This window comes from Acanthopagrus latus, chromosome 10, assembly GCF_904848185.1.
Source record: "Acanthopagrus latus isolate v.2019 chromosome 10, fAcaLat1.1, whole genome shotgun sequence".
In the NCBI taxonomy this organism is placed as follows: Eukaryota; Metazoa; Chordata; class Actinopteri; order Spariformes; family Sparidae; genus Acanthopagrus; species Acanthopagrus latus.
In genome coordinates this window covers 11525302-11597390 of record NC_051048.1, presented here as the reverse complement: position 1 = coordinate 11597390, position 72089 = coordinate 11525302, and the positions used below count along the sequence as shown (strand labels likewise).

The 72089-nt window shown below is 39.4% G+C and overlaps 5 long non-coding RNA genes across 6 annotated transcripts; all 5 read left to right on the top strand.

The window, feature by feature from the left end:
- Positions 1-11983: 11983 nt before the first annotated feature.
- LOC119027627 lies at positions 11984-13344 on the top strand. The gene is made up of 2 exons (XR_005077438.1): positions 11984-12140; positions 12319-13344. It is a non-coding gene; the product is annotated as an uncharacterized LOC119027627 (long non-coding RNA).
- A 10669-nt stretch (positions 13345-24013) lies between these two features.
- Positions 24014-40582, top strand: LOC119027632. Its single transcript, XR_005077443.1, has 4 exons — positions 24014-24044; positions 24255-24614; positions 27048-27460; positions 40469-40582. It is a non-coding gene; the product is annotated as an uncharacterized LOC119027632 (long non-coding RNA).
- A 10275-nt stretch (positions 40583-50857) lies between these two features.
- Positions 50858-52494, top strand: LOC119027624. Of its 2 annotated transcripts, none has more exons than XR_005077433.1 (2): positions 50858-51519; positions 51718-52494. It is a non-coding gene; the product is annotated as an uncharacterized LOC119027624 (long non-coding RNA). The 2 variants fall into 2 exon arrangements; XR_005077434.1 differs by having other exon boundaries at positions 50858-51628.
- A 3243-nt stretch (positions 52495-55737) lies between these two features.
- LOC119027637 lies at positions 55738-56870 on the top strand. The gene is made up of 2 exons (XR_005077449.1): positions 55738-55796; positions 55971-56870. It is a non-coding gene; the product is annotated as an uncharacterized LOC119027637 (long non-coding RNA).
- A 2072-nt stretch (positions 56871-58942) lies between these two features.
- LOC119027642 lies at positions 58943-60006 on the top strand. The gene is made up of 2 exons (XR_005077453.1): positions 58943-59167; positions 59382-60006. It is a non-coding gene; the product is annotated as an uncharacterized LOC119027642 (long non-coding RNA).
- Positions 60007-72089: the final 12083 nt, after the last annotated feature.

The following is a 72089-nucleotide window of genomic DNA, read 5'->3' as shown; positions in this document are numbered from 1 at the left end:
TTTGTGGACTGCCCTGCCAAATAAACACAGAGATGGACAGAAAGCGGTCAAAGCCATCAGGTGCCCAGTTCAGAAAAAAAAGAAAAGAAGAAGAGGAGAAACGAGCAAAGGATAAAGGTATGCAATATCCTGTCTATGATGACAGTATCAAGGGTGTCGAACCGCCACTGCAGAATGACAATCAGTAACAGACAGTGAGTAACAAACACAAATTAAACAGCAGCATTTCATTTCAGTTCAAACTGCAGATTACAACAAGAAAAGGTTAAAGCGTTGTGTTGAAAAATTCTGGACTGATGATCAAAACTGAATGTTTTCTGTTCTAAAGTTCACCTGATTCTTCTTTACATCCTGCAGGAGGCCAGCACAGGATATACAGGATATACTGTCAATGTTAATGTCATATCTTATTAAGGGATAATATAGAGCTATAAATGAAAAAGGCAACAATATAAAGTGCACAGAGTTGCTACACGTGGTGTACGAGGTTGACACACAGCAGATTTCAGATCTGTCTAATAAGTGACAGAGTTTGATGAGACGTCCTGTGGAAATAATGGACAACAAAGGTGAAGAACAAGGTTTCCTCCATCAACCCCATTATTGTTGTTAAAAACGGTCTCATTAAGTTGTGGATCAAACGGTTTCCTCTGCTCCTGCCGAGCTGGAACTTTTCTAAATCCTCTACTGGACTCATCAGACAGACGGTGAATAAATGAAAGGTAACAAACAAACAACACAATCCTCCAACACACTCTGTTCACCTGTCCAGTGCATGTCTGTTGGCACCCAATAGTCCCCGATTTAACGTTGTTTAATCAGCCTGAGCCCCTATTGTTTATTTCGCTTCCCTGCGACAGGACATTAGCCAGGACCTTAAAACAGAGTTTGATTAGCACAGATCCATCCTCGCCTCCAGGTGCCCTGATTGTCTCAAAGTCTGCTGCTCTGTTCAGATCTGTCCATCGTATAAAATTGTTTCATTAAGTTTTGTTGATCAGACCATTTCCTCAGATCCTCCACCGGAGCCTGAGGAGAAATGTTGTTAAATAAAATGTAACGAACAACCAACACAACTACCACTGCTGCTGTCAGTCCCAGTCCACAGTAGAGGCCGATCCTTCCTCCACCTGCTGTGTTGGATCTCTCAGGTTTGGGCCAATCCCTCACTGCTGTAAAGAGACCAAACAACAGAAAAGCTGAAAAGCTGCTGAATTGATCCTATTAATACATTTCAACTGATTTCAACTCAACCAACTTAACAGAGACGTTGAGCCGACATTCACTGGATTTCAAAACGTTATTCCTCCACACTTTACAACGATACCGGCCTGAGTCCTCAGTCCTGAGTCTGGACACATGAAGGCTGAGTCGCCCATCACTGAGGACGTCTTTATCCCACTGGACTCGTCCTAAAAACTGCTGATCCTGAGACTCTGGGACCACAACACCTGCACATAGTTCAAACAGGACTGAGACTTTGTAATCAGTTCTCAGATCACAGAAGATAAAAAGGGAGTCTGTTGAAGTGTCAGCTGTGGTTGTGAACGTCCATTCCAGTGTGATGTTGTGGTTCTCCTCTGCCTGATAGGAGGTCTGTGTCACATTCACTACAAATGTTCCTGTTGAGGAGACAGAGAGGGAAAGTGAGGAGCAGACACACTGACAGCTTTAACATGGCAGCCTTTAAACTCCATCTACATGTTTCTGTGGACAGTTTAGTGACGTCTCAGAGCTGCAGAGGCTCATCAACATCAACTGTTTGCTCACATGTGGGCGACTTTAACTGATTGACTGAATCACAGTGTAATAAAGTGAAGCTGTAAACTAACCACAGACACAGTTGAGGCTGATGAGCAGCAGGATCCTGCAGATCATCTTCTCCCTGTGAGAGGAGACAGAGGTGAAGAGTCATGTGATCACAGTTCAGTCCTCACATGTACCACAACCAACATCTACAGTCTGTCTTTAGTCTTTACAATACTCCTTTGTCTTTATTATCCTGCTTATTACACACAAGGACTTCCTGGCTGGACACGGTGTTGATGCTAACATTAAGCTGCTGTATTGTATTACTGACACAAGATGGCGCATGTGTTTAAACTGTGAAGACGAAGAGTTCAGTCCAACAGCTTTGATGGTGACTCAGTAAAAGACTAAATTCAAAGAACAGAAAATCATTTTCCCTCAATCAAAACAATTAAGTTTCCAAAAGTATGCGGACATCTCAGTAAGCAACAGTGGGAACAACACACAACAAGTGGTGCATTACACCCTTCGGTGCAGAGTTTGGTGTTATAATGCCAGTGTTTTCAACAGTGTCTACATATAATGACGCGAGACAACAACTGCAAATAAACACAAACAACCTTGAATTTGGCATCATGTATCTCATAGAACATGTGTGTCTATGAACAAAAATTTGGAGTCAAGAATACAAAGACATTTGGCCAAAGAAAGTAACTTTCTGGTAAAAATGTAACACCTCTGCTGACAAATTCAACTTAAATCAACTCTTACACTTGTTAGGTCGAGTGTCTTCTCCAGATGAAATCATGATGAAATGCAGTCATCCGCTTCTGGCTTCTTTCAAAATGAAAGTAATGCGCACTGAACAGTGCGATTTTGCGGTTTCTGTCTCAGCGCTGAAGCAGACCCCCACGTCTTCGTACCATTCTTCTCATCCTGTTACTTGTTATAAAGGAAGTGGTTTGCTATTAATATCTCCGTCTGGGCGTGCCTTTAGGTAACTGAGATAAATGCAGACGTAACCTAAAATAATGTTAAAACCTGTGAACTGTTCAGGCCTTTTTTCAGTAACGCGTGACTACTGACTGCTCTATGGTCTACGTTTTCTGCACATGGTCAGAATGAACGCAAAGTTGGTTTATTTCCTTTCCAATTTGCTCTCGATCTTAACGATACGTGTTTGAAGCATCACAATTAAATCATAAAGACAGCTTTAAAATTGTCTCTTCTCTCCACAGAGCACAGTGCATGCTGGGAAACACTCTACTTTTCCCCCGATGGGAAGAAGTTTGATCCGTACAACTTTTTATGTTTAATTGTAAATTTAACTACATGACTTATTTGACCAATTGATTTTTACCGATAGCCGAATTAAAGAAGAAGGTAGACAAAGTAAGAATGTGTATAGACAGCGTTTCTCAAAGTGTATGGAGTTTCTCTTACCACTACAAAGCTCAAAATTGGGCGTTTTTCTAATGATAGCTGGTGACCTTTTCCATGGACCGCCAGAAGCAGTTTATTGTAGCAAGTTTACTGTATTTGTAAAATGTGACATTTTACTGTTAATCTGTCTTATTCTTTCATACATTTGCTGTAAATGTTGAGCTACAACCGCTGGGAAGTAAGAAACTCTTCAGACAGGCAGCAAGCATGCTTTGACAGCGATTAAGCAACAAAAAATGACACTTTTTACAAAGAAAGAGACATCTTAGAATTTTGTCTTTAACGCCGAATTTACAAAGAAGCAACAACGATGGAGAATCTGTCGTGGCTGTTTGACAACTTATAATCATTTACTTTCTCTCATGTACCGTCTCTTAACATCACGGAAACTTTCAAGGGAGTCCGGAGCAGATCATATTCTGCTCCACATTACATAAGTTCAGTGGATGAGAAATAATCTATCACCAACAAGCATTATCTTAATCACAAATAATGAATTTTGCAATGTAATGTGTCATTTTAACAGTATTGATGTTAATCGGCAAAATTCTGGATTCCCATAGGAAATCATGGGATTTTGAAAGTTTTTGCATCACGAGGAGAAACTTAACAAACTTTGGGAATCAGCTACAAAACATTTTAACTCAGTGGTCCCTTCTTGTAAATTCGGCATTAAATTCACTACATTAAGATTGTTCCTTTACTTGTAAAAAGATGTCAGTTTGTCGTGACATCGCTGTAAAAGCTGGTCTGGTTTTCTTGTTTTAAGTGCCTCTGTGGCTGAGGTGCATCGTGCCTCCTATCAGCTGTTTGAATACACTGTCATATGATATGTCATCAACAGGAAACGTATGAAACTGTACAAATCCAGAACACATTAACTAGGAGGCTACTTCTTTCAGGAAGAAATAATGCAGAGAAAGTCACCAGACTCCCTTACAAAATTCTCAATTTTAAAACATGGTCAAAAGATGGAACTTTATAAACATTGTGAAATGCAGTTTATAATACATTCTTATATTTTGGGCCTACTTGTTCATTCGGCGAAAGTTTTACATGAATATATTCCTTTATTTGTTTAGATTTTTTGGTATCCATTACACCTGGTGCACCTGCTCCACTAGGATCCTGTGTATCTCCGCCCCCACATTTGTTAGGGTTAGGCTTACTTTTAGAGACCCCCACAAAGTTCAGTTTATAGCTCGACCACTGTAGGAAAAGTTGTTTATTTGACTATTCTTGTTAATTCAGTGTAATAATTCTGCTAAAACTAGACAACTGTCATCTATCATTCTTAGTCTTCATATGGAAAGTTGATTAAAGTGTTTGTAGAAATATGCAGACATATGACCATTAAGACTAAATGAAAATAAACAACTTTTTCCTTTCAGGTCAGAATCAAACTAATGAGATGCATCCAGGAAGTGGCTCAGCAGGAAAACTGTGTCTTCAACTTCTTCTTCATGTGTTTGTTGAGACAAACACACAAACAGGTCAAATACATTCTCATTTTGTATTTCAGTCATTAAACATTATTTGAAGGTTGAAACTAGTTATTGTCTTCAAGCGGATCTATTAAATTAGAGTCATGAAAACTTACAACTGAGATAAAGTGTGTGAGAACTGGAACATAATTAGTTGATTTTATTTATTTACACTTACTGTCATTCGGTCCATCATGAAACAGGATACAACACACACTCTCTGAAGTTCAACAGACCCAAGTGTACCAGTACATTATAAAATGTTTATTATTTAAACCTGTCCTGTTTGATGAAGTCAAATCTTCTTCCTCTAATAAAACTGTCTCCTCTCTGACAGGAAGAAGATGATCTTGATCACTCTGCTTGCTGTTCTGACCTCCTCTGTCTGTGGTCAGTAGTCCTGCAACTCACATTTATTGATACTGCTGCAGGATTTCAAACCAGACCAACATGGCGGCGCTTTTTGAAACTTCCTCTCATATTTTAAAAACAGCCCAGTGAAATGTGTTTCTGAAGACATTTAAACATGCAGGTACCAAATCTGTCATCATTTCAACCCACAAAAGTTAGTCTTTATTGATCTGAATGATTAAGGCAACTCCAGAAACACATATCTCAGCACTGTTTTTAAAATATAACAGGAAGTTCATAAACCAGCTGCCATGTGTAGGAGGTGTAACTTGCCGTCACTGAGCCTGATGACCTGTCTCCATTTTCAGTCTTTTTACTAGAAAAAACCTAAATGAGGAGCCAGCTGGCTGAACAGAAATCACCAGGCAGCGAATCTTTATAATAAATAAAATGTCTCAAATGTATTTAAAGGTGCAATATGGCTGAATTTGGCCACCTGTCAGATTCATACCCAAACTGCTAACTGCTGCTAACTGTAGCTGTTGTTGGCTCATCCACTCAGGTAACTGTGCAGAGTTTGAAGCACCGGGGGAGTGTTGGTGTTAACAACGCCAGAACAGGAGCTATAGAACGGGATGGGTCGTTGGATTTTGAAATTGATGTGACAAAATGTAACTTCCTGGAGAAAGATTGGTTGTTGTTGAGTTTCATCTCCGAGTCGTCTAATAATGACACCTTTGACTGGCAGCTCGGATCAGATGTTAAAACAAAATGTCAGAATCTGATAACCTGTAGATGAGACTTCACAATCAACTATCTTTCTCCAGGAAGTTACAGTTTGTTGCTTCAACATCACCATTTGGAATTTTAAATATATCACATAATCCACTGTACTGTTTGGTTAATATGGACTTAATATTTGAATCTATTTTCAGATCTCTGCACACTAGGAATGTTTGATGAATGAGTTTGACATTTTGGCGACACAAACTGAAAACTGCCCAAAAACTGCTGGAGAAGACAAAATCATAAAGATTCACCCAGTTCACTTCAAAATATCTTCCAGACAAACTGCCAAATAATGAAACATAATGAACTCTAAAGTCAAGAAAAATGACACCGTAAACTTTGAGTTGATCTAATTTAACATTTTTTATGACTAATTAACACTCTGAACTGAATACTGGATTTCCTCATAAACAGACCACAGACAGTTCAGCTGTAGGAGTCCAATAAACCAAAAACTGGGCTGAATATAATGTGATTATATTATATTAATGAAGTTCTTGGTTCATATGTAGCCAATAAATATCACAGCAGAGGAGATGACACCCAATCCACCTGCAGTACCTGATTCCTTCAATTTGTGGGTGACAGTCATGAACATGGACAATGTGATGAAGTCACCAGTGAGGGCAGTATAACAGACTCCCAAAGTTTTTATTTTTTTTGGGGGTATTTTAGTTTTTTTGTTTTGTTTTTTTTTACCCATATATCACATTTTCACGGATAGCATGCAGAGCAGGGATACTCGAATACAAATCTTAAAGGGCCACAAAGATTTTTTTCAGTGACTCAAAGGTCCATGTATTGAGGTCGGTCAGTCCACATGCAATAATACTGTAATGTTCAAAACAAAATGTACTGTTCATTCAAAACAACAAGAAAAATACAAACCAAAATAAGCAGTTGTGGGTTAATTCACATCTTTTGTTCTGTGATTAATGGTGTTGAGTTTTAACAAGGATAATAAAAATGTTGGCACTGTCAGTGAGAGGGTGTTTGCTGGGAGAAACTCCCCGTCTGTTACAGGATACATTAATGTGAAAACACATGATGTATGCCATTCAAATGTGTTAACAATAAGTGCATCGTTGTGTCATCTTACTCTGTCATTGAATTTGTGCCTATAATGAGGCAATTTTTAATGAATTTAGTAAAGTTAAAGTTTGATAAGTTGCAGATATTCGTTGTCCACTTTCTTCTAGCCGTTTGATTGCAACACTCCCACTTTTAATTGTTTACAACAGGCAAAATGAGAATATGGGAACTTGAAAGTGAAGGTTAAAGGTTGCACTCACAGCAGTGAGTGATCCAGCTGTCTGTGTATCGTTTGCATGGAGACAAGTCCCGGTGTACACGAGCTGAACCAACCAAAATACAAAGTGAAAGAATAACAGCTCGGGGGCCGCAAACAGGAGGCTGGTGGGCCAGATGCGGCCCGGGGCCGGGGGCCGCCCACTGAGGACCACTGATGTAGAGTCTAACAAATACACTTAACAGTAACTAATATCGCTGCTGTATTGTACTTCTGTCACAACATGGCTCTGGTAGTTGAACTGTTCAACCAGCTGCTAATAGCATCCAGCTGCCACATGGAAACACTGCAGAACTGGTGCTGCTCCTGCAGACAGATGGAAGCTGTGAATCTGGGACATGGTGACATTAGAAATACATAGAAACACTGTGTCCATATAATGTCATTACAAAAACACAGATGATAAACACAAACAAACTTGAATACATACTTATGAACACTGACTGTATATAGTAGGTTGCATTTTCACCAGGGGACATCATGTTAGTCGTGAGATTTCCTCTATCAGTTTATTTTTTCATACAACCATGCAAGAGTGATTTATAAATTACAGGAATAGAGTCAGCTGACAAGTTACCTATTGAGCTTTTATTTTAAATTTTTCTCTGTACACTACATTATTTTATTTGTTACTTTTGAAGCTTTGCATTTTCAATTCTGTTCCTCTTGTAGGTGCCATCACTCTTTTTGCAGGCTGCTGATCCCCTTTCTTTCACTTACTACTTGATGGCAAACGCCCTGCCAACCAACAGGAAGTGAGAATGCTGTCAGATCAGACACATCAGTGTGTTCTGGTTTAGGTTTCCTGTGCACATTAAGTATTAGTATGTATTTGTCAAATGACATTTTCAGAAGCTTCCTTCCCAGATTTCTCTCGTATATATCAATATGTGATTGGAGCCTCAGAATCAAATCATACAGACATCTTTACACAAAGCACAATGCATGATGGGACTCGACTTTTCCCCTGATGCTGAAAAAGCCCGCCCACCCGAGAGGTTTGTGCCAAACATGAGTCTGAGTGTAGAGAGAGAAGCAGAGTGGAGGGAACCGTAACTAACCCAGGGCAGAGGAGATGATACACATTCAGTAACTGTACTGCTAAAATTAGCGCTGTGATGCTAGCATCCATGTAGCATCATCTTAAGTGATTTTGCTGCATAATAAAAGTCACTTACATTCGCAAACATGATTCTCAGCAGCTGCCGTCGCGAACGTTATTTACGTCCTCAGCAGGTTGTTCGTGAACGAGGGACGCCAGGACGTGAATCACGTTCGCGCTGTGATTCGTTCATGATTCGCGAACCTACTGCAGACAGAGAACTGACGCTGAGGACGTGATTCTCGTTCACGTACTGTACTGAAAGTGGCGCTGTGTCTCTTACTCATGATTCTCATGATTCACATTCAGTAAACGTACTGCGAAAATTAGCGCTGTGATGCTAACATCCATGTAGCATCATGTTAAGTGATTTTACTGTGCACAGAGGACACTTCCACCGTGTATTAATTTTAGTGCATGTATACCACTCAGAGCAGCGCTCCGTCCCTCAGTAAGTGAACGTGAACTGCAGGGCTGAATTATTCACTGAATGACGGATTGTTTGGCTGCTTATCAGTTCGGGCAGTTGGAGAGCAGTGAACGATTCAGTGAACAAATCTTTTGAATGAATCATTTTGCTGAACGGATTCTAGAGATTCAGTACAGTAAAAAGAACTGCCATTCCCATCACTACAATGGAGGACTCTTTCTCACAACAGGCCTTGCAGACCTGACACAATTGCCCTTGCTTGAGTGACACAGCTATCATGTTACAGATGCTCTGAGTTGTTAAGATGTAGTTTCTAAGATTCACAACTTCAACAAAATGAAAAACTTGCAGAAATTACAACAATGCTTTAAGGTTAATTAATTGCAATTTCCTCATTAATTCTGATGGTACATCTTAGTGATTTCTGGTCTAAGTTTCCTGTGCACATTTAGTATTACTATGTATTTGTCAAATCATGACATCTTAAGTTGTTTCTTTCCCAGCTTCCTCTCGTACATATCAACATGTGATTAAAGCATACAGACAGCTGCAGTTTCTCTTCTTTCCACAGAACACAGTGCATGATGGGAAACACTCAGCTTTTCCCCTGATGCAAAGACGATGGTTTGAAGTTTTCTTTATATCTAAATGTAACTACATGATTTTATTTGACCTTGTAGTATCTGTGTGTTTCCTACACATCCTGGGCTCTAAGACAATAGTGAATAGGAGGAAGACAGGATGAGATGGGACCAGATGCTCTCCTTAGACAACTGCGGGAATGTGACAGTGTGAGGGTCCCCATAACCAGGGGCCCTGACCAGCCCTGAGGTGGGCATCAGAGATAAGCTACAGGAAGGAGCCCACACCAGAGGTTAAGAGCTGACTCAAGGTATACATTGTCATTTAAGTGTAGAGAGACCATCCTGTCCACTTTAGCTGACATCAGCAAAGTTAAGTAACGCACACAAGAGTTATTTCATAGAGGATGTGAGGCAGACCCATCCTTCTCTTCTTTCCCATTGGATAGATGTACCTTGAACCCACCAAAGTAACCAATTGGGACAAGTAGGCGGTTATGGAGAACAGACTTTAAAAAAGGCCCCCACACCAGAGAAAGGGGGGTGGCACTTGGGTAGAATTCCTAAGATCGAGAGCGTAGGAGTTCTGATAGGGCAAGAAGGGGCAAAAACGTTTGGCATTACTTTGCCCTAGATTGGAGAATATCAGAGGTGTGGCCACACTCTGTTCGGATGCTAGGCTCAAGTCTGTTTTAATAAAGATTGCTCTATCATTCCACCCAGCCTTGCCTCCGCAGAATTTTTTATCAACATACTACACGCCGACACCTTTGAGGAAAACAGCCCAGAAACTACAACCTATTAAATGATGCCATATTGAAATAAAAAAACAGTCTGTCATATCAATGGATCTATTATCAGTATGTTCACATTATAAACAGAACATCAGGTGAAGGCAGCGCATCGTAACAATGTTCATCAGAAGGCAAATATAAAAAAAATATAGATGAAAACGTCACTTCCTGAGTAGATGTCAGCAGTCTGTGTTTGAGTGTTGGCCAGTGATGAAAGTCGCAAGTTGAGCCAAAGTTACTTCCTCATCCTCACAATACAGACATTAAATACAAAACATTAAGAGGTTTCTTTCCTTGTAAAAAGAGTCAGTTTGTGGCCTCATCACTGTCGAAGCCTGTGTGAAGGTTTTGTTTTCTTTCTTTTAGCCATGAATCACATTTTTTACCGTAAATATTTACAATTTTACAAATACAGTAACTAAGAGTAACTAATAAAAACTGCTCCTCTTTCCATCAGGGGAAAAGTTGAGTGTTTCCCATCATGCACTGTGTTCTGTGCAGAGAAGAGAAAAAAATGGTCAACAATGAAAATAGGAAGTTGACACCTCTCGCGGGAGGCTGGTCTTAATGCGTAGTATTTCGTAGGAAAAAAAAGGATAATAGAAGTAACCGTTGAGTCAATCTTCACCTTGTCTTACTGGAACGATGAGAACCAAAGACATCATCTGTTCTCCTGAATTCAGACGACGTTATATGTAAGTACGAAAACTAATGTATGTGCTGAGAATCCTTATGTTGTAATCACGACACTTTGGCCGGGAGTAAATTTGCACTCGTGTGTTTGATTAGACTATATCGATGAAACTAACCAGAGTGAGTGATAATATTTACCTCTACCTTCTCTACATCGATGAGTTCCCGTAAGGTCATCGTAGCAGTAGATATATTCAAATACAAGTACAATCACAATATAAGGGCCAAAATAGAAGCAATAACAAACAATAAAGTGCTGTATACAATATGCAAAAACACAAAAGATAAAAGTACTGTATACAATAAAATACTTAAGCAGTTATAAAATAGGATAAAATACTGAGGTAAATAAAATAAAACGCTGAGGTAAGTGGAACATGAGGTGCCAGATCTACACAGTTAAATACATATTTTCGGTGCATTTCAAGTGTTTTTATTATGAAAAACAGAAGAAATCAAAAAAGTGTTTTTGTTGCGAAGTTTTCTCCATTTAATTTGTTTAACCAAACAGCTGCAGATGTGTTTTTACTGCGTCACTGTCAAATCTGTTGGACTGAACTCTCCGTCTTCACAGTTTAAACACTGGCGCCATCTTGTGTCAGAAGTGCAAAACAGCAGCTTAGCGTTTGCATCAACACCGTGTCCAGTCAGGAAGTCACTGTGTGTAATAAGCAGTATAATAATGACAAAGGAGTATTGTAAAGACTGAAGACAGACTGTAGATGTTGGTTGTGGTACATGTGAGGACTGAACTGTGATCACATGACTCTTCACCTCTGTCTCCTCTCACAGGGAGAAGATGATCTGCAGGATCCTGCTGCTCATCAGCCTCAACTGTGTCTGTGGTTAGTTTACAGCTTCACTTTATTACACTGTGATTCAATCAATCAGTTAAAGTCGCCCACATGTGAGCAAACAGTTGATGTTGATGAGCCTCTGCAGCTCTGAGACGTCACTAAACTGTCCACAGAAACATGTAGATGGAGTTTAAAGGCTGCCATGTTAAAGCTGTCAGTGTGTCTGCTCCTCACTTTCCCTCTCTGTCTCCTCAACAGGAACATTTGTAGTGAATGTGACACAGACCTCCTATCAGGCAGAGGAGAACCACAACATCACACTGGAATGGACGTTCACAACCACAGCTGACACTTCCCCCGACTCCCTTTTTATCTTCTGTGAGATGAGAACTGATCACAAAGTCTCAGTCCTGTTTGAACTACGTGGAGGTGTTGTGGTCCCAGAGTCTCGGGATCAACAGTTTGTAGGACGAGTCCAGTGGGACAAAGACGTCCTCAGAGACGGGCGACTCAGACTTCATGTCTCCAGACTCAGGACTGAGGACTCAGGCTGGTACCTGTGTGATGTGAGGACAAACTATGGTGTGGAATTTGGTGAATGTCGGCTCAACGTCTCTGGTGAGTTGGTTGAGTAGAAGTCAGCAGAACTTTAACAATTTCAATTCAGCAGCTTTTTTTTGATCAATAAGAACCTGAAGAAAAGTATTGAGGATGACCATTATTCTTCACATCATTCGCACAGTATCTGAGAAATAAGTCACAACTTCAGCTGTTCTGTTGTTTGGTCTCTTTACAGCAGCGAGGAATTGGCCCGAACCTGAGAGACCCAACACAGACACACCTGAGAGACCGAACAGTGAGAGAGCGAACAGGGTCAGTTGGGGAATGATCTTCCTCTACTGTGTACTGGGACTGACAGCAGCAGTGGTCATTGTGTGGTTTCTTCATCACCTTCATTTATTCACTGTCTTGTCTAAGAAACAAAGTCCAGTGGAAGATTTAATAAAAGTTACATCTCAGCAGGATCACTGTTAACAGTTTGATCAGCATAGCAGAAGGTTAACACATCCATAAAACACATCCTGCCTTCATGTTGTTCAGTAAGTGTCCATGATATAAGAGTCAGAGGAGATAAACAATAATGGAGTTGATGAAGGAAACCTTGTTCTTCACCTTTGTTGTCCATTATTTTGACAGGACTTCTCATCAAACTCTGTCACTTATTAGACAGATCTGAAATCTGCTCTGTGTTCACTTTACTGAAATAATGCTGAGAAACATGTCAACCTCATGCACCACGTGTAGCAACTCTGTGCATTTTATATTGTTAACTTTTCCATTTCCAGCTCTATATGATTGATTAGCCCTTAATAAGATATGACATTAACACTGACAGTATATCCTGTATATCCTGTACTGGCCTCCTGCAGGATGTAAAGAAGAATCAGGTGAAATTTAGAGCAGAGAACATTCACTTTGTGTTGTATGTTTGTTATGTTCACATTTCTGTTTGTGTTGTTTTATTATCAAGATTTTATTTACTGTCTAGATTTTAAGAACAGATTTAACTTTCCCTCGTGGAACTTTAACGTCTTCTTGTTGTAATGCTGCAGTTCAAACTGAAATGAAGTGCTGCTGTTTGATTTGTGTTTGTCCATTCAACATCCTTCACTGTCAGATCTCTAAATGTCACAGCTGGTTCAGTAAATCACTGTATGGAGAGTTTTCACTCTGTGCCTTCTGATCGTTACAGTACACTGCCTCTCCTAATGTTCTGTTTATAATGTGTACATACTGTAAATAAATCTATATTTATATGAGAGATGTTGTTTTGACTCCTCTCTAAGTCTGTTAATATCCCAGGAGATGTAAAGTCAAAGAGTTTATCAGCAACAAAGTTTAAATAATAAACTTTATTAACACTCTGAAACAGTTACAAACTGACTTTCAGGCCACATTAATGAATAGAAAATAAAAAGACAGACAAGAGATGAATCAATGTGCTTTTATTGCTTCAGTGTGTCACAAATCACATAATGAAAAGTACAAATGGTAACATATTTTCAAATGGCGTCTTTGAGTTTTTGGAGACATTTATTAACTTAATATAAATCTGATATACAATGTTTTCTACAGGACGCACCAGGAAGAAGAAGAATTACGCTTAAGCTGTTTCAGTGAGACGTTATTAACATGTTGACTGCAGACAGTCTCCAGATGATTCTTAGTGTTGCTGCTTTACATTCGTCTGGGTTAAACTTTACATTTCTCTCTAGTCACAACGCTGTGCTGATGCTCCGGTGAGGTTCAGGTGCCAAACCCACTCAGTCAGGATTCAGAAAACATCTCGGTTTGGTTTAAAATATCTGTTTTAATCGACCATAAAACAGCTGATGTGCCCAGGTGTCCTGACAGAAACACCTTGTTCTCCCACAGACATTTAGGTAACTGTGTTAAAACTGTGTTCGCCATGTTGTTGCTGTCGGATGTCGATGTATCCGGTTTGCAGACACATTAACTTCTAGCAATATCTGCTGTTCTGTGACATTTAACACATCAGCTGTCAGCACATTACTTAACACTGAAATAAGAACAAACTAGTTTAAGAAAACTGAAAATATACAATATGTTTTTCTAATTTCTCACAATATCTGAAAATGATCCAGATGCAGATCTGCAGTTTTTAGGTGTAATAATATTTATAATTAGCAAATATTGACCATATACAATGTTCATTTTCCCATTTACTTACATTGTAATATTATTTTTTTGAAAAAGCTGAATATTTGAAAAGTACAAGGCTGAAAGAGATTAAAACGCTGAACATTTTGATTGTTTCTCTGAATGTATGCTGAATTAGTAGCAGAACGAAATTTGAAAAATTCCCCATAAAAATAAATGGGAAAGATTTTTTCGCTCGTCATCTCTGGAAACACACTTTTCAAACTCAACCGTTCACTGATTGGGTTGAGAAATAAACTGCTGCTCCGTGCAACACAGGACGTATCACACTGCAGACTTCTCTCAGCTAAATCTTTGATACTGTACCTCAGGCGAAGCACAGATCATGGTATTATCACAGATAAGCACGGGAAAGAAAATGAATACGCTGCCAGATGATAAATGAAATAGCAGAAAAAAGGGCCATATTTATCCTAAAATTAACACAATGATCTATTCAGAAACTCAATTTTAACTCAATTAAAGCCTCTCTCCCTGTCGGTCATGCCTTTGTTGCAGTAATTGTCAGTCTCTGCTTCTCAGACCCGAGTTCTTTGAGCATGAATTGAGCTGGAGCTCAAACCTTCAGCAGAGCTGTCTGTGTGCTTTCCTGCGTGATGTCACCTGTGTAAACCTGTTAGCACGTGTACGCGACAAACACAACAACAGATAACAGCAGAGACCAGCTGCCTCGCTCATCATCCCAGTGTACGCTCATTTCCACAACGTTTTAGCAAATTTTATAGACCCTGTTGGTGAAAAATCCCGAAGTCGACCTCAGGTTGAAAACTGCTGGACAGTCTCACAACTGCACTTCATATCCACCGTATTAGTTTCATCTCAGTCTCAGACTTCCGCTCCAAATTGTTGTGCACCCAATTCAACTGAGCATCCATTAAATGTGCTGGAACAAGTCTGATCCATGAGGGTCCCACCTCGCATCCCAGAGGACTCAAAGGACCCAGACACCTCTGGATACCCTCAGAGGTTCTGTGTCCATGACCCGACAGGTCAGAGCCAAGTTCACTCCACAGTGTCGCCTCCGTCACATCGTAACAGATGTTCAGATGGATTGGCATTCTTATTTATTTTTTATTTCTTGTATGTAAAAACCACAGGAGCCGATGAAACAGGTGTCATATTTATCATTGATCAGAGTGTAAGAGATGTGAATAGCTGCGAGCAGGGACAGCAAAAAAAACAAAACAAAAAAAAAAACAATAAAAATATAAAAATGAAGTGGATTCGAGACCGAACAATTCTTTGCTCAGCCATTTTTTATTTGGTTACTGAAACATCTATAAGAGCTTTGTTGGTTCTCCACTGTGTGCTGTTAGACAAGGAATCAGTTGTGTGTGTGTGTGTTTGAGATCAAAGCAACAGAATCAGACCAATAGAATCGAACCAATAGCATCCAGCCAATAGAATCAAAGCAATAGAATCAAAGCCAAACAGAACCTCCGTTCCATCAAAGCAACATTCCATTCTGATTTAACAGTAGGTCAACAGGACAACATCTCTTCAGTCCAGCTCTTAGTCTACCACTGACACAGCTGTGAAAACGTGAGAGCACTAACACAACGAGAAGCGCAAAGAGAAAGACGTCTGATACGGACAATTCTTTTCAGAGACAGAAGCATTTTTCTGAGTCAGATTATACCAGGCGAATAAAATAGACTCTAAGGAGCACCACAGAGAAATGTCTTGGCAAGGTCTTCATCAAGAGGACGAAGACACAAAGTCGAGGCAGAAAAGGCCGATAAATGTATATGAAATCCCTCCCAACAGGGTAAAAGAAATAACCACTGAGATAGAGAAGCGATTAAAAAGCAGCGTTGATGAAACTGTTAGCAATCCAAAGATAGCTACTCAGCTGAGAGCTAACACCAGGCAGAAGTTTCAAACTGACCTCGAGATGGAAAACGAGCTTCTTAGAGCTGAGCTCCAGGTGGAGAAGCAGAAGAACAACCTTCTCCAAGAAAAACTGGACAGAATCAGTGAGCCACACCATGATATCAGCCAATGGTATGAAACTGAAATCATGACGGTGAGACAACACGCTGAAACTCTCCAGCAGGAGCTTGACGAGGAAGCCAAGGCTCACAAAAACTCATTGCTGAAATGCGTGGGGCTGCTTGACAGTGTTAATGCTGAGTGGGCTGACCTCCGTCACAAGATGACCGAAAAGGAGGAATATTATAAGAGACAGCTGGAGGAGCTTGACGAGGAAGCCAAGGCTCACAAAAAAAAATTGCTGAAATGCGTGGGGCTGCTTGACAGCACCGTACCCTGAACTTTCAGACGAGACTCAAGTCCTTGAGGAGGAGCTGTGTGACCAGCAGGCGTCCACCTCCACTGCAGCATTCCTTAATCTGATTGATTTGTCTCTGGACTCTGAGGAGGAGCTGCTGCACCAGTGGGCGTTGACTTATACAGCACCGGCCCTTGAAGAGTTTGACGTGCCTCTAGACTCTGAGGCGAAGCTGTGGGACCAGCAGGCGTCCACCTCCAATGCACCGGCCCTTGAAGATTTTGACTTGTCCTTAGACTTTGAGGACGAGGACCTGTGTGATGAGTGGGGGCTCCCCTTAATACCGCCGGATCTTCAACAGCTTGACGCGCCTCTAGACTTTGATGAGGAGGAGCGGTGTGACCAGCAGCTGTCGAACTGGCCAGGATCAACAGTTTGTAGGACGAGTCCAGTTGGACAAAGACGTCCTCAGAGATGGACGACTCAGACTTCATGTGTCCAGACTCAGGACTGAGGACTCAGGCTGGTACCTGTGTGATGTGAAGACAAACTATGGTGTGGACTTTGGTGAATGTCGACTCAACATCTCTGGTAAGTTGGTTGAGAACTTTATTAACAGGTTCAATTCAGCAGCTTTTTTGGATCAACAAGAACCCAAAGAAATGGATGTGAATTACCCTCTACTGTGAACTGGGACTGACAGCAGCAGTGGTCGTTGTGTGGTTTCTTTGTCGCCTTTTATTAATTCCCTGTCTAAGAAACAAAGTCCAGTGGAGGATTATAGAAAGGTTACAGCTCAGCAGGATCAGTGGAAACGGTTGAAACACATCCTGCCTGTTGTTCAGTAAGTGTCTGTAATAAAAGAGTCAGAGGAGATAAACAGTAATGGAGTTGACCAAGGAAACCTTGTTCTTCACCTTTGTTGTCCATTATTTTGACAAGACATCTCATCAAACTCTGTCACTCATTAGACAGATCTGAAATCTGCTCTGTGTTCACTTTACTGAAATAATGCTGAGAAACATGTGTAACTCTGCACATTTTATGTTGTTGCCTATATGATTAATAAGATATGACATTAACATTGACAGTATATCCTGTATATGTATTGCTCACCTCTTAACTGGAGCACATAAGACGGAGCACATTACTCCCATTCTGGCCTCCCTCCACTGGCTGCCTGTGCACTTTAGAGTTCATTTTCAAGATTCTTTTATTTGTTTTTTACAGACGAGCTCCCTCACTGTCCATTTTTAAAACTAATCTTAAAACCCATCTTTATTCTTCAGCTTTCAACCCAGCATGAGACCCTGCTCTTGTTTTAGTGTCTTATTGTTTTTATTGTTTGTTTTTTTTTAATTGTCTTTTATGTTTTTATGTTTTATGTTGTATTTCCTATTTATGTACTGCACTTTGCCCCAGTTATGGCTGCTTTAAAGTGCGTTATAAATCAAGTTGAGTTGAGTTGAGTTGAGTTGAGTTGAGTTGAGTTGAGTTGAGTTGAGTTGAGTTGAGTTGAGTTGAGTTGAGTATATCCTGTACTGGCCTCCTGTAGGATGTAAAGAAGAATCAGGTGAACTATAGAACAGAGAACATTCAGTTAAAGTTAAAACATGAAATTAACTGAAGAACAGTGAACCACTGAAAACATTAGAAACATTTGTAAAGACATTTGTCATATTTTCAGCTGCAGTCATGTCTTAATGTCACAGCAGCAACTGTAACAACATGTGGATCAGCTGCTGCTGCAGAGAAGATCAGATACATCATCAGCTGTGAGCTCCAGTTTGATTTACTCACAGTCTGTGCAGTTTGACACAAAGTCTCTCTGAGTCTTCTTGAGAAAACATAAACTGAAGGCAGTTACAAACTGCTTTACAGGACAGATTAATAACTGGTAACATCACAGTGGTGATTCTGAACGTAACTGAGTCTGATGACCTGTCTCCATTTTCAGTCCTGTCATTCAAATTGAAAGCACGTCATGCATGAGAAACAGTTCATACAAGAAGTTAAACTGAAGAGTTATTTACACAAAGACCCTCTACTTTTACTAGAAAAAACCTAAATGAGGAGCCAGCTGGCTGAACGGAAATCACCAGGCAGCAAGTATTTATAATGAATAAAATGTCTGAAATGTATTTAAAGGTGCAATATGGCTGAATTTGACCACCTGTCAGATTCATACCCCAACTGCTAACTGCTGCAAACTGTAGCTGTTGTTGGCTCATCCACTCAGGTAGCTGTGCAGTGTCTGAAGCACCGGGGGAGTGTTGGTGTTAACAACGCCAGAACAGGAGCTATAGACCGGGATGGGCCGATGGATTTTGAAATCGATGTGACAAAATGTAACTTCCTGGAGAAAGATTGGTTGATGTTGAGTTTCATCTCATCTAATAATGACACCTTTGACTGGCAGCTCGGATCAGACATTAAAACAAAATGTCAGAATGTGATGACTTGTAGATGAGACGTCACAATCAACTATCTTTCTCCAGGAAGTTACAGTTTGTTGCTTCAACATCACCATTCAGAATTTTAAATATATCACATAATCCACTGTACTGTTTAGTTAATATGAGCTTAATATTTTAATCTATTTTCACATTTCTGTACACTAGGAATGTTTGATGAATGAGTTTGACATTTTGGAGACACAAACTGAAAACTGCCCAAAACCTGCTGGAGGAGAAGACAAAATCATAAAGATGCACCCAGTTCACTTCAAAATAACTTCCAGACAAACCGCCAAATAATAGAATATAATGAACACTGAAGTCAAGAAAAATGACACCGTAAACTTTGAGTTGATCTAACTTAACTTTGTTTATGACTAATTAACACTCTGAACTGAATACTGGATTTCCTCATAAACAGACCACAGACAGTTCAGCTGTAGGAGTCCAATAAACCAAAAACTGGGCTGAATATAATGTGATTATTTTATATTAATGAAGTTCTTGGTTCACATGTAGCCAATAAATATCACAGCAGAGGAGAGGACACCCAATCCACCTGCAGTACCTGATTCCTTCAATTTGTGGGTGACAGTCATGAACGTGGATGATGTGATTATTTTTTTTGTTTTGTTTTTTTTACCCATATATCACATTTTCACATTAAACATGTCGAGTCTAACAAATACAGTTAACAGTAACTAATATAGCTGCTGTATTGTACTTCTGTCACAACATGGCTCTGGTAGTTGAACTGTCCAACCAGCTGCTAATAGCATCTAGCTGCCACATGGAAACACTGCAGAACTGGTGCTGCTCCTGCAGACAGATGGAAGCTGTGAATCTGGGACATGGTGACATGTTGTCAGTGTTGTAACACTGATACATTAGAAATACATAGAAACAGTGTGTCCATATAATGTCATTAGAAAAAAGAGATGATAAACACAAATGAATACATACTTAAGAACACTGACTCTGTATAGTTTGCAATTTTAAAATCTTCTCTCTATCACACACACACACACACACAAGATTTTAAGGGGACATTGTGTTTGTCATGAGATTGCCTGTATCAGTTTATTTTCTCATACAACCATGCCAAAGTGGACTTCAGAATTACAGGATTGGAGTCACATGACAAGTCTACTGTTGTGCAATCATGCATTTTTTTTTTGAACACAACTTCAGTTTAAGAGTGTACGTCATGTCTGCTCCTGCCTATCACTTCTTGTTTTTGAGGTTTCTGGTTTGCATTTCTTTCTTTTTCTTATTTCATCAAATTGGGAACAACTCTTTGAGAACATGAAGATGGAAGAACACCTTATAGTCCACTTTTGAATTTAGCCTGATCAGACACCTCACTGTGTTATGGTTTGGGTTTCTTGTGCACATTAACTATTAGTATGTATCTGTCAAATGACATTTTCAGATGCTTCCTTCCCAGCTTTCTCTCTTATGTATCAATATGTGATTCGAGCCTCAGAATTAAATCAAACAGACAGCTACAGATTTGTCTCTTCTTTACATAAAGCACAATGCATGATGGGAAACACTCGACTTCTCCCCTGAAGGAAAGAAGATGGTTTGAAGTTTTCTTTATGTTTAAATGCAATTACATGATTTTCATTGACCTATTAAATGATACCATATTCGATAAAAAACAACTTCTGTCATATTAATGGATCTATTAACAGGACGTTCACATTATAATCAGAACACCGGGTAAAGGGAGTGCATTGTAACAATGTTCATCAGAAGGCAAAGATTAAAATAAAATGAAGACATCACTTCCTGTGTGTCCTGTAACATCACATAAGAAATTAGATCAAGCAGATCAGCACAACCTGAAACCTGATTTCTCAAACGGCACTGAAACAAGCTTGCGCTCCACCAGCACTTTTATCTGATAACATGAACTTTATTGCATATTATTCAAAGTACACTGTAGTGGAACTTGAAACTGGAGTCAGTGAACATCAGGTCTCATCATGTTGTACTGCAGCTGTCAGGTCAAAGTGCAGATTGATGTGAAAAGGATCCACTGCATTATGACTCAACATAACTGGAACATTAACAACAGAAGCAGTTCACCAGCATGAACACATTCAACACTGTTTAAAACTCATGATTCACGTAGTTTTACAATCATTTGTGTAAATCCAGAGTTATATTTTGTGGGTATAAAACAACAGAAATCTGAATTTTCACATTTGATTGTACTTCTGTCACAAGATTGTGCTGGTAGTTGACCTGTCTGCCAGCTGCTAATAGCATCCAGCTGCCACATGGAAACACTGCAGAACTGGTGCTGCTCCTGCAGACAGATGGAAGCTGTGAATCTGGGACATGGTGACATGTTGTCAGTGTTGTAACACTGATACATTAGAAATACATATAAACATCCATATAAAGTCATGAGAAAACAACTGATGATAAATACAAACAAGCTTGAATACATAATTATCAAGACAGACTATTAAATGGTTATTATTAAAATCTTCTCAAATGCAGGACTGCCATAAAGGGAAATGTCACTTGCATAATAGCTATCACAGAGTTGACTTTCTCACAACACTTTCCACAAACCTCTCAAGCTTGCACATTTTTGACAGGTTTCATCCTAGCAAAGCATTACCACTTCTTCATTTAATCTTTAACTTCTCACAGCTTCTTTATAACTCTAAAAGTGGGACTTTCCTGTTTATGCCGAGCAGACACTTCAGTGTGTTGTGGTCTAAGTTTCTGATGCACATTTAGTATTAGTGTGCATTTGTAAAATGACACTTTAAGTTTTCCTCTTCCCAGCTTCGTCTCGTAAATATCGACATTGATTGAAGCATCAGAATTAACTCATACAGACAGCTGCAGACGTTTCTCTTCTCTCCACAGAACACAGTGCATGATGGGAAACACTTGGCTTTTCTCCTGACAGTGAGAAGATGGTTTGAAGTTTTCTTTATGTTTACATGTAACTACATGATTTTAATTAACCTATTAAATGATACCATATTGATAGAACCACTTCTTACTGCAAACAAAAAGCCTCTAGGACATCGTAATCGACACATTAAACCACCTCAGCTGGAATAAAAGACATTTCAGATGGTTTTCCCTCCTAAACTTCTAATGAATTTCTTTGATATAAATATCATTTCCTATTTAAATGTATTTGATATTTATATTATATTATATTCATACAATCTCATATAGGTAATACATGATGTTTCTTTATTGATCCGTCTTGGGAGAAATTCACAGGTAACACAGCAGTACAGAGGGAAATAAGTAACAAAGAATAAAATCACAATTTCAACAAAAATATAAGAAAAACATACTGGAATGGACGTTCACAACCACAGCTGACACTTCACCCGACTCCCTTTTTATCTTCTGTGAGGTGAAAACTGATCACAAAGTCTCAGTCTTGTTATGTCCACATGAAGGTGTTGAGGTGTCTTGGGATCAACAGTTTGTAGGACGAGTCCAGTGGGACAAAAACGTCTACAGAGACGGACGACTCAGACTTCATGTGTCCAGACTCAGGACTGAGGACTCAGACCAGTACCTGTGTGATGTGAGAACAAACTTTGGCGTGGACTTCTGGTAAGTTGAAAAGAGTAAGAATAAAAAGAGTCAGTTTGTAGCCTCATAGCTGTCGATGCCTGTGTGAAGTTTTTTTGTATTGTCAAGTCTTTTACCGATATATCACATTTTTACCATAAACATGTGCAATTTTACAAATACACTTAGCAGTATCTAATATAAGCAGCTTCTCTTTCCATCAGGGGGAAAGTTGAGTGTTTCCCATCATGCACAGTGTTCTTTGGAGCGCAGAGAATAATTTGCAGCTGACTTTATGGTTTCATTGTGATGTTTCAAACACATCTGGATATAGAGGAGAATAAATGTTAAATATTTGTTCAACAACTTAAATGCCTGTGGTTTGACTAGCTTGGCGCGTCACTCATGTATACTTCGAATGACCTATCGCCTTATAACTGCTTAGTATCGTGACGTGAGACAGTCAGTTTATGAAGAATCTGTGAATGTAAGTACCTTTTCATGTCCAAACCAGCTAGGACTGTAAATTGTATGTGACTATGTTAAGCTACACTTTTAATTGCATCGGTACAGTGACTGTGAGGATTAAATTGGTGCAACTAGCAAAGCTGATTGTTGACTTTTACCTCGATGTTATTATATCTACCTCGATTAATTCCTGTGACGTTATCATAGCAGCAGATACATTCAAATACAAGTACGATCAAAATACCAGGGTCAACATAGAACAAAATACGTGTTATATACCATATGCAAAAAGCAATAAAGTACTGTATACCATAAAATGCTTAAGCAGTTATAAAGTAAGTTGAAATACTGAGGTAAATCAAATAAAATACTGAGGTAAGTGGAACATAATAAGTGTAAGATCTACTCAGTTAAACACATTCATTCATCAGTATCCAGTCAAACAGTCAGTTGTGAGCTCCTGATGTCCTGTGAGACAGTGATGTGAATGATGAATCAGTGTCACATGTTTACAACATAGTATAAGTTTTATACACCAGTCTGAATCACTGAAGAAGTGAAATATAAATGGGAAACTTATGTGGTCACCATCGCACACATATGCAGCACACTGTGCTGTATTTTCAGGGGCATTTCAAGTGTTTTCATTGTGAAAAACTGAAGAAGCAAAAAAAGTGTTTTTATGGTGAAGTTAAATGATTTTCTGTTTTCTTTATTTACTTTGTTGAGCCACAGAGCTGCTGATGTTTTACACCGTCAAAGCTCTTGGACTGAACTCTTCATCCTCACAGTTTGATCACGTGCGCCATCTTGTGTCAGAAGTGCAATACAGCAGCTTAGCTTTAGTACCAAGACTGCGTCCAGTAAAGAAGTCCTTGTGTGTAATGAGCAGGATAATAAAGACAAAGGAGTATTGTAAAGACTAAAGACAGACTGTAGATGTTGGTTGTGGTACATGTGAGGACTGAACTGTGATCACATGACTCTTCACCTCTGTCTCCTCTCACAGGGAGAAGATGATCTGCAGGATCCTGCTGCTCATCAGCCTCAACTGTGTCTGTGGTTAGTTTACAGCTTCACTTTATTACACTGTGATTCAATCAATCAGTTAAAGTCGCCCACATGTGAGCAAACAGTTGATGTTGATGAGCCTCTGCAGCTCTGAGACGTCACTAAACTGTCCACAGAAACATGTAGATGGAGTTTAAAGGCTGCCATGTTAAAGCTGTCAGTGTGTCTGCTCCTCACTTTCCCTCTCTGTCTCCTCAACAGGAACATTTGTAGTGAATGTGACACAGACCTCCTATCAGGCAGAGGAGAACCACAACATCACACTGGAATGGACGTTCACAACCACAGCTGACACTTCAACAGACTCCCTTTTAATATTCTGTGAGATGAGAACTGATCACAAAGTCTCAGTCCTGTTTTTACTACAAGGAGGTGTTGTGGTCCCAGAGTCTCAGGATCAGCAGTTTGTAGGACGAGTCCATTTGGACAAAGATGCCCTCAGTGACGGACGACTCAGACTTCATGTGTCCAGACTCAGCACTGAGGACTCAGGCTGGTACCTGTGTGATGTGAGGACAAACTATGGTGTGGACTCAGGTGAATGTCGGCTCAACGTCTCTGGTAAGTTGGTTGAGAACTTTATTAACAGGTTCAATTCAGCAGCTTTTTTGGATCAACAAGAACCCAAAGAAATGGATGTGAATTACCATCTACTGTGAACTGGGACTGACAGCAGCAGTGGTCGTTGTGTGGTTTCTTTGTCGCCTTTTATTTATTCACTGTCTAAGAAACAAAGTCCAGTGGAGGATTATAGAAAGGTTACAGCTCAGCAGGATCAGTGGAAACGGTTGAAACACATCCTGCCTGTTGTTCAGTAAGTGTCTGTAATAAAAGAGTCAGAGGAGATAAACAGTAATGGAGTTGACCAAGGAAACCTTGTTCTTCACCTTTGTTGTCCATTATTTTGACAAGACATCTCATCAAACTCTGTCACTCATTAGACAGATCTGAAATCTGCTCTGTGTTCACTTTACTGAAATAATGCTGAGAAACATGTGTAACTCTGCACATTTTATGTTGTTGCCTATATGATTAATAAGATATGACATTAACATTGACACTATATCTTGTAAATGTATTGCTCACCTCTTAACTGGAGCACATAAGACGGAGCACATTACTCCCATTCTGGCCTCCCTCCACTGGCTGCCTGTGCACTGTAGAGTTCATTTTCAAGATTCTTTTATTTGTTTTTTACAGACGAGCTCCCTCACTGTCCATTTTTAAAACTAATCTTAAAACCCATCTTTATTCTTCAGCTTTCAACCCAGCATGAGACCCTGCTCTTGTTTTAGTGTCTTATTGTTTTTATTGTTTGTTTTTTTTTAATTGTCTTTTATGTTTTTATGTTTTATGTTGTATTTCCTATTTATGTACTGCACTTTGCCCCAGTTATGGCTGCTTTAAAGTGCGTTATAAATCAAGTTGAGTTGAGTTGAGTTGAGTTGAGTTGAGTTGAGTTGAGTTGAGTTGAGTATATCCTGTACTGGCCTCCTGTAGGATGTAAAGAAGAATCAGGTGAACTATAGAACAGAGAACATTCAGTTAAAGTTAAAACATGAAATTAACTGAAGAACAGTGAACCACTGAAAACATTAGAAACATTTGTAAAGACATTTGTCATATTTTCAGCTGCAGTCATGTCTTAATGTCACAGCAGCAACTGTAACAACATGTGGATCAGCTGCTGCTGCAGAGAAGATCAGATACATCATCAGCTGTGAGCTCCAGTTTGATTTACTCACAGTCTGTGCAGTTTGACACAAAGTCTCTCTGAGTCTTCTTGAGAAAACATAAACTGAAGGCAGTTACAAACTGCTTTACAGGACACATTAATAACTGGTAACATCACAGTGGTGATTCTGAACGTAACTGAGTCCGATGACCTGTCTCCATTTTCAGTCCTGTCATTCAAATTGAAAGCACGTCATGCATGAGAAACAGTTCATACAAGAAGTTAAACTGAAGAGTTATTTACACAAAGACCCTCTACTTTTACTAGAAAAAACCTAAATGAGGAGCCAGCTGGCTGAACGGAAATCACCAGGCAGCAAGTATTTATAATGAATAAAATGTCTGAAATGTATTTAAAGGTGCAATATGGCTGAATTTGACCACCTGTCAGATTCATACCCCAACTGCTAACTGCTGCAAACTGTAGCTGTTGTTGGCTCATCCACTCAGGTAGCTGTGCAGTGTCTGAAGCACCGGGGGAGTGTTGGTGTTAACAACGCCAGAACAGGAGCTATAGACCGGGATGGGCCGATGGATTTTGAAATCGATGTGACAAAATGTAACTTCCTGGAGAAAGATTGGTTGATGTTGAGTTTCATCTCATCTAATAATGACACCTTTGACTGGCAGCTCGGATCAGACATTAAAACAAAATGTCAGAATGTGATGACTTGTAGATGAGACGTCACAATCAACTATCTTTCTCCAGGAAGTTACAGTTTGTTTCTTCAGCGTCACCATTTGGAATTTTAAATATATCACATAATCCACTGTACAGTTTGGTTACTATGAACTTAATATTTTAATCTATTTTCAGATCTCTGTACACTAGGAATGTTTGATGAATGAGTTTGACATTTTGGAGATACAAAGTGAAAACCTGACGAAGCAGCAACATTACATGAAGCACACAATGTTGGATAATTCACTATGAACACACGGAAATAATTCTAAACTAAATCTAAACTCAACTAAAATTCTGAAGAACAAAGTTTGTTTCTGTTCAGCAGGTTTTGGTAAATACGTCAGTACATTTGCTACAGTGCCACTGCATGGCCATGTGGTGTAACTTCTGTTAGGTGACTAGCAGCTGGTTGTGAGAAGAATATTTACTAGTTGTTGTCTGTTAAGTCACTTATTCTCTCCTTTCTTCGTTTTCTGAATTGCTGAGGTATAAATGTTTATGATGTGGTGGTTTGACTCTAACAAGTTGACGCTGCTGATATCAGATACTAACACTGGGTTTCTGTCTTCATGCAGATGCAGAACACACAGCAGGAGGGCAGAAGAGGGAAGTGACATCACACGATTGGAGCAAAGTTGAAATGGTTCTCAGAGCCGTTCCCTTTGGAGCATTATTATTCGCTAATCTAATAGTTCTCTTCATTGCAGCTGAAAGATTTTTGGCAGCTGTCATTCATCAAGGTAATAATAGTAAAAAAGATGAAAATCACAACAAATCTGCTCATACTGACAACTGCAATCATGTTAAAAGAGATTTGTTTCTGAGTTCTGTGAGCTGCTGATGTACAGGAACAGATCTATGGTCTGATATTTCATTGGTTTGATGACGAACTGACAAACATATGTGTGATTCATGACACAATTCAGACAGGATCAATGTGAATGTGTCTGACAGCAGGCAGCCTCTTGAAACTGTCAGTGAACATCAGGTCTCATCATGTTGTACTGCAGCTGTCAGGTCAAAGTGCAGATTGATGTGAAAAGGATCCACTGCATTATGACTCAACATAACTGGAACATTAACAACAGAAGCAGTTCACCAGCATGAACACATTGAACACTGTTTAAAACTCATGATTCATTTAGTTTGGCAACATTTGTGTAAAATCACAGATATATTGTGTGGGTATAAAACCACAGAACTCTGAAATTTCACATTTGAACCTTTTGTCGAGGTACTTTAAGATTTGACATCTGCATGTTTTACTCATGTGTAATGATGCACTTGGTGAACGTGTGTAATCCAGGAGTTGACTGCATTTCTTATGAAGATAATCATTTCTCAGTATTTGTTGTACATGATCTCTAATAAAATCCAGCAGGTCAGCAGGCAGCATCGCCTCTTTGTGTCCTTCAGACCTCAAACACACAGATTCTGTACAGAGATGGTTCATGTGAGGAGTGTCCAGGGTCAAACACACTTTTGACAGCAAACAGGAGTATTTGATTGTAATAATATCTTAAAATAATGACCTGACCAAAAACTGCTGGAAGAGAAGACAAAATCATAAAGATGCACCCAGTTCACTTCAAAATAGCTTCCAGACAAACCACCAAATAATGAAATATAATGAACTCTGAAGTCAAGAAAAATGACAACGTAAACTTTGACTTGATCTGATTTAACTTTGTTTATGACTAATTAACACTCTGAACTGAATATTGGATTTCCTCAGCTGTAGGAGTCCGATAAACCAAAAACTAGGCTGAATACAATGTGATTGTCTGAAGTGAATTAACTTTGTGGATCATATGTAACTAATAAACATCACAGCAGAGGAGAGGAGACCTAATTCACCTGCAGTATCTGATTCTTTTAATTTGTGGGTGACAGTCATGAACATCGACCATGTGATGAAGTCACCAGGAACAACAGTATATCAGACTCCCTTAACATATCACGTGATTTTAAGAGTTGGTGCATGAGGAGAAACTTAAACAGCGACAACAAATTGTATGTCACTGATGCTTTAAAAAAAAAATAGATAAAAAATCAGCATTAAATACAAAACATTAAGATGTTTCTTTCCTTCTAAAAAGTCAGTTTGTGGCCTCATCACTGTTGAAACTGTGTGAGGTTACAACGTTTATTTTCTTTTAGTTATATATCACATTCCCGCTGTTAACACGCACAATTTTACAGTTAACAGTTACCAGCATAAGCTGCTTCTCTTTCCATCAGGGGAAAAGTTGAGTGTTTCCCATCATGCACTGTGTTCTGTGGAGAGAAGAGAAAAATGTGCAGCTGTCTGTATGATACAATTCTGATGCTTCAAACACATATTGATATACACGAGAGGAAGGTGGATATTGAATAACTCAAACAACTGTAGGTTCAATTCCAACTAGAAACCCATGGCCCAGTTAGATGCTCACCCATCTAAAGATGAATTTGACATGATTTCTTTGACAAAAATTCACGGTAAGTGTTGGGGATTGTAAGGTATGTATACAAATCAACAGATGGAATCGCTTCAGATTTTGAAATGCTGTTTTTAAGAATTTGTCATATAGTTTATCTTTTTATGTATACTGATACTTAACATTGTCCTCTGCTTCACAGTTCCACAACAAACAAGGGCAAACTTATAAAACAATAAACATCAACTAATATAGCTGCTGTATTGTACTTATGTCTCAAGATTGTGCTGGTAGTTGACCTGTTTGCCAGCTGCTAATAGCATCTAGCTGCCACATGGAAACACTGCAGAACTGGTGCTGCTCCTGCAGACAGATGGAAGCTGTGAATCTGGGACATGGTGACATGTTGTCAGTGTTGTAACACTGATACATTAGAAATACATATAAACATCCATATAAAGCCATGAGAAAACAACTGATGATAAATACAAACAAGCTTGAATACATAATTATCAAGACAGACTATTTGGTGTTTATTATTAAAATCTTCTCACATGCAGGACTTCCACAAAGGGCAATTATGTTTTTTGCTGGATAGCTCTCACAGAGTTGTCTTACTCACAAACTTCTACTAATTTCTAGGGTGAGTGTGTTTAGTGTTTTCAGTTTATGCTGAAAACAACTACACATTCTCTTTCAGTCGTTCTTCACCACAGGATGTATGGTTTAATGTTTTTACATTTCCAAAAGTGAACTGCTTCTTATTTTTTAAAAACCCTTCCCATGTAGATACTGGGACTTCCTCATTTATCCTGAGCAGACACTTCAGTGTGTTGTGGTCTAAGTTTCTGATGCACATTTAGTGTTAGTGTGCATTTGTCAAATAACATCTTAAGTTGTCCCCTTCCCAGCGTCCTCTCATTAATATCGACATGTGATTGAAGCATCAGAATTAAATCATACAGACAGCTGCAGACTTTTCCCTTCTCTCCACAGAACACAGTGCATGATGGGAAACACTCAGCTTTTCCCCTGATGGAAAGAGGATGGTTTGAAGTTTTCTTTATGTTTAAATGTAACTACATGATTTTAATTGACCTATTAAATGATACCATATTGATAAAACCGCTTCTTACTGCAAACAAAAAGCCTCTAGGACATCGTAATCGACACATTAAACCACCTCAGCTGGAATAAAAGACATTTCAGATGGTTTTCCCTCCTAAACTTCTAATGAATTTCTTTGATATAAATATCATTTCCTATTTAAATGTATTTGATATTTATATTATATTATATTCATACAATCTCATATAGGTAATACATGATGTTTCTTTATTGATCCGTCTTGGGAGAAATTCACAGGTAACACAGCAGTAAAGAGGGAAATAAGTAACAAAGAATAAAATCACAATTTCAACAAAAATATAAGAAAAACATACTGGAATGGACGTTCACAACCACAGCTGACACTTCACCCGACTCCCTTTTTATCTTCTGTGAGATGAAAACTGATCACAAAGTCTCAGTCCTGTTATGTCCACATGAAGGTGTTGAGGTCCCGGTGTCTTGAAATCAACAGTTTGTAGGAAGAGTTCATTGGGACAAAGACGTCCTCAGAGATGGACGACTCAGACTTCATGTATCCAGACGCAGGACTGAGGACTCAGGCTGGTACCTGTGTGATGTGAAGACAAACTATGGTGTGGACTTTGATGAATGTGGGCTCAATGTTTCTGGTAAGTTGAAAAGAGTAAGAATAAAAAGAGTCAGTTTGTGGCCTCATCGCTGTCGAAGCCTGTGTGAAGTTTTTTGTGTTGTCAGTCTTTTACTGATATATCAGATTTTTACCATAAACGTGCAATTTTACAAATACATTTAGCAGTATCTAATATAAGCAGCTTCTCGTTCCATCAGGGGAAAAGTTGAGTGTTTCCCATCATGCACTGTGTTCTGTGGAGAGCAGAGAATAATTTGCAGCTGACTTTATGGTTTCATTGTGATGTTTCAAACACATCTGGATATAGAAGAGAATAAATGTTAAATATTTGTTCAACAACTTAAATGCCTGTGGTTTGACTAGCTAGTGGAAAACCATGATCCAGTCACATGGTGACCAGTTAAAAAAGGAAGTTGGCGCGTGAAGTCATATGAACTCTGCGATCATGTGTATACAGAGGGGTATATATTCTCCACATGAACCACCACCTTAAAAGTGCGTAGTAACGTGTTAAAGTAAAGTGATAGTATAAGAAGAAATTCCAAATGTAAGTATCTTATGATGTGTAAACTAGCGAATAGAGTAAATTGTATGTGTCTATGTTAAGCTACACTTCCAATTGCGTCAGTACTGTGACTGTCTGGATTAAACTGGTGAAACTAGCAAAGCTGATTGTTGACTGTTATCTCGATTTTATTATGTCTACCTCGATTAATTCTTGTGACGTTATCATAGCAGCAGATACATTCAAATACAAGTACAAAAATACCAGGGTCAACATAGAAAAAAAAAATACGTATTATATACCATATGCAAAAAGCAATAAAATACTGTATACTATAAAATGCTTAGACAGTTATAAAGTAAGTTAAACTACTGAGGTAAATCAAATAAAATGCTGAGGTAGTTGCAACATCATGTGTAAGATCTACTCAGTTAAACACATTCATTCATCCGTATTCAGTCAAACAGTGAGTTGTGAGCTCCTGATGTCCTGTGTGACAGTGACGTGAATGATGTATCAGTGTCACATGTTTACAACATAGTATAAGTTTTATACATCAGTTTGAATCACTGAAGAAGTGAAATATAAATGGGAAACTTATGTGGTCACCATCACACACATATGCAGCACACTGTGCTGTATTTTCTGTTCTTCACCAATAGATGGCGCCATTGTTGCTTCTGGAGTGGTCCACGTATTTTCGGGGCACTTAAAGTGTTTTCATTGTGAACAACTGAAGGTGCAAAAAAAGTGTTTTTATGGTGAAGTTAAATGATTTTCTGTTTTCTTTATTTCCTTTGTTGAGTCACAGAGCTGCTGATGTTTTACGCCGTCAAAGCTCTTGGACTGAACTCTTCATCTTCACAGTTTAAACACTGGCGCCATCTTGTGTCAGAAGTGCAATACAGCAGCTTAGCGTTAGTATCAAGACTGCGTCCGGTAAAGAAGTCCTTGTGTGTAATGAGCAGGATAATAAAGACAAAGGAGTATTGTAAAGACTAAAGACAGACTGTAGATGTTGGTTGTGGTACATGTGAGGACTGAACTGTGATCACATGACTCTTCACCTCTGTCTCCTCTCACAGGGAGAAGATGATCTGCAGGATCCTGCTGCTCATCAGCCTCAACTGTGTCTGTGGTTAGTTTACAGCTTCACTTTATTACACTGTGATTCAATCAGTCAGTTAAAGTCGAAAAACTGTCCACAGAAACATGTAGATGGAGTTTAAAGGCTGCCATGTTAAAGCTGTCAGTGTGTCTGCTCCTCACTTTCCCTCTCTGTCTCCTCAACAGGAACATTTGTAGTGAATGTGACACAGACCTCCTATCAGGCAGAGGAGAACCACAACATCACACTGGAATGGACGTTCACAACCACAGCTGACACTTCCCCTGACTCTCTTTTTATCTTCTGTGAGATGGTAGCTAATCACAAAGTCTCAGTCCTTTTTGAACTACATGGAGGTGTTGTGGTCCCAGAGTCTCGGGATCAACAGTTTGTAGGACGAGTCCAGTGGGACAAAGACGTCCTCAGAGATGGACGACTCAGACTTCATGTGTCCAGACTCAGGACTGAGGACTCAGGCTGGTACCTGTGTGATGTGAAGACAAACTATGGTGTGGACTTTGGTGAATGTTGGCTCAACGTCTCTGGTAAGTTGGTTGAGGAGAAGTCAGCAGAACTTGAACAGTTTCAATTCAGCAGCTTTTTTTGATCAATAAGAACCTGAAGAAAAGTATTGAAGATGACCATTATTCTTCACATCATTCTCACAGTATCTGAGAAATATGTCAATTCAGCTGTTCTGTTGTTTGGTCTCTTTACAGCAGCGAGGAATTGGCCCGAATCTGAGAGACCCACCACAGACACACCTGAGAGACCCAACAGCGTCAGTTGGGGAATGATCTTCCTCTACTGTGGACTGGGACTGAAAGCAGCAGTGGTCATTGTGTGGTTTCTTCATCATCTTCATTTATTCACTGTCCACTGTCCAGTGGAAGATTTAAGAAAAGTTACATCTCAGCAGGATCACTGTGAACAGTTTGATCAGCGTAGCAGAAGGTTAACTCATCCATAAAACACATCCTGCCTTCATATTGTTCAGTAAGTGTCCATGAGTGTCAGAGGAGATAAACGATAATAGAGTTGATGAAGGAAACATTGTTCTTCACCTTTGTTGTCCATTATTTTGACAGGACTTCTCATCAAACTCTGTCACTTATTAGACAGATCTGAAATCTGCTCTGTGTTCACTTTACTGAAATAATGCTGAGAAACATGTCGACCTCATGCACCACATGTAGCAACTCTGTGCATTTTATATTGTTAACTTTTCCATTTCCAGCTCTATATGATTGATTAGCCCTTAATAAGATATGACATTAACACTGACAGTATATCCTGTATATCCTGTACTGGCCTCCTGCAGGATGTAAAGAAGAATCAAGTGAAATTTAGAGCAGAGAACATTCACTTTGCGTTGTATGTTTGTTATGTTCACATTTCCGTTTGTGTTGTTTTATTATCAAGATTTTATTTACTGTCTAGATTTTAAGAACAGATTTAACTTTCCCTCGTGGAACTTTAACGTCTTCTTGTTGTAATGCTGCAGTTCAAACTGAAATGAAGCGCTGCTGTTTGATTTGTGTTTGTCCATTCAACATCCTTCACTGTCAGATCTCTAAATGTCACAGCTGGTTCAGTTAATCACTGTATGGAGAGTTTTCACTCTGTGCCTTCCGATCGTTACAGTACACTGCCTCTCCTAATGTTCTGTTTATAATGTGTACATACTGTAAATAAATCTATATTTATATGAGAGATGTTGTTTTGACTCCTCTCTAAGTCTGTTAATATCCCAGGAGATGTAAAGTCAAAGAGTTTATCAGCAACAACGTTTAAATAATAAACTTTATTAACACTCTGAAACAGTTACAAACTGACTTTCAGGCCACATTAATGAATAGAATATAAAAAGACAGACAAGAGATGAATCAGTGTGGTTTTATTGCTTCAATGTGTCACAAATCACATAATGAAAAATACAAATGGTAACATATTTTCAAATGGCGTTTTGAGTTCTTGGAGACATTTATTAACTTAATATAAATCTTTTTTAAAATTTTTTTTAAAAGCTGAATATTTGAAAAGTACAAGGCTGAAAGAGCTTAAAACGCTGAACATTTTGATTGTTTCTCTAGCTGAATGTATGCTGAATTAGTAGTAGAACGAAATTTGAAAAATTCCTCATAAAAATAAATGGGAAAGATTTTTTAGAAAAAGCTGGACATTTTAATAGTTGAATGGTTTCTGTAGTTTAATCTTTGTAGCTCTGACCCGCTGCCATCACCTGAAGGACTCACACAGAACCGTGTCTCACCTGAACCACCTGAAGCAGACGGCTGGACTCCACCTGAGACGTTCAGGGACATCCAGAGGACACAGTGACTCTCAGACACGACCCGTGTTCCTGTTTCATCCTCAGCCAAGAACAGTCGCATCAGAGAGCATGATGGGAGCACAGCTGCCGGAGTCAACGCATGACCCGGTGTGTGTGTGTGTGTGTGTGTGTCGTCATCATTTAGAAGCTCATTTTACTTTTATCAGCAATCAGATGAAAATAAAAAGAAATAAAATTGATTGCAGGCTGATAACATTTTGACCCTGGACATTCACACACATGTGAATATATGAATAATTCACTTTTACTTTTTGATACTTCAGTTTATTTAATATCAGATGCTGTAAGAACTATTCTAGTAATATGTGTCTTATCATTTAAACATGATATCTCAGTGTTTATTGATGGTTGACGTGGCAGCTCTGGATTTAATCTCCATGACAACAAACATCCAAACATAGCAGTGGTGGGCGAAGACGGTCTGTGAAAGTCATCAGCTGCATGTAGTGCTGCTCAGTTTCTCCACCTGCACAGAACCACAGAGGGAACTGAACCGACACATGCTACTTGTTCTGCAAACACAAATACCACATTTTTTGTACTGTTGTGTTTTGAACTTCCGGGCCACCGTAGAGCAGCTACAGAGAAGATTTCAGCCAAGTTCACTCCACAGTGTCGCCTCCAGGGATCCGACATGTTCCGTCACATTGTAACAGATGTTCAGATGGATTGGCATTCTTATTTATTTTTTATTTCTTGTATGTAAAAACCACAGGAGCCGATGAAACAGGTGTCATATTTATTATTCAGATCAGAGAGTAAGAGATGTGTTTGACAGGTACTTTATAGTTCATACTTGTTCTGTCAGCACCAGACAAGCTGCGGGCAGGGACAACAAAAATATAAATAAATACAATAAAAATATATAAATAAAGAGGATTTGAGACCGAACAATTCTTTGCTCAGCCATTTTTTATTTGTTAACTGAAACATCTATAAGAGCTTTGTTGGTTCTCCACTGTGTGCTGTTAGACAAGGAATCAGTTGTGTGTGTGTGTGTGTGTGTTTTAGTGTGTGTTTGTGTGCGTGTGCGTGTTTGAGATCAAAGCAACAGAATCAGACCAATAGAATAGAACCAATAGCATCCAGCCAATAGAATCAAAGCAATAGAATCAAAGCCAAACAGAACCTCCGTTCCATCAAAGCAACATTCCATTCTGATTTAACAGTAGGTCAACAGGACAACATCTCTTCAGTCCAGCTCTTAGTCTACCACTGACACAGCTGTGAAAACGTGAGAGCACTAACACAACGAGGAGCGTAACGAGAAAGACGTCTGATACGGACAATTCTTTTCAGAGACAACAGCATTTTTCTGAGTCAGATTATACCAGGCGAATAAAATGGACTCTAAGGAGCACCACAGAGAAATGTCTTGGCAAGGTCTTCATCAAGAGGACGAAGACACAAAGTCGAGGCAGAAAAGGCCGATACATGTGTATGAAATCCCTCCCAACAGGGTAAAAGAAATAACCACAGAGATAGAGAAGCAGTTAAAAAGCAGCGGTGATGAAACTGTTAGCAATCTAAAGATAGCTACTCAGCTGAGAGCTAACACCAGGCAGAAGTTTCAAACTGACCTCGAGGTGGAGAAGGACAAACACGAGCTTCTTAGAGCTGAGCTCCAGGTGGAGAAGCAGAATAACAACCTTCTCCAAGAAAAACTGGACAGAATCAGTGAGCCACACCATGATATCAGCCAATGGTATGAAACTGAAATCATGATGGTGAGACAACACGCTGAAACTCTCCAGCAGGAGCTTGACGAGGAAGCCAAGGCTCACAAAAACTCATTGCTGAAATGCGTGGGGCTGCTTGACAGCGTTAATGCTGAGTGGGCTGACCTCCGTCACAAGATGACCAAAAAGGAGGAATATTATAAGAGACAGCTGGAGCTTGAAAAACAGCTTAATATTCAGATCTCTCTCAACGTTGAGCTCTCCGCAGAGCTCGAGGTCTTGAGAGACTCTAAAGTCCCCAAGCAGAAGCCATGTGAGCAGGAGTCCATCTCTACTGCACCGTACCCTGAACTTTCAGACGAGACTCAAGTCCTTGAGGAGGAGCTGTGTGACCAGCAGGCGTCCACCTCCACTGCAGCATTCCTTAAACTGATTGATTTGTCTCTGGACTCTGAGGAGGAGCTGCTGCACCAGTGGGTGTTGACTTATACAGCACCGGCCCTTAAAGAGTTTGACTTGTCCTTAGACTTTGAGGACGAGGACCTGTGTGATGAGTGGGGGCTCCCCTTAATATCACCGGATCTTCAACAGTTTGACGCGTCTCTAGACTTTGATGAGGAGGAGCGGTGTGACCAGCAGCTGTCGACCTGGCCTCCAAACTGTTGTGCACCCAATTCGACTGAGCATCCATCGAACGTGCTGGAACAAGTCTGATCCATGAGGGTCCCACCTCGCATCCCAGAGGAATCAAAGGACCCAGACACCTCTGGATACCCTCAGAGGTTCCGTGTCCATGACCCGACAGGTCAGAGCCAAGTTCACTCCACAGTGTCGCCTCCAGGGATCCGACATGTTCCGTCACATCATAACAGATGTTCAGATGGATTGGCATTCTTATTTATTTTTTATTTCTTGTATGTAAAAACCACAGGAGCCGATGAAACAGGTGTCATATTTATCAATGATCAGAGCGTAAGAGATGTGTTTGACAGGTACTTTATATTTCATACTTGTTCTGTTAGCACCAGACAAGCTGCGAGCAGGGACAGCAAAAACATAAATAAATACAATAAAAATATAAAAATAAAGTGGATTTGAGACCGAACAATTCTTTGCTCAGACATTTTTTATTTGGTTACTGAAACATCTATAAGAGCTTTGTTGGTTCTCCACTGTGTGCTGTTAGACAAGGAATCAGGTGTGTGTGTGTGTGTGTGTGCATGTGTGTGTGTTTGAGATCAAAGCAACAGAATCAGACCAATAGAATCGAACCAATAGCATCCAGCCAATAGAATCAAATGTCAGCAGGTGGCGCCAGTGGTTTCCAACCTGTGACAACATGTGGATCAGCTGCTGCTGCAGAGAAGATCAGATACATCATCAGCTGTGAGCTCCAGTTTGATTTATTCACAGTCTGTGCAGGAAGAGGAGGATAACTGAAGCATAAAGAGTGTGTTGGTCTTGTTTTCTCTACCTTAATGATAGCTGACAACATTTTGTTTTTTATTAAATAGTCTTGTAAAACATGACCTATGGGTTGTAGGCCTGCCGTCGATTTTCCAACACATTACTTTGTGTTTCCAGTTTGACACAAAGTCTCTCTGAGTCTTCTTGAGAAAACATAAACTGAAGGCAGTTACAAACTGCTTTACAGGACACATTAATAACTGGTAACATCACAGTGGTGATTCTGAACGTAACTTAGCCCGATGACCTGTCTCCATTTTCAGTCCTGTCATTCAAATTGAAAGCACGTCACGCATGAGAAACAGTTCATACAAGAAGCTAAACTGAAGAGTTATTTATACAAACACCCTCTACTTTTACTAGAAAAACCTAAATGAGGTTTTGGCTGAACGGAAATCACCAGGCAGCGAATCTTTATGATGAATAAAACGTCTCAAATGTATTTAAAGGTGCAATATGGCTGAATTTGGCCACCTGTCAGATTCATATCCAAACTGCTAACTGCTGCTAACTGTAGCTGTTGTTGACTCATCCACTCAGGTAGCTGTGCAGTGTTTGAAGCACCGGGGGAGTGTTGGTGTTAACAACGCCAGAACAGGAGCTATAGACCGGGATGGACAGTTGGATTTTGACATTGATGTGACAAAATGTAACTTCCTGGAGAATGATTTGTTGATGTTGTGTTTCATCTCCGGGTCGTCTAATAATGACACCTTTGACTGGCAGCTCGGATCAGACGTTAAAACAAAATATCAGAATCTGATGACCTGTAGATGAGACGTCACAATCAACTATCTTTCTCCAGGAAGCTACAGTTTGTTGCTTCAACATCACCATTTGGAATTTTAAATATATCACATAATCCACTGTACTGTTTGGTTAATATGAACTTAATATTTTAATCTATTTTCAGATCTCTGTACACTAGGAATGTTTGATGAATGAGTTTGACATATTTTGGAGACACAAACTGAAAACTGCCCAAAAACTGCTGGAGACAGACAAAATCAGAAAGATGCACCCAGTTCACTTCAAAATATCTTCCAGACAAACCACCAAATAATGAAATATAATGAACTCTGAAGTCAAGAAAAATGACAACGTAAAATTTGAGTTGATCTAACTTAACTTTGTTTATGACTAATTAACACTCTGAACTGAATACTGGATTTCCTCATAAACAGACCACAGACAGTTCAGCTGTAGGAGTCCAATAAACCAAAAACTGGGCTGAATATAATGTGATTATTTTATATTAATGAAGTTCTTGGTTCACATGTAGCCAATAAATATCACAGCAGAGGAGAGGACACCCAATCCACCTGCAGTACCTGATTCCTTCAATTTGTGGGTGACAGTCATGAACGTGGATGATGTGATTATTTTTTTTGTTTTGTTTTTTTTACCCATATATCACATTTTCACATTAAACATGTCGAGTCTAACAAATACAGTTAACAGTAACTAATATAGCTGCTGTATTGTACTTCTGTCACAACATGGCTCTGGTAGTTGAACTGTCCAACCAGCTGCTAATAGCATCTAGCTGCCACATGGAAACACTGCAGAACTGGTGCTGCTCCTGCAGACAGATGGAAGCTGTGAATCTGGGACATGGTGACATGTTGTCAGTGTTGTAACACTGATACATTAGAAATACATAGAAACAGTGTGTCCATATAATGTCATTAGAAAAAAGAGATGATAAACACAAATGAATACATACTTAAGAACACTGACTCTGTATAGTTTGCAATTTTAAAATCTTCTCTCTATCACACACACATACACACAAGATTTTAAGGGGACATTGTGTTTGTCATGAGATTGCCTGTATCAGTTTATTTTCTCATACAACCATGCCAAAGTGGACTTCAGAATTACAGGATTGGAGTCACATGACAAGTCTACTGTTGTGCAATCATGCATTTTTTTTTTTAACACAACTTCAGTTTAAGAGTGTACGTCATGTCTGCTCCTGCCTATCACTTCTTGTTTTTGAGGTTTCTGGTTTGCATTTCTTTCTTTTTCTTATTTCATCAAATTGGGAACAACTCTTTGAGAACATGAAGATGGAAGATAACCTTATAGTCCACTTTTGAATTTAGCCTGATCAGACACCTCACTGTGTTATGGTTTGGGTTTCTTGTGCACATTAACTATTAGTATGTATCTGTCAAATGACATTTTCAGATGCTTCCTTCCCAGCTTTCTCTCTTATGTATCAATATGTGATTCGAGCCTCAGAATTAAATCAAACAGACAGCTGCAGATTTGTCTCTTCTTTACATAAAGCACAATGCATGATGGGAAACACTCGACTTCTCCCCTGAAGGAAAGAAGATGGTTTGAAGTTTTCTTTATGTTTAAATGCAATTACATGATTTTCATTGACCTATTAAATGATACCATATTCGATAAAAAACAACTTCTGTCATATTAATGGATCTATTAACAGGACGTTCACATTATAATCAGAACACCGGGTAAAGGGAGTGCATTGTAACAATGTTCATCAGAAGGCAAAGATTAAAATAAAATGAAGACATCACTTCCTGTGTGTCCTGTAACATCACATAAGAAATTAGATCAAGCAGATCAGCACAACCTGAAACCTGATTTCTCAAACGGCACTGAAACAAGCTTGCGCTCCACCAGCACTTTTATCTGATAACATGAACTTTATTGCATATTATTCAAAGTACACTGTAGTGGAACTTGAAACTGGAGTCAGTGAACATCAGGTCTCATCATGTTGTACTGCAGCTGTCAGGTCAAAGTGCAGATTGATGTGAAAAGGATCCACTGCATTATGACTCAACATAACTGGAACATTAACAACAGAAGCAGTTCACCAGCATGAACACATTCAACACTGTTTAAAACTCATGATTCACGTAGTTTTACAATCATTTGTGTAAATCCAGAGTTATATTTTGTGGGTATAAAACAACAGAAATCTGAATTTTCACATTTGATTGTACTTCTGTCACAAGATTGTGCTGGTAGTTGACCTGTCTGCCAGCTGCTAATAGCATCCAGCTGCCACATGGAAACACTGCAGAACTGGTGCTGCTCCTGCAGACAGATGGAAGCTGTGAATCTGGGACATGGTGACATGTTGTCAGTGTTGTAACACTGATACATTAGAAATACATAGAAACATCCATATAAAGTCATGAGAAAACAACTGATGATAAATACAAACAAGCTTGAATACATAATTATCAAGACAGACTATTAAATGGTTATTATTAAAATCTTCTCAAATGCAGGACTGCCATAAAGGGAAATGTCACTTGCACAATAGCTATCACAGAGTTGACTTTCTCACAACACTTTCCACAAACCTCTCAAGCTTGCACATTTTTGACAGGTTTCATCCTAGCAAAGCATTACCACTTCTTCATTCAATCTTTAACTTCTCACAGCTTCTTTATAACTCTAAAAGTGGGACTTTCCTGTTTATGCCGAGCAGACACTTCAGTGTGTTGTGGTCTAAGTTTCTGATGCACATTTAGTATTAGTGTGCATTTGTAAAATGACACTTTAAGTTTTCCTCTTCCCAGCTTCGTCTCGTAAATATCGACATTGATTGAAGCATCAGAATTAACTCATACAGACAGCTGCAGACGTTTCTCTTCTCTCCACAGAACACAGTGCATGATGGGAAACACTTGGCTTTTCCTCTAATGGTAAGAGGATGGTTTGAAGTTTTCTTTATGTTTAAATGTAACTACATGATTTTAATTAACCTATTAAATGATACCATATTGATAAAACCGCTTCTTACTGCAAACAAAAAGCCTCTAGGACATCGTAATCGACACATTAAACCACCTCAGCTGGAATAAAAGACATTTCAGATGGTTTTCCCTCCTAAACTTCCAGACCAGACAAATTAGTGTATTTGAGAATGTTTTTTTAATGAATTTCTCTGATAGAAATATCATCCTCTATTTATATGTATTTAATATTTGTAATATTGTGGTTAAACTTTACTACAGTCGATGTAAACAAGTCAATGTCTGCAGTCTGTGTTTGGAAGTGGTGCAACATCACAAGTTGAGATGCAGTTACCTCCTCATTTTTAACACAACATGACGGGGACTTGTTCTAATTTCATCAACCAAAAAAGACTGAAGACTCAGAAGCTCATATAGAAAAGACAAGATGTTTCTTTATTGATCTGCCTTGGGAGAAATTCACAGGTAACACAGCAGTACAGAGGGAAATAAGTAACAAAGAATAAAATCACAATTTCAACAAAAATATAAGAAAAACATACTGGAATGGACGTTCACAACCACAGCTGACACTTCACCCGACTCCCTTTTTATCTTCTGAGATGAAGACTGATCACAAAATCTCAGTCCTGTTATGTCCACATGAAGGTGTTGAGTCTACAGAGACGGACGACTCAGACATTTTGTGTCCAGACTCAGGACTGAGGACTCAGGCTGGTACCTGTGTGATGTGAGGATGTGCAATTTTACAAATACATTTAGCAGTATCTAATATAAGCAGCTTCTCTTTCCATCAGGGGAAAAGTTGAGTGTTTCCCATCATGCACTGTGTTCTTTGGAGCGCAGAGAATAATTTGCAGCTGACTTTATGGTTTAATTGTGATGTTTCAAACACAAATCTGATATAGAGGAGAATAAATGTTAAATATTTGTTCAACAACTTAAATGCCTGTGGTTTGACTAGCTAGTGGAAAACCATGACACAGTCAGATGGTGACCAATTAAAAGAGGAAGCTGGCACTAAAGAATGACATTGTTTACAAGTGAATGTAAACTGTCATGTGTAATACGAATCACCTGTCCAATTATAATTGCTTAGTGACACGACAGAAGACGCTCATTGTAAGAAGAAGCACTAAATGTAAGTACCTTTTCATGTCTAAACCAGCTAGTACTGTAAATTGTATGTGACTATGTTAAACTACACTTCCAATTGCGTTGGTGCAGTGACTGTCTGGATTAAACTGGTGAAACTAGCAAAGCTAAGGGTTGACCTTTACCTCGATTTTATTATATCTACCTCGATTAATTCCTGTGACGTTGTCATAGCAGCAGATACATTCAAATACAAGTACAATCAAAATACCAGGGTCAACATAGAACAAAAAAAAAATACGTATTATATACCATATGCAAAAAGCAATAAAGTACTGTATACCATAACATGCTTAAGCAGTTAAAAAGTAAGTTAAAATACTGAGGTAAATCAAATAAAATGCTGAGGTAAGTGGAACACAATGTGTAAGATCTACTCAGTTAAACACATTCATTCATCAGTATTCAGTCAAACAGTCAGTTGTGAGCTCCTGATGTCCTGTGTGACAGTGATGTGAATGATGTATCAGTGTCATAACATAATATAAGTTTTATACATCAGTTTGAATCACTGAAGAAGTGAAATATAAATGGGAAATGTATGTGGTCACCATCGCACACATATGCAGCACACTGTGCTGTATTTTCTGTTCTTCACCACTAGATGTCGCCATTGTTGCTTCTGGAGTGGTCCACATATTTTCAGGGCACTTCAAGTGTTTTTAATGTGAAAAACAGAAGAAACAAAAAAGTGTTTTTATGGTGAAGTTAAATGATTTTCTGTTTTCTTTATTTACTTTGTTGAGCCACAGAGCTGCTGATGTTTTTTGTTTACGCCTTCAAAGCTCTTGTTCCCAACTCGTTGGACCCAACCCAACTTGTGTGTAATGAGCAGGATAATAAAGACAAAGGAGTATTGTAAAGACTAAAGACAGACTGTAGATGTTGGTTGTGGTACATGTGAGGACTGAACTGTGATCACATGACTCTTCACCTCTGTCTCCTCTCACAGGGAGAAGATGATCTGCAGGATCCTGCTGCTCATCAGCCTCAACTGTGTCTGTGGTTAGTTTACAGCTTCACTTCATCTCCACTAAACTCTCCACAGAAACATGTAGATGGAGTTTAAAGGCTGCCATGTTAAAGCTGTCAGTGTGTCTGCTCCTCACTTTCCCTCTCTGTCTCCTCAACAGGAACATTTGTAGTGAATGTGACACAGACCTCCTATCAGGCAGAGGAGAACCACAACATCACACTGGAATGGACGTTCACAACCACAGCTGACACTTCCCCCGACTCCCTTTTTGTCTTCTGTGAGATGAAAGCTGATCACAAAGTCTCAGTCCTGTTTGAACTACGTGGAGGTGTTGTGGTCCCAGAGTCTCGGGATCAACAGTTTGTAGGACGAGTCCAGTGGGACAAAGACGTCCTCAGAGATGGACGACTCAGACTTCATGTGTCCAGACTCAGGACTGAGGACTCAGGCTGGTACCTGTGTGATGTGAGGACAAACTATGGTGTGGACTCAGGTGAATGTCGGCTCAACGTCTCTGGTAAGTTGAGTAGAAATCAGGAGAACTTTATTAACAGGTTCAATTCAGCAACTTCTTTAGATCAATAAGCATCTGAAGAAAAGTATTGGGACTGACCACAGTCCACAATCCTTCTCTTCGTTCTCACAGTATTTGAGAAATATGTCACAACTTCAGCTGTTCTGTTGTTTGGTCTCTTTACAGCAGCGAGGGATTGGCCCGAACCTGAGAGACCCAACACAGACACACCTGAGAGACCCAACAGTGAGAGAGCGAACAGGGACAGTTGGGGACTGACATTCCTTTACTGTCTACTGGGACTGACAGTAGCAGTGGTCGTTTTGTGTTTTCTTCATCGCCTTTGTTTATTCACTGTCTTGTCTAAGAAACAAAGCCCTGTGGAGGAAAGTTACAGCTCAGCAGGATCAATGAAAGAGTTTGATCCACAACTTAATGATTTTTAACAACAATGATAGCAATGACACAGGCTGAACAGGGTCAGTTGGATATGGATTACCCTCTACTGTGAACTGGGACTGACAGCAGCAGTGGTCGTTGTGTGGTTTCTTTGTCGCCTTTTATTTATTCACTGTCTAAGAAACAAAGTCCTGTGGAGGATTATACAAAGGTTACAGCTCAGCAGGATCAGTGGAAACGGTTAAAACACATCCTGCCTGTTGTTCAATAAGTGTCTGTAATAAAAGAGTCAGAGGAGATAAACAATAATGGAGTTGATGAAGGAAACATTGTTTTTTACTTTTTTTGTCCATTATTTTGACAGGACGTCTCATCAAACTGTGTCACTTATAAGACAGATCTGAAATCTGCTGTGTGTTCACTTTACTGAAATAATGCTGAGAAACATGTCGACCTCATTACACATGTAACTCTGTACATCTCATGTTGTTGCCTATATGATTAATAAGATATGACATTAACATTGACAGTATATCCTGTATATGTATTGCTCACCTCTTAACTGGAGCACATAAGACGGAGCACATTACTCCCATTCTGGCCTCCCTCCACTGGCTGTCTGTGCACTGTAGAGTTCATCTTAAGATTCTTTAAATGGTCTCGCCCTGCCTTACCTCTCTGAGCTGCTCCATCCCTACGGTCCTGCCCGGTGCCTCCGGTCAGCTGACCAGCTGCTCCTGGAGGTACCGAGAGAAGCTCAGATGAGAAAGAGCTTTTTCTGTTGCCAGTCCCAAACTATGGAACGTCCTCCCGCTACACATCAGACGAGCCCCCTCACTGTCCATTTTTAAAACTAATCTTAAAACCCATCTTTATTCTTCGGCTTTCAACCCAGCATGAGACTCTGCTCTTGTTTTAGTGTCTTATTGTTTTTATTGTTATTGTTTTATTGTTTTTGATATTGTCTTTTGTGTTGTTATGTTTTATGTTCTATTTCCTATTTATGTACTGCACTTCGTCCCAGCTATGGCTGCTTAAAGTGCTTTATAAATGAAGTTGAGTTGACTTGAGTTGAGTTGAGTTGAGTTGAGTTGAGTTGAGTTGAGTTGAGTTGAGTTGAGTTGAGCTGAGTTGAGTTGACTTGAGTTGAGTTGAGTTGAGTTGAGTTGAGTTGAGTTGAGTTGAGTTGAGTTGAGTATATCCTGTACTGGCCTCCTGCAGGATGTAAAGAAGAATCAGATGAACTATAGAACAGAGAACATTCAGTTAAATTTAAAACATTAAATTAACTGAAGAACAGTGAACCACTGAAAACATTAGAAGCATCTGTAAAGACACGTTTGTCTTTAATATTGTTGTATATGATCCCTCTATATGCACTTTGAGTTATCTGTGTTTTGTTATTTTACTTTTTCTGTTTTTTTAAATCCTTCATATTTGACCATCTGTCCACAATTTTTTAATAGATGTAACTTTTTCCTGCAGAGCTTTAACTTTTACTTGTTGTAATGTGCAGTTTAAACTAAAATGAAGTGCTGCTTTTTCATTTGTGTTTTTTCATTTATTGTTATTGATTGTCATTGTGTCTGTGTCTGTGTGCTTGAATGAAAAACTGGTATTTTTTGTTAATGCTGGTGTGAAGGACAAAGGTCTATATAATAAAGATGTTATATAATAAATAACACTTTGATGAAAGGATTCCTGCTTCTCTTTTTTCCTTAAGACATCTAACGAAACAGTAAAAAAAAAACCTTCTCAGCTGCAGTCATGTGTTAATGTCAGCAGGTGGCGCCAGTGGTTTCCAGAGTCTTCTTGAGAAAACATAAACTGAAGGCAGTTACAAACTGCTTTACAGGACACATTAATAACTGGTAACATCACAGTGGTGATTCTGAACGTAACTGAGCCCGATGACCTGTCTCCATTTTCAGTCCTGTCATTCAAACTGAAAGCACGTCATGCATGAGAAACAGTTCATACAAGAAGTTAAACTGAAGAGTTATTTACACAAACACCCTCTACTTTTACTAGAAAAACCTAAATGAGGAGCCAGCTGGCTGAAAGGAAATCACCAGGACAAGATCAATTTAGTTTTGCAATCATTTATGTAAATTCAGTTATATTTTGTAGGTATAAAACCACAGAGCTCTGAATTTTCACATTTGAACCTTTTGTTCATGTATTTTTCTACTCATTTTAACGTTTGACATCCAAAAGTCTTAATTATGTGTAATAATGCACTTGGCGAACGTGTGTAATCCAGGAGTTGACTGCATTTCTTATGAAGATAGTCATTTCTCAGTATTTGTTGTACTTGATCTCTAATAAAGTCCAGCAGGTCAAAATATCTTCCAGACAAACTGCCAAATAAAAAAACATAATGAACTCTGAAGTCAAGAAAAATGACACCGTAAACTTTGAGTTGATCTAATTTAACTTTGTTTATGACTAATCAACACTCTGAACTGAATACTGGATTTCCTCATAAACAGACCACAGACAGTTCAGCTGTAGGAGTCCAATAAACCAAAAACTAGGCTGAATATAATGTGATTATTTTATATTAATGAAGTTCTTGGTTCACATGTAGCCAATAAATATCACAGCAGAGGAGATGACACCCAATCCACCTGCAGTACCTGATTCCTTCAATTTGTGGGTGACAGTCATGAACGTGGACGATGTGATGAAGTCACCAGTGAGGGCAGTATACCAGACTCCCAAAGTATTTATGTTTTTTGTTTTTTTTGTTTTATTTTTTTATATTTTACCCATATATCTCATTTTCACAGTAAGCATGTAGAGCAGGGCTACTCGAATACAAATCTTAAAGGGCCACAAAGATTTTTTTCAGTGACTCAAAGGTCCATGTATTGAGGTTGGTCAGTCCACATACTGTAATGTTCAAAACCAAATGTCCTTTTCATTCAAAACAACAGGAAAAATATGAACTAAAATAAGCAGTTGTGGGTTAATTCACGTCTTTTGTTCTGTGATTAATGGTGTTGAGTTTTAACATGGATGATAACAATTTTGGCACTGTCAGTGAGAGGGTGTTTGCTGGGAGAAACTCCTCATCTGTTAAAGGATACATTAATGTGAAAATGCATGATGTATGCCATTCAAATGTGTTAACAATAACTGCATCTTTGTGTCATCTTACTCTGTCAATGAATTTGTGCCCATATTGAGGCAATTTTTAATGAATTTAGTAAAGTTAAACTTCAATAAGTTGCACATTTTTGCTGTCCACTTTCTTCTAGCTGTTTGATTGCAACACTCCTATTTTTAATTGTTTACAACAGGCAAAATGAGAATACAGGAACTTCTCTGAAAGCGAAAGTTAAAGGTTGCGCTCGCAGCAGTGAGTGATCCAGCTGTCTGTGTATCGTTTGCATGGAGACAAGTCCTGGTGTACACGAGCTGAACCAACCAAAGTACATAGTGAAGGAATAACAGTTCGGGGGCCGCAAACAGGAGGCCGCCGGGTCGGGGGCCGCCCATCGCGGACCGCTGATGTAGAGTCAAACAAATACACTTAACAGTAACTAATATCGCTGCTGTATTGTACTTCTGTCACAACATGGCTCTGGTAGTTGAACTGTCCATCCAGCTGCCACATGGAAACACTGCAGAACTGGTGCTGCTCCTGCAGACAGATGGAAGCTGTGAATCTGGGACACGGTGACATGTTGTCAGTGTTGTAACACTGATACATTAGAAATACATAGAAACAGTGTGTCCATGTAATGTCATTACGAAAACACAGATGATAAACACAAACAAACTTGAATACATACTTATGAACACTGACTGTATATAGTAGGTTGCATTTTTAAAATCTTGTCACACACACGAGATTTTCACCAGGGGACATCATGTTAGTCGTGAGATTTCCTCTATCAGTTTATTTTTTCATACAACCTTGCGAGAGGGATTTGTGAATTACAGGACTAGAGTCAACTGACAAGTTATCTGTTGAAATTCTGTTTTAATTCTGTCTGTAAACTCAGTAGTTTAAATTGTTATTGTTTCACATTCATAATTATGGTTCTCCTTCAGTAGCCTCTACTAATCTAATACTGGTTACCACTTCCCTTTTTCAGCTTTTCTGACTTCCTGACACTTGAAACAGCTGCTGCTGTTCGTGCTGATCAGATCAGACACCTCGGTGTGTTCTGGTTTAGGTTTCCTGTGCACATTAAGTATTAGTATGTATTAGTCAAATGACATTTTCAGAAGCTTCCTTCCCAGCTTTCTCTCGTATATGTCAATATGTGATTGGAGCCTCAGAATCAAATCATACAGACATCTGCAGATTTGTCTTCTCTTTACACAAAGCACAATGCATGATGGGACTCGACTTTTCCCCTGATGCTGAAAAAGCCCGCCCACCCGAGAGGTTTGTGCCAAACATGCGCTAAAGTCTGAGTGGAGAGAGAGAAGCAGAATGGAGGGAACCGTAAACAAAATAACACATTATCACAAGAGTAAAAGACCAATACTTTACACTATTTGATAAATTATTTCATTGCAAGTTTTATTTTTTAAAATTAGTTTTATGTATTCTCAAATGCCTATTTTTGTTTGACGTTTAAGGAGTTTTGTTTGTTTCTTCTGGCACAAATCAGTGATGTGCGAGTCGTGAACGAATCCTTCAAAACTCCAGATTCTTTTTACTGATTCGGGAGTTACGAGTCATTGTCTCCATTAACTCGTTCACTGACTCACCGCTGCCACCGCCAGCTAACTGTAAAGAGGAGACATGCTACACAACTGTTATTCTAACTGCACTTGTGTAAACGCATCACGCTAATTGCTGCATTTGCATCTTGTCATTATTTCAGCTCAGCTCCCCTGTCTGCTCTCCTTTCTGCCCCGAGCTGAACTGTATCACAGGCTGATACAGAAAAAGAGTGATTGACTGAGCCAGTAGCTCCAGTTCACAGCTCTCTCTCTCTCTCTCTCTCTCTCTCTCTCTCTCTCTCTCCCTCCCTCCCTGCTCCCGAGCTCTCAGAGAGCCGCTCCGTCACCTGAGCAGTGTGCTGCTCCGCTCCATTCACGGGAAGTCTCTGAGTGACGGCGCAGACATTATTCTCAATACAAAATCAGTATGTATGTATGTATGTATGTATGTGTGTGTGTTTGTGTGTATGTAAAAACAAAATAAATAAACTACAACCGTGTTGCTGTCCCTCTCCTGCAGTTCCGCCCCATCACATTATTAACTGACATTTAGAAAAGTATACAGTGTGTTTCACACTCTGGGTGACTGACTCAAGTGACTCAAAAACCCAATTCACTTTAATGGGTGACTCACACATACTCGAGTCAGCAAAAGCAATCAAGTATCCCATCACTTGCACAAAGCTAATTCCATAAGTAGACAACTGATGATAAACACAATGAACCTTGATTGTTAAATATTAACACTAAGTATTCAGTTTTCATTATAAAAAAATCCTTTCAATGTAGATCTATTCTCACTTGCTGACCACCCTCTCAATTCACATAATATCCACAGCTTAATAATCCACTGATCACCAACCACACATTTCCTACAGCCACGTGTCCCTCTCAGAATGTTATGTTATATAAATAAAGAATGACAAAGTAAACACAAGTTACAGACTTTCCAAGTTTGACTATAAGCCTACAATCAAGGGACTTTGTAATTTAATCTGATGGTACATCTTAGTGAGTTCTGGTCTAAGTTTCCTGTCCACATTTAGTATTAGTATGTATTTGTCAAATCATGACATCTTAAGTCATTTCTTTCCCAGCTTCCTCTCATATATATCAACATGTGATTGAAGCATCACAATGAAATCATACAGACAGCTGCAGACGTTTCTCTTCTCTCCACAGAGCACAGTGCATGATGGGAAACACTCGACTTTTCTATATGTCTAAATGTAACTACATGACTTTATTTGACCTAGTAAATGATACCATATTGAAATAAAAAACAGCTTCTGTCATGTTCATCAGAGGGCAAATATAAAAACTAATATAAATGAAAACGTCACTTCCTGTGTGTCCTGTAACATCATATAGCACATGAGAGCAAGCAGATCAGTTCAACCTGAAGCTTCATGACATCCTGCCGGAGTCTTTTTTGCTAATGAATCTTTTTAATATAAATATCATCCTCTCTGTTTCTCTCTCTCTCTGCAGCTTACTGCTAACAAAAAGCCTCCAGGACGTGGTAATGGGACACATTAAACCATCTCAGCTGGAATAAAAGACTTGTTAGACGCTTTTCCCTCCTAGACTGCCAGACCAGACAAGTGAGTGTATTATCTTTGATATTAGTATCATACTCTATTCATATGTATTTAACATTAGGGGTGTGACGAGATCTCGTGCCACGAGATCTCGCGAGATTAAACTCGACGATATTTCTCGTCGCGTTAAAAATCTGTCTCGCGAGATTTGTGAGCTATGCAAACCTCTACCCCTGTACCTCTACCAGAGAAGCTGGCTCTGCTTCTACCAGAGAATTTTGACTGGCTGTGCTTCTACTTGTGACCTGTGGGGGAAGTAATGCGCATTTGCTACGTCTAGCCTGCCAGAACCTAAAGAAGGAGAAGGAAAAGAAGAAGAGGAGGAGAAGGAGGGGAAACAGCAAGCAGCCAGAATGACGTCGGAAAATACCGGTATGACCATTGAAGATGCCCCCGCCACTTTTAAATCGTCTGTTTGGCAGCATTTTGGGTACCCGGCGGAAATGATAAATGGCAGTAGAGTGACTGATAAAACACAGACAATATGCAAACATTGTATGAAAATAATGCCGTACACCGCGGGTAATACGAGCACGATGCGGAGTCATATGCAGCACCACCACAGCTCGGTACTCAAATCAGCTTCTGCACCTGTGAAGAAAACACTAACAGGCCAGACGACGCTGACAAATGCATTCGGACCTCAACTTCCACAGTCAAGCGCCAGAGCCACAACAATAACAAGAGACATAGGTGTTTTTATCGCAGCAGATATGAGGTAAGACAAAACGCCCGAAGTATTGATACACTTGACAGCTGCGATGTCAGAGATGCTGAAGACCTTGTGAAGCTGCTGCATCCTTTGAAGACAGCCACCACAGTGTTGTGTGAGGAGAGCAGTCTGTATGTGACATCTGTGTGTGTGTGTCTCTTAGCTGCTTATCAAAATTAACACCAGTGTTTCTTCTGTTTAAAGACCACAGCTGAGGAGAGGGAAGAAGGGGCAGCAGGTGGAGCTCACTGTCCCACACATGGTAGAGAGGAGGCTGTGAGAGATGATGAGCCCGAAGTGACAGAACCTACTCCCAAAAAGACAGCACTTGAGGACCTGTTAGGAAACTCTTTCTCTACTGAGCCAGAGATGTCCAACAGTTCAAAACAGGCTGAGAGGGAAGTTGAAAACTACAGAAAAGAGGCCTCTATCCCTCTCAGTGGCTGTCCTCTTAAGTGGTGGCAACAACACTGCTCCCAATATCCTTTGCTGTCTCACCTTGCCAAAGCGTGCCTTTAACCCTAACCCTGCTACCTCCGTTCCAAGTGAGCGCATCTTTTCAACAGCAGGAGACATAGTCAATGCGCAAAGATCCCAACTGCTGCCAGACAATGTGGACATGCTAATATTCTTAAAAAAGAACATGGCTGTGTAGTTGCAGCATGTTGTTACACTTGGTCAGGCTTTGTTTGCACTCTGTATTGACAGTTAATGATTTGGTTTTGCACATAATATTGTTTGCACTTTGAAAAGAAAAGGAGGAAATATTCAATTTTATTATTTTTTTATTATTGTTTTAACTTTTATAAATTTTAGTTCTAGTTTCAATTTGTGAAAGAATAAGTTTATTAACAGTTAAAAGAACATGACTGTGTAGTTGCAGCATGTTGTTACCTTTAATACTTGGTGCATGCAAGTTATAATAAAACATTTCAAAATGCTTGTGCAACTCAGTAAAATAAAAGTCTGTTGGTCCAGTCATATATTTTGTCATTGTGGTTTTCCTAAAATCTCGTCTCGTCTCGATCTCGTGAACCCAATCTCGCGTCTCGTCTCATCTCGTGAGCTGAGTGTATCGTCACACCCCTATTTAACATTCTTATTATTCTGGTTCTTCTTAAACTTTACTACACTTGCTGTAAACAAGTCAATGTCAGCAGTCTGTGTTTGAGTGTTGGCCAGTGATGAAAGTCACAAGTTGAGCCAAAGTTACTTCCTCATCCTCACAGCACACACAGTGTGTTTGGAGTTCACATATTTTAACACAACAGGACGAAGACTTGTTCTCATTTCTTTGTCCACAAATGACTGAAGACTCACAAGCTCATATATGTAAGATAAGACAAGGTGTTCCTTTATTGATCCACCTTGGGAGAAAATCACATGTAAATCGCAGGGAAATAAGTAACAAGGAACGAAATAACAGTTTCAATAAAAATATAACAAAAACTATTAGAATACATATAAGCATACTTTACACAGTAACTATAGTCACCAGAAACGGCAGCATGCCAGACTCCCTTAACAAATCACATGATTTTAAGAGTTGGTGCATGAGGAGAAACTTTGGGAAACAGCTTCAGCAAAATGTGCATCATAGATGCTTTTTGTAAATTAAATACAAAACAAAACATTAAATACAAAACATTAAATACAATGTCCTTGAGCAAGACACTGAACCCCACATTGCTCATCAGTACGGGCCCTGTGATGAACTGGCGACTTGTCCAGGGAATACCCTGCCCTCGCCCTGAGACAAGGCTGGGATTGGCTCCAGCAGCAACATCCCACGACCCCATGGAAAGGGATAAGCGGTTACGGATAATGACATGGCATGACATTAAATACAAAACATTAGGATGTTTCTTTCCATGTAAAAAGAGTCAGTTTGTGGCCTCATCGCTGTCGAAGCCTGTGTGAAGTTTTTGTGTTTGCTTTCTTTTAGCCATTTTTTAATGTGAACATGTACAATTTTACAAATACAGTTAAGAGTAACTAATATAAACTGCTCTCTTTCCATCAGGGGAAAAGTCGAGTGTTTCCCATCACGCACTGTGTTCTGTGCAGAGAAGAGAATAAAATTGCAGCTGTCTTTGTAGTTTAATTGTGATGCTTCAAACACATATCTGGATATACAAGATACCTGTGTTCAGTAAACAACTTAAATGACTGTAGTTGGACTCATAAGTGGGAAACCATGACCCAGTGACGTGGTCACCAATGTAAAGGCGAATTTGACATAAACAAATTAATTGAAGAAAATTAAACAGGAAACAGTGAAAAAAAAGCAGTAGCAGAAAATAGCACTTTTCGGTGCAGGGGTGGACCACAGAAAGAAGAAGTATGATTACAGTGGGCGGTTTGACAAACTTTCAGTCTCGCCTACAAGGTGTAAAACAACTGCAAGGTACGTATTCTCAGAGAAACAGTTTGTTGTGATCATCACATTTTAAACGGGAGACAACTTACCCTTGTGTTGTCTTTCATTACAATATACCGATGAAACTAACCAGGGGAACCTAATGATATGTGTGAGATTTTCTACGCAAAACACAAACTATCTTTGAAACTTACATGCATGTGGAGCAGCAGTTGTCTTCAGCTCAGCAGACCTGATATGTGAGTACTATACGATATGTCTGTCCTGAGAACCCAGTTGTTGTAATCACGACATTTTACTAAGTTAATTTCCATTCGTGTTGTGTCTGATTAGAAACTAACCAGAGTGAGTATTTATATTTACCTCTACCTTCTGATATCTGCATCGATGAGTTCCCGTAAGGTCATTATAGCAGTAGATATATTCAAATACAAGTACAATCAAAATATAAGGGCCAATATAGAAACAATAACAAACAATAATGTCTATATACAATATGCAAAAACACAGAAGTACTGTATACAATAAAATGCTTAAGCAGTTATAAAATAGGATAAAATACTGAGGTAAATAAAATAAAATGCTGAGGTCATTGAAATATAAGGTGTCAGATCTACACAGTTAAACACATTCATTCATCAGTATTAAGTCAAACAGTGAGTTGTGAGCTCCTGATGTCCTGTGAGACAGTGATGTGAATGATGTATCAGTGTCACATGTTTACAACATCATATAAGTTTTATACATCAGTTTGAATCATTAAAGAAGTGAAATACTAAATCAAACACCGACGTCATGCTACTGGGTATGCCGCTCTCTGTGGGGTATTTTATGTTCTTCACCACTAGATGGCGCCATTATTGCTTCCGGAGTTGCCCACATATTTTCGGGGCACTTCGAGTGTTTTTATTGTAAAAATCTAATGAAACAAAAAAGTGTTTTTATTGTTAAATGAAATGATTTTCTGTTTTCTCCGTTTAATTCGTCGAACCAAACAGCTGCTGATGTGTTTTTACTGAGTCACTGTCAAAGCTGTTGGACTGAACTCTTCATCTTCACAGTTTAAACACTGGCACCACCCTGTGTAAGAAGTGCAATACAACAGTTTAGCGTTTGCATCAACACCGTGTCCAGTCAGGAAGTCCTTGAGTGTAATAAGCAGGATAATAAAGACAAAGGAGTATTGTAAAGACTGAAGACAGACTGTAGATGTTGGTTGTGGTACATGTGAGGACTGAACTGTGATCACATGACTCTTCACCTCTGTCTCCTCTCACAGGGAGAAGATGATCTGCAGGATCCTGCTGCTCATCAGCCTCAACTGTGTCTGTGGTTAGTTTACAGCTTCACTTTATTACACTGTGATTTTAATCAATCAGTTAAAGTCTCCCACATGTGAGCAAACAGTTGATGTTGATGAGCCTCTGCAGCTCTGAGACGTCACTAAACTGTCCACAGAAACATGTAGATGGAGTTTAAAGGCTGCCATGTTAAAGCTGTCAGTGTGTCTGCTCCTCACTTTCCCTCTCTGTCTCCTCAACAGGAACATTTGTAGTGAATGTGACACAGACCTCCTATCAGGCAGAGGAGAACCACAACATCACACTGGAATGGACGTTCACAACCACAGCTGACACTTCACCTGACTCCCTTTTTATCTTCTGTGAGATGAGAACTGATCACAAAGTCTCAGTCCTGTTTGAACTACGTGGAGGTGTTGTGGTCCCAGAGTCTCGGGATCAACAGTTTGTAGGACGAGTCCAGTGGGACAAAGACGTCCTCAGAGATGGACGACTCAGACTTCATGTGTCCAGACTCAGGACTGAGGACTCGGGCTGTTACCTGTGTGATGTGAAGACAAACTATGGTGTGGACTTTGGTGAATGTCGGCTCAATGTCTCTGGTAAGTTGGTTGAGAACTTTATTGACAGGTTCAATTCTGCAGCTCTTTTGGATCAACAAGAACCTGAAGAAAAGTACTGAGGACGACCACAGTCCACAATCCTTCATTTCATTCTCACAGTATCTGAGAAATATGTCACAATTTCAGCTTTTCTGTTGTTTGGTCTCTTTTCAGCAGTGAGGGATTGGCCCGAACCTGAGAGACCCAACAGTGAGAGACCCAACAGGGTCAGTTGGGGAATGATCTTCCTCTACTGTGGACTGGGACTGACAGCAGCAGTGGTTGTTGTGTGATTTCTTCATCACCTTCATTTATTCACTGTCTTGTCTAAGAGACAAAGTCCAGTGGAGGCTTTGAGAAAAGTTACAGCTCATCAGGATCAGTGTGAACAGTTTTAAGCATGACACACCATTAAAACACACCCTGCCTTGATGTTGTTCAGTAAGTGTCCATGACATAAGAGTCAGAGGAGGTTAATGGAGTTGATGAAGGAAACCTTGTTCTTCACCTTTGTTGTCCATTATTTTGACAGGACGTCTCATCAAACTTTGTCACTTATTAGACAGATCTGAAATCTGCTCTGTTGTACGGCATGTGTAACTCTGTGCATTTGTTGCATCTGATTGATAAGATATGACAACTGTCAACATTGACAGTATAACCTGTATATTCTGTACTGCAGGATGTAAAGAAGAATTAGGTGAAACTTAGAGCAGAGAACATTCACTTTGTGTTGTATGTTTGTTATGTTCACATTTCTGTTTGTGTTGTTTTATTATCAAGATTTTATTTACTGTCTAGATTTTAAGAACAGATTTAACTTTCCCTCGTGGAACTTTAACGTCTTCTTGTTGTAATGCTGCAGTTCAAACTGAAATGAAGTGCTGCTGTTTGATTTGTGTTTGTCCATTCAACATCCTTCACTGTCACATCTCTAAATGTCACAGCTGGTTCAGTAAATCACTGTATGGAGAGTTTTCACTCTGTGCCTTCTGATCGTTACAGTACACTGCCTCTCCTAATGTTCTGTTTATAATGTGTACATATTGTAAATAAATCTATATTTATATGAGAGATGTTGTTTTGACTCCTCTCTAAGTCTGTTAATATCCCAGGAGATGTAAAGTCAAAGAGTTTATCAGCAACAAAGTTTAAATAATAAACTTTATTAACACTCTGAAACAGTTACAAACTGACTTTCAGGCCACATTAATGAATAGAATATAAAAAGACAGACAAGAGATGAATCAATGTGCTTTTATTGCTTCAGTGTGTCACAAATCACATAATGAAAAGTACAAATGGTAACATATTTTCAAATGGCGTCTTTGAGTTCTTGGAGACATTTATTAACTTAATATAAATCTGATATACAATGTTTTCTACAGGACGCACCAGGAAGAAGAAGAATTACGCTTAAGCTGTTTTAGTGAGACGTTATTAACATGTTGACTGCAGACAGTCTTCAGATGATTCTTAGTGTTGCTGCTTTACATTCGTCTGGGTTAAACTTTACATTTCTCTCTCGTCACAACGCTGTGCTGATGCTCCGGTGAGGTTCAGGTGCCAAACCCACTCAGTCAGGATTCAGAAAACATCTCGGTTTGGTTTTGGTGTTGTAGTCGACCATAAAACAGCTGATGTGCCCAGGTGTCCTTACAGAAACACCTTGTTCTCCCACAGACATTTAGGTAACTGTGTTAAAACTGTGTTCGCCATGTTGTTGTTGTCGGATGTCGATGTATCCGGTTTGCAGACACATTAACTTCTAGCAATATCGGCTGTTCTGTGACATTTAACACATCAGCTGTCAGCACATTACTTAACACTGAAATAAGAACAAACTAGTTTAAGTGGACAAGAAAACTGAAAATATACAATATGTTTTTCTAATTTCTCACAATATCTGAAAATGATCCAGATGCAGATCTGCAGTTTTTAGGTGTAATAATATTTATAATTAGCAAATATTGACCATATACAATATTCATTTTCCCATTTACTTATATTGTAATTTTATTTTTTTGAAAAAGCTGAATATTTGAAAAGTACAAGGCTGAAAGAGCTTAAAACGCTGAACATTTTGATTGTTTCTCTGAATGTATGCTGAATTAGTAGCAGAACGAAATTTGAAAAATTCCCCATAAAAATAAATGGGAAAGATTTTTTCGCTCGTCATCTCTGGAAACACTTTTCAAACTCAACCGTTCACTGATTGGGTTGAGAAATAAACTGCTGCTCTGTGCAACACAGGACGTATCACACTGCAGACTTCTCTCAGCTAAATCTTTGATACATTTGGTTTCTGCTGTGGTCGTTCCTCTCAAACTGCACTGCTGTCCTGGTATTTATGTGGATGCAACTTGACTTGTATATCTGACCCAAACGCTGCTCAACCATCAGAACGTGACAGAGAGCTTAGGGTGTCGACCTGGCCTCCAAATTGTTGTGCACCCAATTCGACTGAGCATCCATCGAACGTGCTGGAACAAGTCTGATCCATGAGGGTCCCACCTCGCATCCCAGAGGACTCAAAGGACCCAGACACCTCTGGATACCCTCAGAGGTTCCGTGTCCATGACCCGACAGGTCAGAGCCAAGTTCACTCCACAGTGTCGCCTCCAGGGATCCGACATGTTCCGTCACATCGTAACAGATGTTCAGATGGATTGGCATTCTTATTTATTTTTTATTTCTTGTATGTAAAAACCACAGGAGCCGATGAAACAGGTGTCATATTTATCATTGATCAGAGCGTAAGAGATGTGTTTGACAGGTACTTTATATTTCATACTTGTTCTGTTAGCACCAGACAAGCTGCGAGCAGGGACAGCAAAAACATAAATAAATACATTAAAAATATAAAAATAAAGTGGATTTGAGACCGAACAATTCTTTGCTCAGCCATTTTTTATTTGGTTACTGAAACATCTACAAGAGCTTTGTTGGTTCTCCACTGTGTGCTGTTAGACAAGGAATCAGTTGTGTGTGTGTGCATGTGTGTGTGTTTGAGATCAAAGCAACAGAATCAGACCAATAGAATAGAACCAATAGCATCCAGCCAATAGAATCAAAGCAATAGAATCAAAGCCAAACAGAACCTCCATTCCATCAAAGCAACATTCCATTCTGATTTAACAGTAGGTCAACAGGACAACATCTCTTCAGTCCAGCTCTTAGTCTACCACTAACACAGCTGAGAAAACGTAAGAGCACTAACACAACGAGAAGCGTAAAGAGAAAGACGTCTGATACGGACAATTCTTTTCAGAGACAACAGCATTTTTCTGAGTCAGATTATACCAGGCGAACAACGTTCTCCATGAAAAACTGGACAGAATCAGTGAGCCACAACATGATATCAGCCAAGGGTATGAAACTGAAATCATGACAGTGAGACAACACGCTGAAACTCGGCGAGGAAGCCAAGGCTCACAAAAACTCATTGCTGAAATGCGTGGGGCTGCTTGACAGCACCGTACCCTGAACTTTCAGACGAGACTCAAGTCCTTGAGGAGGAGCTGTGAGACCAGCAGGCGTCCACCTCCACTGCAGCATTCTTTAAACCGATTGATTTGTCTCTAGACTCTGAGGAGGAGCTGCTGCACCAGTGGCCGTTGACTTATACAGCACCGGCCCTTGAAGAGTTTGACGTGCCTCTAGACTCTGAGGACGAGGACCTGTGTGATGAGTGGGGGCTCCCCTTAATATCACTGGATCTTCAACAGCTAGACTCTTGGAAGAATCTCCCAGTCAAAACAAAAAAATCTTTCTGGAAGAGAATATCTGACTTTTTCCAACGGTTGATGAAGTTTAAGAAATAAGATGCAAGCTGTCACATTTGCTCATCAAAACATGAGCTTGAGTTGATCAACCATCAAACTGAAGACCTCTCTACTGTGGACAGCCAGTAGATACCACATGTCACCTGTGGTCGGGCATGAGGGGGGCAGTCCATCACTGTTACCTCCCACAGCAGCACACATATAACTTGCAGACATTGTACAGGGAGCTAATCAGAAATGTTCCCCCCACTGTGTCAGTAGCTCTGAGCTGTATGTGTGCCGTCTGTGTGGAGTCAACATGTCCTCCCCAGGTCTCTGTGGGTCTCTTCCGGGTGCTCCGGTTTCCTCACAATTTTTAAAATAATCATTGAAATTTGGATTTGAATTTTAAGAAACAAAGAAATAAAATTCTTGTGCAAATTGCTTTATTTTGTAGTATGTAGCAGTTGTACAGTAATGTATGGAAAATGTCAGACATAGTCTTTCTTGAGGTGAGAACACATTTTACCCCTCAAGAGGTATTGAAGTTTTTGCACACTGTCAACATGGTCTGTCTAACACCCTGATCAAGAGGGACATAACATTCATTCAGTGATGAAAACCAGCTGAGTGAAACCTCTCCGAGCTTTGATTGCTCTTTGAAGATGTACTTAGGCAGCGCTGCACATGAAACACACTTATCAATATCAGCACATGCTCAGAAGGAGAGGGCTAATATGTCAATGCAAAGTTAAGTTTATTATATTCAAAATTACTTTAATAATATTAATAATAAACTTTATTTACATAACACCTTTAAAAAGAGAGTTTTCAAAGTGCTTTGAAACTCAGCAAGACAATATTACAGAATAAAGTCGAGCCAAATGCAAAGAAGCCGACTTGAATGTGTGTTAAAACAAGAAGGCAGAACAGAGAACGTAAAAACACAGAAAGACAAAGCAAAGCATAATCACGCCGTAAGCGCAACTTTTAAGATTGACCGTATTTTCGTTTTTTGGTCAAACTCATTTTCAACGGAGCGCTAGGTGCAAATACTATGTTAGCATCAAAATCACTATTTTCAAAACAGTAACAAGGCTGGACACAACATGAAACTTTGTTGGTAGTATCACCAGGGTCTCTACACATGAACACCAGCATTGAGAACATTGTTTGTGTACACAGAGTTTACTAAAAAGAAGGTTTTTGAACAACTCACGTTAGCAGTAGTGTTTTCTAACAAGTATCGATCTCCGAATGCAACATAACACTGCGGACAGCTCAGGTGGAACGCTCCTAAAGCTTAGTTCCATATAAATGCACATATAATTTGTTGTTTTGTCCTTTGTGAAAAACAATATTGACCTTAAAGTTGAAGAAGGAGCCTCATATAAGAAACAATACTAAAATCAAAAGCCAGAAAAGTCACGTGAGATCTCGCGTGGATAGTTGTTGCCGGAAGAAAGTAGCATTCCACCTTAATGCTAAGCTGCTGTATTGTACTTTGACACAAGATGGCGCTGGTAGTTGAACTTCCCAGCCAGCTGCAAATAGCATAATCTAGCTGCCACAGGAAAACACTGCAGAACTAGTGCTGCTCCTGCAGACAGTTGAAATCTGTGTATCTGGGACATGTTGTCGTGTTGTCAATATTGTAACACTCATACATTAGAAATGCATTTAAACAGTGTGTCCATATAAAGCCATAAGAAAACAACTGATAATAAACACAAACAACAACCTTGAATATGTGATAAATATCAAAACTGATTCTATTTAATTTCCATCAGCAAAATCTTCTCACACACAGGAGTTACAACAGGGAAACAATGTTTCTCGTAGAATATCCCTCGTACAGCTGACTTACTTATGCAAGTTCGACAAGTTTGGCACAAAAAGGGAAAAACAAAGGTTCCACACTCACTTTGCCCAAATTTTTCCTTTTGTTCTCATGTTCACTATGTCCTGTAATATCATACAACACATAAGAACATGAGGCAGCTGCTAACAAAAAGACATCATAAAGGGAACTTTTGTACATGAATTTAAAATAAGAGTGTATCCTCATGTTTTCATATCACATCTTGTTCTGTCACTTTTGACCCAGTTGTCACTGGGATCAGTCACCTATGTGAGGGCATTCCTAAAAGAAACAGCCTCTACTTTTAAAGACACAGTCTTATTCTCGACTCTAACCAATGATTCATATAGAAACACGTTAAACTATGAGAGACACCTGAAACCACCTCAGCTATAATAAAAGACATTTTAGACATTTTTCCATCTTAAACTGTCAGACCAGACAAATTAGTGTATTTGAGAATGTTTTTCTAATGAATATCTTTGATATAAATATATTCTCTATTCATATGTATCTAATATTTTTATTATTCTGGTTGTGGTTAAACTTTACTACAGTCGATGTAAACGAGTAGATGTCAGCAGTCTGTGTTTGAGTGTTTCAGTGGTGAAAGTCACAAGTTGAGCCGAAGTTACTTCCTCATCCTCACAACACAGACAGCCCGTTTGGAGTTCACCTTTTTTAACACAACATGACGAAGACTTCTCATTTCTTGATCCTCAGGTGGTGAAAGTCTTGAATTTTTAAGGGAGGAGTTAGCTGCTCATTCCTCAGTGCTGTAACCAACATCACTCCTTAAAAACCGCCCTTGTGGACCTTGTAGCTGAGGTGTGACGGGCCTGTCAGCTCAGGTCCCTCACACAGAACACTGTACTCTGTTGTCTCATCACAGTTTCATCCACACACCACCGATCACTTACAAGCTCGTCTGTGTCAGTATTTAAGTTTCCATCACAGCAGGGTGATCTGACACTCCATCATGTTCTGTGCTCAACACAAGGTTTGGTTTAGTTGGTCTTTAATGACCTAAAAGAAAAAAAAAAAAAAAAAAAAAGAAAGAAAAGATTTAAGTTGATGTCAGGATTAAGGATGTGTTATGATATTTCACTCTGTCCTCTCTCTCTCTCTCTCTCTCTCTCTCTCTCGTTCTCCTTGTTAATTCTGCTAACATTACAGCGGTAAAAAATAACATTGTCAGATAAAATCATCAAGTTACATGTAAACATAAAGAAAATTTCAGATCAAATTTCTTTCCATCAGGAGAAAAGTTGAGTGCTTCCCATCATGCACTGTGTTCTGTGTAGAGAGAAGAGAAAAACCTTCAGCTGTCTCTATTCTTTAATTTTGATGCTTCAAACACATATGAATATAAAGGAGAGGAAGCTGGAAAGGAAACAACTTGAAGCACTGGGATTTCACTCTGAACCTGCGCAGGAAACATTACACCAGAACACAGTCAAGTACGTAGTCAAAACTAGTGTTATGTCGGTCGGATATTTGATATGTCAGCAGACCATTCTTATCAGTGAGTAAAATAAAGTTGCCACTTCATGGGCCGATTCATTCGGCCGGGAGTGTATTTTCCGCGACCCACCCAGAGAGTTGTCCGGGCGTGATTCTGCAAACATCGGTGTAGCATTATCTAAAGTGGTTTTACTGCGCAGTAAAAGTAACTCACGTTCACGCATTGTGCTGAAAGTGGTGCCGAGTCTCTCACTCAGCCAGGGCAGAGGAGATGATTCACGTCCAGTAACTGTATTGCTAAAATTAGCGCTGTGTTGCCAACATCCGTGTAGCATCATGTCAAGTGATTTTACTGCTCACAGAGGACACTTTCACCGTGTAATAATTTTAGTGCATGTGTACCACTCGGAGCAGTGCACCGTCCCTCAGTAAGTGAACGTGAACCTCAGGGCTGAATTATTGACTGAATGACGGGTCGTTTGGCTGTTTATCAGTTCAGGGAGTTGGAGAGCACTGAACAATTCAGAGAACGAATCTTTTGAGCGAATAATTTTACTGAACGGATTCTAGAGATTCAGTTCAGTAAGAATAAGTGCCATTCCTATCACTAGTGAGCGTTTCCTATGTTTTGCATTCCATTTGAGAGACTTGTTTTCTTTTCAGATGCAAAAGATCATTATTGAGATTATTAGAGAGAGAACAAGAGACAGGATGAGACATGAATAAATCTTGTGAGGCCTTACTTAGATCTTGTCTGATCTGACTACTTGACTGTGTTATGGTTCTTCCAGCTCAGGCTCAGTGTAAAACCACAGTTATATTGCTTCCTTTCCAGCTTCCTCTTGTAATTAACGATATGTATTTGAATCATCAGCATCAAATCATAAAGACAACTGCAGATTTTTCACCTTCTCTCCACAGAACACAGTCCATGATGGGAAATGCTCGACTTTTCCCCTGATGGAAAGAGAAGCAGCTTATGTTAGTTACTGTTAACTGTGTTTGCAAAATGTATGTTTACTGTGAAAACGTGATATATGGGAAAAAAAAAAACAAAAAACAAAACCCTAACTTCAGATAGGCTTTGACAGCGATGAGGCCACAAACTAAATCCTTTTACAAGGAAAGAAACATATCAATGTTTTGTATTTAATGCAGAATTTACAGAGAAACAATAACATACATTTTGCTGCATGATGGGAAACACTCAACTTTTCTCCTGATGGAAGGAATTTTGATCTAAAGTTTTCTTAATGTTTAAATGTAACTAGATGGTTTTATTTGACCAGTTAAAAGATTACCATATACATTTTTTACCACTACAACATCTTATGTTACCCATTATCAAATGGGCCCAAATAGTGATGTGTTGCTGACAGACTATAACAAAGTTTATACACTTTCTCTTAGCTTCACAAGTCCCAAATTTTAGCGTTCTTTTTTTGTGGAGTCTGGTGATTTTCTCCAAGGGTCTTAAGAAGCACTTTATTGTAGTTAATTTGCTGTATTTGTAAAGTGTGACATGTTTACCATTGATTTGTTTTATTCTTTAATATGCGTGGTGTAAGAAGGGGCTGGTGCCATGTGATTTGGGTAGCAGACATGGGCGGAGGCCCCAACAACCCAATCCTTGGAAGGTGACTCTGGCCATGGGGATATGGAATGTCACTAGTGAGAAAAGGATGGAGCGCGAGATTGACAAGCAGATCGGTGCAGCGGCAACAGTAATGCGGTTGTTGTCTCAGTTTGTTGTGGTTAAGAGAGAGCTGAGCCGAAAGGAGGCCGAAATGAGTTTCCTCCGCAGGGTTTCCTCCACATCGAGAGGAGCCAGCTGGGGTGGCTCAGGCCCCAGGACACGCTGGAGTGACTATGTCACACAGCTGGCCTGGGAATGCCTTGAGATCCTCCTAGAGGAGCTAGAGGAATTGTCCTGGGTGAGTGAAGTCTGGGCGTTCCTGCTCAGACAGCTGCTCCCACGACTCGGCCCCGGATAAGCAGAAGAAGATGGATGGATAGGTGGATGGCATGGTGGAACCACTAATTTACCAAAGACATGCCCTGTCATGCTGCTCATTAATTGAGCTTAATTCTCTCTCTTTTATAACTGTCTTGAAACCCCTGAGAGCTACAAGATATGTCAATTGCCTGGACTGCTAGCACAGAAAGGAACACAGGGTAATCCCAAGATCACAGAAGTCAGGAAAGGACTGATCTCTGCAGATACTCATATCAGATCTTTCTGCCCCAACGCACACTTGCTGTTAACAAAAATACCAAAACATTCTTTCACAAGTCAATGTTTTGCTTTTCTAAACTATGCCAGCTGTAAGAAATGAGTGTTATCTTGCAGAGACAAATTTCAGTTGGTGTAGAAGTTCTTATACTGATCTGACCAATTGACTGCATTGTGGTATTTCCTGCTCAGCCTCGGAGTAAAACCACAGTTATGTTGTTTCCTTTCCAGCTTCCTGTTGTATATATCGACGTGTGTTTGAAGCATCTAAATTAAATCATAAAGACAGCTTCAGATGTTGCTCTTCTCAAAACAGAGCACAGTGCATGATGGGAAACACTTGACTTTTCCCCTGATGGACGGAAGTCTGATCTTAAGTTTTCTTAATGTATAGATGTGACAAGATGATTTTAATGGATGAATTCAATGATTACCATGTTAATGAAAACAACTTCTCTCATATTAATGGATTTATTTACAGTTGTAAAGTTATTTTTTTTAAGTGAAAATAAAGATCATAGTGATACAAACTGTATCACAGTTCTTTTCGAGTGCTTCAGCACGATTTTGAAAACAGGGGCCCATTTTCTCAAAACACTTCACACAATTAGCACACCAAACACCCAATCAGCAGAACACCTCAGACCCTTTGCAAAATGAAACACTCTTGTCAAAACTATACCCTAATTCATAAAAACCCTAGTTTTTCACCATGTAAAACACACATGCTTCATATTACTTAATTCTGTCTAAACCAGTTACACACTGCTGTTGCTACCACTTTTAGGAATTCTACTTCTCAGTGATTAGAGTACTGTATATGAAGTACATATAGAAAGTGCAAATATACAGTACAGTTTTTCTCGATTGTTAGCACACGTTTTCCTCATACTCTATCGAAATATCGCCTAGCATGGAGAATCCAGCCATGAAAAGCATGAACTGCTGTATCTCTACGTGCATCTTTCATAGCTTGGATAAGGGGTATATGCATTTCCATCTCCAGGCAAAAAAAAAAAAATTCTCAATAGGATTGAGGAATGGAGAATATGGAGGGAGATAAACAACTAAAAAGCGCAGCTGGGCAGTGAACCAGTTACGAACCAGAGCGGCCCGGTGGTACCTGAGCTGATCTGGTGGAATGAGTGTGTTCTGTAGGGTGTCCAGGTGTTTGCCCATGTGGTGAGTCGGTGTGCATGGTCTTATAAAACATGTCATACATTGTTTGTAGGTCTGTAGTCGATTTTCCAACACATCACTTTGTGTTTCCAGTTTGACACAAAGTCTCTCTGAGTCTTCTTGAACTGAAGGCAGTTACAAACTGCTTTACAGGACGCATTAATGACTGATAACATCACAGTGGTGAAGACTGCAGGTTTATAACCACCAGCTGTGTGTCCAAACATCACTAATGCTAACGTCCCTAAAGCACAACTCAACACACAGAGGGGTACAGTTAAAGATCAGTTTTAGACCTGGACGTCACCAACAGGCCGGTAGCCTTAACACAAACTGAGAGGGACACTCCCTTCAATCAGCACTTTTACTGTTAGAGGGCTGGGTCTGAGCCGAGAGGCAGAACTCTCGGCTCAGACCCAGCCCTCGGCTCTGACACACAATCCTCAGGTGGTGAAAGTCTCAATGTTTTGAGGGAGGAGTTCATTCCTTAATGCATTAACCAACGGCACTCCTTAAAAACTGCCCTCATGAACCGTGTAGATGAGGCGTGACAGACCTGTCAGCTCAGGTTACTCACACAGAACACTGTACTCTGTTGGCTTTGACATAGATGGAAAATGACATGTTTTACAAAGAAAGAAAGATGTTAATGTTTTAAATGTACTGATGAGTTTCTTGATTACTGATGTTAACATCCCAAAGCTCACACACTGCAGCTGCTGTAGAGTCAGTCACTGTAACAAGATGTCGGTGTGTCTCTAAAGTGCAGTTGGGCCTTTTTGTTAATTCTGGAGACGTTATAGTGGTAAAAATGTCAAATAAAATCATCTAGTTACATTCAAACAGCAAGAACATTTCAGATCAAACTTCTCTCCATCAGGAGAAAAGTCGAGTGTTTCCCATCATGCATTGTGTTCTGTGGAGAGAAGAGAAAAATCTGCAGCTGTCTGTATGGTTTAATTCTGATGCTGTGAACACATATCGAAATATGAGAGGAAGCTAGAAGGAAACAACATAAACAACTCTGATTTCACTCTGAACCTGTGCAGAAAACTGTCCACCAGGACCCAGTCAAGTAGTCAGAACATTCTGCAGATGACATGACTTGCATATTTAACAGTTCAACTCTGCAACCATACCTAAATTTTATCTCTGTACCAGTTGAAATCATTTTATCAGAGTAATGAATAACTTAATCTTCCATCACATTAAGGCTGCAATTTTTATAAGCTGAACAAGCTGATTGTCCTTGCAGAATGCTTTAAAGGTTAAATGAGTAGTTGAAAGAAGGATTAAAGCACTGATTTCAATTATATACTGACCTGACCACTTGACTGTGTTATGGTGGTTCTTGCTCAGGTTTCTGCTCAGGCTCAGAGCTAGAGGTAAGAACTTTAGCCCGAGCCCGAGCCCGACCCGGCCCGAAATTCGGGTCGGGTCGGGCCTAAAATGTCAATCATTACGTTCGGGTCGGGTCGGGCTCGGGCTTCTCTCTCGCTGACTTTTTTTTAAATAAATATATGTTTATAAAAATGTATACTAAAACGATGTGTGGATACTAAACTAAGGAATACTTGTTGTAAATAAATAATTTGGATAAAACAGAGAAGGCGGCGCTGTAAGGTAATTGCTATATAACTACTACTAAACAGGAGGCGCAGAGCAAGAGCACGCTTTGCGCACGGCTTTGCGGACATTTCGTGAACGTAATCTTGAAATTTCGGGTTTGCTTCGGGCTCGGGCCTGCAAATCAAGTTAATTGGTCGGGCTCGGGCTGGGTCGGGCTTTAATGCCTGCGGGCCTGGGTCGGGTCGGGCTGGATTTTTTAGGCCCGATCTTACCTCTACTCAGAGCCCGACCACAGTTATTTATCTTGTTTACTTTCCAGCTTATTCTCATATATATCCATATGGAGTGGAGGATCAGAATTACATCATGAAGACAGCTGCAGATTTTTCTCTTCCCTCCACAGAGCACAGTGCATGATGGGAAACACTCGACTTTTCCCCTGATGGAAGGAAGTTTGATCTCAAGTTTCCTTAATGTTTAGATGTGACTAGATGATTTTAATTGACATATTCAATGATTACCATGTTAATGAAAACAGCTTCTCTCATATTAAAGGATTATTCACAGTATGTCCACATTATAAACAGAACATCAGGCAGGCAGTGCATCGTAATAATGTTCATCAGGAGACAAAGATTCCAATCAAATGAATAGAGAGGATGATATTTATATCAAACAGATTCATATTATGACATAAAACTTTTCACAGATATAACAGTAACAGACTGATTCACAGGTCACACGAATTACTAGAATATGGAGAAACAGACAAGAGATACATTCTTATTGCATCAGTTTCTTGAATGAATAAAAACTGTCAACAATCATAATATTGAAAATATTGATCATGACATCACAAAGCTTCAAGAATTCAATGACGTCATCAACAACATTTAAAAACATCATGAAATCCAGATTTTTAATGAAAAGCAGTTGTACTGTGCAGAATGCAGATCTTCTCAATGTTTGTGATACATTACCTGCACGATTGGGCCTCCTTGTTAATTCTGCTAATGTTACAGTGGTAAAAATGAACATGGTCAAATAAAATCATTTAGTTACATTCAAACAGCAAGTCAAGTGTTTCCCATCATGTTCTGGGTAGAAAGGTGAGGAAAAACCTGCAGTTGTCTTCATGATTTAATTCTGATGCTTCAAACACATGTTGATATAAAGGAGAGGAAGGTGGAAAGGAAACAACATGAACCACCGTGAACCTTTACAACAGAACACAGTAAAGTAGTCTGGATATTCTTCTCACTGAGCAATTTTGCATGTTATCATTGAAAGTGACCTGAAGTAAATGCTGCAAAATTTTCGTGTAGTCAGCTGCATGCAGAAGGCTCTCCCAACCCACGCCACATTTCACTGTTGTTATTGTCAACAGACAGGCTTATGAAATGGTAGTAAGTCTCCTACAACATGTTCAAACTTGCTTGGTGATGATATCTTTGGCTTTGTTCTGCTTTGACACCTCTTCAAGCTTTGGCATGCAAGAGAAAGCTACACCTAATTATGATGAGTCTTTATTTTGGTTTTGTACTGATCTGACTGTGTTCTGGTGTTTCCTGCTCAGGCTCAGAGTAAAACCACAGTTATGTTGTTTCCTTTCCAGCTTCTTCTTGTATATGTCAATATGTGTTTAAAGCATCAGAATTAAAACATAAAGACAGTTGCAGATTTTTCAGCTTCTCTCCACAGAATCCAGTGCATGATGGGAAACACTTGACTTTTCCCCTGATGGAAAGAGAAGCAGCTTATATTAGTTACTATAAGTGTATTTGTAAAATTGTACACATTTACCATGACACTGTGTTACATGATTTTGACTGACATACTCAATGACTGCTGTGTTAATGAAAACAACTTAGCTCATATTAATGGATTTTTACAGTGTGTCCACATTATAAACAGAACATCAGTTAAAGGCAGTGCATTGTAACAATGTTCATCAGAACATGAAGATTCAGATCAAATAAATAAAGTGAGAGGATGATATTCATATCATCATCATCATCATCATCATCATCATAGTAATAATAATAATGATAAACTTTGTTTACAGATATAACAGTAACAACAACAGTAACAGGTGACATAATTACTTGAATGTGGAGAGACACACAAGAGACACAAGATACAAGAGATATTTTATTGCATCAGTTTCTTGAATAAGATTCTCTGATTAATTGAAATGATCAACAATCATAATAGTGAAAATATTGTTCATGACATCATAAAGTTTCAAGCATTAAATACCTCATGAATGTCTGACAACATTTGAAAACTTCATGAAATCCTGATTTGAGATGATTAAGGCATTTAAAGAATAAAACTTAAACGGTGTTGTTTTGTTAAGAGTGAATATAAAGTAACATCATAGTGTTAAAAACTGTGTTAACCAACGTGAGCCACTCAAATAAACCCCACAATACACAAGTGTACAGACTTGTGTGACTGGAGAATACAGATCATTTGCACCATCTATTTCTAAAGTTGACATACAGACCAAGAAGTCATGTGAGTTTACTCTCACACATGTAGCCTATCAGGTCTCTGAAGTGCGCAAGGGGCGGGTCCACTTTATGAAAACACCAGCACCTGGTGAGTTTGGGCGTAAAAGATGGTATAAAAACACTCATCATACAGATCACTCCAGTCTGTCCTGTTATCATGATTTCATCTGGAAAAGACTCTCGACCTGACATGTGTAAGTGTTCATTTAGGTTGTATTTGTCAGCTGAGGATTTAAATTCTAACAGAAACTTTTCTTTTCTCAAAGTCTTTGGTAATGATTAGTTCTTCTTGACTTAAAACATTGGTTCATAAAGAGACATAAAGAGACACTTGTTTTGTGTTGTTAACACAAACTGAGCTGCTTACTGAGATGTCCACATACTTTTGACAATTTAATTCTTTTTATTATGAAGTTAGATGATTTTCTGTCCCTTCACTTTCATCTGGTGAACCAAACAGCTGTTCATGTGTTACTGACTCACCATCAAAGCTGCTGGATTTAAATTCTTCATCTTCACAGTTTAATCACTGGCACCATCTTGTGTCAGAAGTACAATACAGTAGCTTAGCATGAGCATCAAGACTGTGTCCAGTCAGGAAGTCACTGTGTGTAATAAGCAGGAAAATAACGATAAAGGAGTATTGTAAAGACTAAAGACAGACTGTAGATGTTGGTTGTGGTACATGTGAGGACTGAACTGTGATCACATGACTCTTCACCTCTGTCTCCTCTCACAGGGAGAAGATGATCTGCAGGATCCTGCTGCTCATCAGCCTCAACTGTGTCTGTGGTTAGTTTACAGCTTCACTTTATTACACTGTCATTCAATCAATCAGTTAAAGTCGCCCACATGTGAGCAAACAGTTGATGTTGATGAGCGTCTGCAGCTCTGAGACGTCACTAAATTGCCCCCACACTCCATTGAAAATTAGTTTGCCCAAAAATGAAACTACTGTAAATCTTAAAAGTGCCTCTTTAGTTGTAATTGCTTTTACCCAAAGGTTTGACTCATATTCAATTTCAAAGAAAGTCTAACAACAAACATGTAGATGGAGTTTAAAGGCTGCCATGTTAAAGCTGTCAGTGTGTCTGCTCCTCACTTTCCCTCTCTGTCTCCTCAACAGGAACATTTGTAGTGAATATGACACAGACCTCCTATCAGGCAGAGGAGAACCACAACATCACACTGGAATGGACGTTCACAACCACAGCTGACACTTCAACAGACTCCCTTTTTATCTTCTGTGAGATGAAAACTGATCACAAAGTCTCAGTCCTGTTTGAACTACGTGGAGGTGTTGTGGTCTCAGAGTCTCGGGATCAACAGTTTGTCGGACGAGTCCAGTGGGACAAAGACGTCCTCAGAGATGGACGACTCAGACTTCATGTGTCCAGACTCAGGACTGAGGACTCAGGCTGGTACCTGTGTGATGTGAAGACAAACTATGGTGTGGACTTTGGTGAATGTCGGCTCAACGTCTCTGGTAAGTTTGTTGAGAACTTTATTAACAGGTTCAATTCAGCAGCTTTTTTGGATCAATAAGAACCCGAAGAAAAGTATTGAAGATGACCACAGTCCACAATCCTTCATTTCATTCTCACAGTATCAGAGAAATATGTCACAACTTCAGCTGCTCTGTTGTTTGGTCTCTTTACAGCAGCGAGGGATTGGCCCGAACCTGAGACACCCAACACAGACACACCT